The 61,797-nt window shown below is 39.0% G+C and overlaps 2 protein-coding genes across 2 annotated transcripts; both read right to left on the bottom strand.

The window, feature by feature from the left end:
• Positions 1-11,627: 11,627 nt before the first annotated feature.
• Positions 11,628-31,028, bottom strand: HYAL4 (hyaluronidase 4). Its single transcript, XM_007471282.1, has 4 exons — positions 31,004-31,028; positions 19,212-20,211; positions 14,720-14,809; positions 11,628-12,341 (listed from the first exon to the last, which is right to left on the bottom strand). The coding sequence occupies exons 2-4, from the start codon at positions 20,163-20,165 to the stop codon at positions 11,940-11,942; spliced, it is 1,446 nt and encodes a 481-aa protein (XP_007471344.1). The 5' UTR covers positions 20,166-20,211; positions 31,004-31,028; the 3' UTR covers positions 11,628-11,939.
• A 4,201-nt stretch (positions 31,029-35,229) lies between these two features.
• On the bottom strand, positions 35,230-44,494 carry LOC103091191 (hyaluronidase-3-like). The gene is given in 7 exon segments (XM_082931519.1): positions 35,230-35,396; positions 35,399-35,588; positions 39,740-39,829; positions 43,392-43,677; positions 43,679-43,825; positions 44,053-44,173; positions 44,176-44,494. Coding segments are annotated over 7 exon segments (1,320 nt in total).
• Between the last annotated feature and the right edge of the window lie 17,303 nt (positions 44,495-61,797).

Raw genomic sequence — 61,797 nt, forward strand, 5'->3', positions numbered from 1 at the left:
CCCAAAAAAACCTGAGCACATTTACCCTTGTGGAAGAGCAGAGCAGGCAGTTGTGTCTGTCTCCTCACCAAGAACAGAGGTGAACAGGAGTGCCCTATGATTCTCACCTAAAACCAGAGAATTAGGAATGCAGAGCTATTGTGACAGGCAACTAAGAATCTGGCCAGTTTGCGACAGGGATGTGAGTGTCCTTGAGATTCACCAACTGGGAGAAGGCACAGGAAAGAAGGAACTCTGAGAGGATGGGGAAATCAGCTATGGAAATATCCAGGAATATTCATTAAGATTGTAGGCTGTTCCGCTTCAGAATTTTTGTAGAGTTTGAACCTAGTATGAGCTTAGGGGATGGACCAAGGATGAGTTTGAGGGATAGGGACAAGATCTTTACAAGACCTACTTTTTTTGCTACAATAAATAAATAAAAGCAAAAAAAGCCAGAACAGACAGATAACATGATAACTTCAAAGAGTTAAAAAGAAATTTCAAAGGCACACATTCACTTGTCAACAAAATTATAAAGCAGCGAGGAGTCTCCCAAGGTTGCATCTAATTAGTACTTTAGCTACTTAATGAATGTTCATAGTTTGGACAAAGAATATTGTTTTTATTCAATTGTGTATGGCTTATTTGCTTTTAATGCTTAACATGTAATAGCTATAGTTTAAAAAATCCAAGATATAAGTAATATTTATGGATGGCCTAAACTGCCTTAACCAAATGTTCAGTATTTATTATACTTCAAATGTTAACATGAGTACAGCAAGAGTTTCATTAAAATGTCATTAAAAGACAGTGTTTACAGGAAAGCAATTTCAACCAAATCTCTATAATCAGGCAATCAACAACTGATTATGAAATCATCTAAGGACTTTCAGTAAACAATTAATTTTGGCATTTAAATGTTTCAGTAATACCCTGGGGTAAGAATTATCCTCATTTTCCAAATGAAGAAATAAGCATCAGAAAAAAATTAAATGACTTGCCCACCATCCCCAAACTGAAAAACTCAGTTCTAGCTAATTCAGATGCTCTAGCTCTGCCCAATGCCCTCTTTGGAAAAGTCACTATCATAGAGATGAAACAAACACAGGACAGTTTCTTGAGAGGGAGCCTGAATATTTTAATTATCTAGTACAGTATGTAGATGATGGACATCTTTCTGCTTCTATAATTAACCATCCTACTTGCCTATTAGAGTCAACCTCACTTGAAAGAAAGGAATTAAAACTCAGTCTAAATATTTTCAAAAGTATGCATTTAGTTAGACCTCAATGCAGTTCTCTTGCCCCTAAACCATCTGACTGTTTTGGTTTAGATAACTTTTACAGAATGGTTTCTTCTTCTATTAATTTTTTTCACTCAAGTATTTGTGTGTGTGTGCATTTACTCCAAATGATTAGAGGTGTTAGTGTGGCAGTTATGCCTTATGTTTTAACTTAGTTTACTCAGTTTTGATCAGGAAAATGGAAATGCTGTATTCAAATTTACTAACTTTCCACATCGTGGCACCTAAGAAGTTGGAATGAGGAAGTCCTTTAAACTAAGAGATTAACACTTTACCTAGAGTTAAATTTGAATAATTTGTGGAGGTTTCATCTCCTGGTTAATGTTTGTGACCTTGTAACTTTGCCAACAGTGATTAATTGAAGTTATTTATTGAAGCCTTATTATATAACTTTCTCAGAAAAATGCAATGGAGAATGGGTGAAGTGTAGGCTCATCAGTACTGAGCCTACACATCTTTGTGGTATAAAGCACAATGAGGGAATGGGACAAAGTGCGCTAGCTTGAGTCTAGCCTCAGCCCCAAATCTGAGACAAGCTGAATAGTCACTAATATTTTCATTTTTCTTCTTTTTCTTCCCTCCCTTTCCCTTCCTTCCTTCTCTCTCAGACACTCTACACATATTAACACATTTAATACTAGTAGCAACCCTATGAAGTTCGTACAAGTATTGTCCCTATTTTACAGATATCACTCAACTTCTCTTTAGCTCAGGCCAAGCAAACTTCAGTTGAATCCCTTGGATTCAGATTTCTGAACCATTTCTAGTCCATTGGCAAATCCTGGAGTGCCTTAGTGCAGCAGGTCAGAAGAAGAAAATAAACCAGTTGCACTGAGACCTGTTGAGTTCTTCAACTCAAGAGATCCGTTTCATCAGAAGACTGGCTTGGGTGATGTCTGAGATGTTTCTGGCTATCTTCAAAGATGTAGAATAAAATTATTATTATTATTATTATTTTATTTTGGCAGCAACACACGGCTTGCAGGACCTCAGTTCCCTGACCAGGGACTGAACCCGGGCCATGGCAGTGAAAGCAGTGAATCCTAACCACTAGACCACCAGGGAACTCCCCTAGAATAAAATTTTTAAATCTAAGGAAGACAACTCTAGAAAGTTGTCTCCAGACCAAAGAAGGGTGGCTGGAACCAAAGTCCCAAACCAAAGGTTTGGCTGAAACTAGACTGTGTCTGGGAGCCCTCTGTCTTCTGTAGCTGGGGTGTCTGAAGTCAAGTGTAGCCCTGGCAGCAGCTGGACCATGACATAGGGTCCTACAAGAAGGGCCAGAGACTGCTCCTCAACCCTGCCCCTTCCATATTCCTACAAGTGGCAAAATTGGGGAGTCTCCATTTTTGTCATATTTCAGCCTAAAATCACTGGCACCTCAAATGCCTCCCTTTACATCCAGAAATAATACTGTGGATTCTACTCTAGGGCTTGCTGGTCTCTCTAGATTCTTGCTATGACCCACTGTTTCTCGCTGCTTGAACTGTTCTGATGCTTTCAGTTTTCCTCTGTGCCCTTGCTTTCACTTCCCTGCTTGGAACTTTGTGACGGACACCGTAGTACTCTGCCTGCTTTGGTTTGGATTCTGGTTTCTCCTCTGTACTTTCTTAAGACGTCTCTTGTCTTACTTGGGTTGGATAATCTCTACCTCCCAAGTGAGGCTCCCCACACTACCTGCAAAGTCTGTCACCTACTTGCTTGCAATTAATTAAAATCTTCTTCATGATTCTGATCTTACCTGGTCCACAGCCTCAGTGAAAATTTACTTCTTTCTTGCTCTGGTTCCTTAGCTAATTTACTTCTATTTAGATTTTCATGAAATAATAGTTTAATAGGCTCCCTCACGGTCTTCATTGATTGCCTAAGTAAGAATTTCAGACATTGCAGAGGGCTATCAAGGAGATGTTCTGGAGTCACTGGGGCACCTCAAACCACACCGTGAGTACCGACTACTTGATTTATTGATTCAACTATATGTAGCATTTATTACATGCCAAGCACAGGCGTGGAGGATACCACATGCACCAGGGGAGATTGTATTCTAGTAGGAGAAAACAGACAATAAGAAAATCAATGAACAAGTAACTTCGGTTGATAAATGCTGACTTAGTACACTTAGGTTGCTAACAGAATACCACAGGCTGGGTAGCTTATATACAACAGAAAGTTATTTCTCACAGTTCTGCAGGCTGGGAGGCCTAAGATCAAGTTGCCAGCATGGTCCGGTGAGGGCCCTTTTCCGGGTCGCAGACTTCTCACTGTGTCTTCACATGGTGGAAGGGGGCTTGCAAGCTCTCCGGGACTCTTTTATAAAAGCACCCACCCCTCAGGATCTAAACACCTCCAGAGGCCTAATATCATCACAACAGGCATTAAGATTTCAACATATGAATTTTGAGGGGCACAAACATTCAGACTTCAGCAAATGCTATTACAGAATTTAAAGAGAAGAATGGGGAAGAGCAGTCAGGGTTGAAAAGGCAATTCTTGTCCTTTTTTTTTTTTTTTTTGCAGTACGCGGGCCTCTCACTGCTGCGGCCCCTCCCGCTGCGGAGCACAGGCTCCGGACGCGCAGGCTCAGTGGCCATGGCTCCCGGGCCCAGCCGCTCCGCGGCATGTGGGATCTTCCCGGACCGGGGCACGAACCCGTGTCCTCTGCATCGGCAGGCGGACTCTCAACCACTGCGCCGCCAGGGAAGCCCATTCTTGGGCGTTTTAAAGGTATACTATAGAATGCTGACTCCTAAAGAGATTGTACCAGTTAACACGTCCTCCAAAAATTAGTGCTTATTTCCCCATACCCGAACTCACATTGTATTATTATACTTTGTAGAGCCTTTGCCAATCTGAGTAATATAAATATGATATCTCATTGTCATTTTAATAATAATTTCTTTCATTTTGAGAAGTTAGGCCATGCATCTTTTCTTTGCTGTAATTTTTGGTCCATGTCCTTTTCCCATGTTAGGTTTGGGTGGTTTTGAATTGGTTTGCTTAAGAGCTCTTTATATATCAGGGGAATTAGTGTCTTGTCATGTGTCCCAAATGTGTTTTTCCAGTTTGTGTTTTGACTTGCCCATGGTATGGTTTCCATGCAAAAGCAAGCTCCTTTTTTCATGTTTGTTTCTAAATATTTGGAGAATAAATGAGACTTAGTTTGAGTTCCCCAGTAGCAGACTCTAAGATGAGGTTTAATGTGCAAGTGATTTATTAAGGAAGTTTTTTCAGGAAAAAATTCTTAGAGGATGAAAGCAGCAGAAGAAAAAAAGGGGATGAAGCCAAGAAAGGGTGCAGTTTCAAGTAAAGTCCTGTGGAAGGCAGCATTAGCCTGATCACACAAAGGATCCAATTAAGTGCTGCAGGAGGCAAAACCACACTGAATGGGAAGGAGGGAGGAGGGGAAGCCACTGAATCTCGGGGAGGGGATACACAACAGACAATAAAAGGGACCTTGGGGGATCTGTATGGATGCTGTCAGTTTCTGTTAACACTGTGTGGGGCAAGAGTCAATGAAAGGAAAGAATTAGAGAAGTTCAAGCCCAGCATTTGATTTCAATGTGGAAATTTCTTATTATTTCCTTGTGATTAATTATTAAATGAGGTAACAGAAGGAATCCACCCAGTCAAGACAGTTTAGTCTCCTCTCCTTCACCTCTTCCCGGATTTCCACAGTCAGGCCTGATGGTGCCAAAGATATTGGGAAAAAGGCACTTTTCATTAAGCTGAAGGCCAAGTAGGTAACGTTAGATGTAGATCTTGGGAGTTTATGAAAAGAGGTAATGGACTGAAAAGGGGATGCTTGGTCTTGGTTAAGGAGCACAGAATTTAGCCTTGCACCATTACTCATAAAGGACGTCCTTGCTATATTTCTGGAGTAACTTGAAAATAGCCCCTGATATTGACTTTCATTAATATCACAAATTATTTTCTTTTTGGAGGACATGCAAGCTCCACTAAAGAAATGTCTTAATCCTCTAGTGGAGAAAAATTTGATCTTGTAAGGTAGGTATTAAGTAGAGAGCATTTGAAAGACTTACAACTCTTTTAATGACAAACAATTGTATAGCACAAAGCATTACCCAATTCAGGGCTGTCCTCTCCCAAATATCACTCCCAGGTATGCCCCTGTGTGTTATGTAGATTAGTGGTTCCCTAGGGAGGCTGGGGATTGGGGAAAAATAGATAGTGACTGCTAATGGATTAGGAGTTCTTTTTGTTTTTTTTTTCTCCCGTTGCGGAGCACAGGCTCCGGACGCACAGGTTCAGCGGCCATGGCTCACAGGCCCAGCCACTCCACGGCATGTGGGATCTTCCTGGACCAGGGCACGAACCCGTGTTCCCTGCATCGGCAGGCGGACTCTCAACCACTGCACCACCAGGGAAGCCCAGGAGTATTTTGATGGGGTGATGAAAATGTTCTAAAATGTGATGGGGTGATGGATGCATAACTCTGTGAATATAAAACCACTAAAAACCATTAAATTGTAGACTTTAAATTGATAAATTATATAATATGTTAATTATATCTCCATTAAGATGTTATAATTAAAAAAATTCTTTCTGGAGGAAAGCAACTCAAATTTTGACACTTAGAATTCCCACAGACTAAGATCAACAAAATACACACTCATAATCAAAGGTTGCCAAACACACAAATAAATAAACTACCATGACTGAGGTCAGCAAGAATTAAAAAAACCCAAAAAACAGGAAAACAGGTATAGGATCTCCTAATGTTTAAGTAATTATAAATATCAAATAGAAAATAATAAATATCTCTGTATGAATCTTAAAATTTTAAAAGATGAAATCATAATAATGATTAAGCAAAAGACTCTTATATGATAAGCAGGATAAGCAGAAAAAATTGGCTGTTTAGACACTAGACCAAAAATATAGAACTTCAAAACCAGGTCTAACATTTTAAAGTGGGCCCAGAGAGAAAAGACAGTTTACTTACAAAGGAAGGTGTTCAGATAAAAAGTAGTATTATCACAAAAAATAACATAAAACTATGAAAAAGGATCTACAAAATGCTAAGGAAAAATAACTGTCAACTTTTATAACCATCAAAACTTTTTATATTAAGAGTAAAATTAAGACATTATCAGACTAAAAAGTAGAGAGCTGTCCCCCAGCAGACTTTCACTAAGGGAAACTTTTTTTGGCCACATGCTGCACAGCTTGCAGGATGTAAGTTCGCCAACTGGGAATTGGACCTGGGCCCGTGGCAGTGAAAGCACTGAGTCCTAACCACTGGACTGCCAGGGGAGTCCCAAGGGAAACCTATTTTGAAGGAAGAAGGATGGAGGGAGGAAGGAAGGAGAGACAACCATCCCCATGTTATGGTTCTCACAACTCCTAAGAACAAACTAGTTGTTTCTGTTGCTCCTGCTTAGGATATGAGGCAGAAAACTCCAATTAATGTTCTTTGAAAGATCACATAAATTTTTCTTTTCTTGTTATATATATATTTTAACATTTTTCACTAGGAATACCCATCATAGTTGATTAGGGAGCTTTTTCAAAATATACATGTTAGTTAAGACTTCTGACTCCACAGTAGGTGGTGTACCCAGGAGTATTTGTTTTGGGATGGCTCCCCAAATTATTTTAATATGCATTTCTGGCTAGGAATAACTGAATTACTATTCTTTCTTTTAACTATTCTTTGTTTAAGAAACATTTTTCAAGTGCCTCCTGTGTGCCTGGTCTGAGCTTGACCTAGGAATACAATGGTGAACAAGATAGTCCCTACTCTTTAGGAAGTTGTAGTGAGTAGTGAGTAGAGGGAGAAAAAATGAAATGAGAAAAGTGTCCATTGTGCTGGACACAGTAATGGCAGAGACTGCTTATTATTCCCCACTCTCCTGTTTCCTTTTTTTACTAGTAATAGATTTTAATCTAGCCAAATGGCTGCCAGAAAAAGAGTACATTTACCATCCTCCTTGCAGCCAGCTGGGTCAAGTGACCAAATTCTGCCAAAAGATGTAAGCTGATGCATCATGTGATAGATTCTGGGAAATTTTCTAAAAAGAGATTTATTTTATTCATTTGTTTTATTTCCTCTTTGTACTATTCTCCATTTTACTGCGTGGAATTTAGATGTGATAGCTACAAAGTCATTCACCATCTTGAGATGATCAAGTAGTGAGTCTGACAATTCTTTCCCCTGTCTTTCTGTAGAGCAGAGTCTTGAACTATCTGCCTCCAGAGGGAAAAATAAACTAATATTTTTAAAAAGAGAATAAGGGCAGATTTCTTAAATCCAGAGGGAAATATGGATTGCTAGAATACACACAAATTAAAATCAGTAAATGCTCCTAGGTGGAAAACTGTAGCACCTTATTACACTTAGGTTTACCAACACAGTACAATCTTTAGTAGATTAGAAGTACAACATTTACTATATATTTTGCCTTGACAAAAGAATTGTAAGTAATTTGGGGGTAGCAGTAAATTTGATTGCAGAAAATTACTTCTTTCAGTAACTGAATAGAACAAAATTCAGTAAGTGGCCTAAATAATGACCTAAGACTTCTACTTTCCAGACACAGAGAATAGAGTACGCTGTTCTAAGTTTGCACAATAAAAGCGGTACTTGAAGTGAAAAATTGATGGTTCCTGGGCTTGCAGAGAGGAACAAAATGTCGAGCTCATAAATGAATGTTCAGTAACATTAAACATTTTCCAAGTTCTTAAGATTAGTAATAAAGACAAAGGCAACAGTAAGTTTATATATTTAGTCCTTTGATAGAAACAAAAATCATAATACTAACATTCACTTTGACACAATTTTTCCATTATTAAATTTTATTCTATAATTTTAACTTATAACAGAGCTGCTGCTCAAGGTTTAGAATAAGCAAATAACTTAAAATTTGATAGCACTATATATCACTTTATACTTGATGTACATGGCTTAGTAATGGTTTCTTCAGGTTCCCTTTCTTTGATGAGATTATCATTTCCTTGAACTTAGCTAGCTTTTACATTTGTATACTTTAGAGTTCCATACCAGTAGATGCTTAATAAACTTTAGATTAGTTTAGCTATCTCCAGGAAGTCTTTCTAAAATGTAATTGGAAATACATTTCTAATGTATAAGATTATGAATCTCCCTCAATATGATTAGAGAGAAGTCAAAATAAAGCCTAAACAAGACACTTGTATTTTAGACTTCTTTTGACATCAGCATATAGAGAACATCCTCATTCCTTTTTAAGCTGAATGCTATCCCATTGTACTATTGAAAGTGCTTGATGATAATCGCTAACATTTGGTTGGGGACTTTTATGTGCCAGGTTTTGTGATAAGTATTTTATCGACTTGATATGATTAAATCTGTATAAAAGGAAAAAAGATACCATTAGGATCTCCCTTTTGAAAAAGAGAACACGGAAGATTAGAGACCCTGAATACCTTGCTATTTCCATAAAGCGAAGTTAGGACAATCCCAAGAAGCTGCAGTCGTTAAGCAGCTTTAGAGGTGAATTTCCCATCCACCTTGGAGCAGTGAACCAAGTGAAACAGAGAATCTGTATCTGGAAGATCTGGAGACTGGTTGAACATAATCAGTAGTCATAGACCAAATTAATAAAAAATGCATTAAATTCATGGTCAAAAGCTGAATGAATATATTTGGATTCCATTGCGACAAGAGTTATGGTGAAGAGAAAACTCAGCAACTCAGATTCCAGACTGGCCTCTTTTACAAACTGGCTCTTTGACTTTGCCAAGTGATTTATTCTCCTCAGGCCTCAGCTCTTCACAGAGGAGTTAAACTATGTGATTTCAGAGGCTAATGAACTAGGATAAGAATAAAACAATAACACTGGCCAATGACTTTGCAATCACTCTCTCATTAATGTGCAAAGTTAAAAAAAAAAAAACCTGTAACAAACTTATAGCTTCTATTGATTCAGGTTTCTGAATCACTCATTCATTCATTCAAAATGTTTGTTGGGCACCTACTATGTGCCAGGCACTGTACCGAGTAGTGTTCTAAGTCCTCATTTTCCTAGTTTACATTCTAGTAAGAGAAGACAGAAAATAAGCAAATATTTAACCTATACCATGTCAGTTGGTGATAAATGCTACAGACCGGAGAATAAATAAGGAAGTTGATGGTGAATGGACGTGTCCAGCCCTTGTGCCCTCTATGCTCTTCCTTGAATACACCAGGCCCACTACCAAATGTGCACTTGCTGATTCATTTGCCTGAAATACCCTTCCCCCAAATATCCCCATACCTAACTCTCTATCATTCAAACAGCATCTTCTCAGAGTGACCCAACACATGGAAAATCCTACCCTCCCCCACTCTGCTCTCTTAATTTGTTCGTATACATCTAACATCTGATATAAATTTCTTATTTGTATGTTGAATGTCTGTCTCCCCCAGCAAGAATATGAGTTCTAAGAAGGTAAGGCTCTTTGTTTTGTTCTAGGATATATTTAGTGCCTGATAAGAAGTAATGCTTAATAAATTGATTAATGTACAAATTGATTAATAGGTGAATAAATGAATTAGGAAGATGATACAGAAAGTCTTCTCTGATGAGGTGACTAAATAGTAGAAGCTGGATACTCAAAAATCAAAACTTAAGGAAAATTGCTAATTAAGTTTTGCTACATCCAGCTGATAGACTACTATGTGGCCTTAAAATTATTTAAATTATATTTATGAAGACTATGAAATAACATGAAAACTATGATGTATGGTTAAGTGAAAAACACGAGATGCAAAAATATGTGTATATTATTATTTACAACCATGTTTTTAAAGTCTTTGGAAGAAAGGCCAGAAAGAAATACACCAAGAGTTACCAGTATATATTATAGAGATTATTGGTGATTTCCCTTATTTTTTTCTATTTACAAATTTTCTATAGTGTATGTGTATCATCTTTGGGCTTCCATGGTGGCACAGTGGTTGAGAGTCCGCCTGCCAATGCAGGGGACACGGGTTCGTGCCCCGGTCTGAGAAGATCCCACATGCCACGGAGCGGCTGGGCCTGTGAGCCATGGCCACTGGGCCTGCGCGTCTGGAGCCTGTGCTCTGCAACGGGAGAGGCCACAACAGTGAGAAGCCCGCATACCACAAAAAAAAAAAAAGAAAAAAGAAAAAAAAAGAAAGTTAACCTATGTAATGCTACCTGTATTTTATGGTATTATAAATTTTTTTTGTTTTGTTTGTGTTTTACATTTAGAAATTAGACCTTCACAATGTCAGTAACATCTGACAAGCAGGGACCCAGAGTTGAAAAGGGCACACCTGTATTGCAAATGTTTCACAGAAAGACAAAAGAGGCAGAGGAGGAGGTTGAATCAACTCTCATATGCCTTCTGTAATAGCATCATACCTGTCTTGAGTTTACCTTCTAAGTAGATCATTTCCAGGAGAAGGAAATCCTGTCAGTTGAAACAGTGGCTCTCAAGAGAACACATGCATAAGTGATTGTACATAGAACATAATATCAGAAAGAGGAAATTGCCCGAGACTGTTTTATCCTAAGTGTCTCCATTACTTTGGTGATCAAGAGAAGATAATTGAAGATTAGCAACATGTATTAATAGCTGAAGTATGCATGGGATGTGTTATCCCATTTATTCCTCAGAATAATTCACTGAGGTAGGAATTATATTAACAAATTTCACTTGAGAAAATGGGGAATATGAATAACTTGCCCAGAGTCACACAACCAGATGGATAGTGAAACAATGATTCAAATCAGATTCAAACTGACTCTAAAACCACTACTCAAAACTCATATGTGGGGACCAAAATAGCGATAGCACTTCCCAATAGCACTTCCGGGTCCCTTAAATTTCATTTATTTAAAAAATTTTTAGTAATGATTTTTGCTTGCTAAAGACACCAACTGCATTTTTATTAACATGGCTCCAGTTTCTAGATCTAGAGCAATGTCAGCCTCGGCAAGCATGAGTACTATCCTGAAGCCTTTTGCTGTATTTAGATCACCAGCCTCTGTGAGGGAGGGACTCACGGTGGGTGAGAGAGGCGCCATATTGGAATAGATGTCTTTGCAGTGACTACAGCTCCCCTTGCCTCAGTTCCTGCGCCCTTCTGTTAAGTCACATCAGTGACTGGTTCTGCACTCATCGAGCCCAGGCACGGAGAAGAAGCCTGAAAAAGAAGTTTGAACCTAAGGCTGGAACAAGAATTCTGCATCTGGTCCCCTTCGGTGGACCAGGTGACCAGGTCACACCCTGAGGTGACCCCGTTTGTTAAATCAGATAACTGCATAGGAATTTGTCCTTAAATAAGTTGATGGCTGGAAAACCAGCCTTTGAAATCAATAATTTAATCTTTATGTTAATATTTATATGTATACTTTTATGTATCTATGTTCATATGAAGAATAAAATATATTCGTTTTAGGTTAAATACAACTTAGACATTCCAGTAAGGAAGAAGAATGCATTGATTTCACTCCTGGATCTGGTTTCTTAGCCAAATCGGAGCCAAATGAAGTAATATGTTTCTTGTTTATGTTAAGTGACACACGTGTCTACTTACAATACCTCTCAATGGATTTCATATGAGAAAAAGATTGTTGTAAGTTTCATCTCTTCCCTAAGTGACGACTCTAGAGGCCAAACTTCATTCCCTTCAAACTCAATTATCTCACAACTGAATACTCTGATAACCTGCGGAAACCAGCAGACACAATGTGATTAGTGAGCCAGAAAAAGAGGAAACCCCAGAGCAGCCATCAGCCATCCTCATTTCTCTGCAATCAGCCCCTTCGTATCCCTGATAACAATGACAGGAGAATCTCTTCGCCAGCACCGCCAGGTCTGTATCAGATGCTTTGCCTTTCACAGTAAATTCTCCATCCTCGGAGGCCTCTATGTGGTAACTTGCAGGGTTCAAGTGAAGGTAATCGGGCGTTTTCCACACCTTCCTTACGCATCTCCCATTGTTCCTGCAGAGGTGAAAGCTGCACACCTCAGCGGCCCTGGTCACGTTGACTATGTAGCTCCCTAAATCAGAACTCACAAACTGCTTCACCTTTGTACAGTTGCCCTAGAAATGTAGAAACAAATGGGATTTAGTGCTTTTTCTGGTACTGGTAGGGTTAGAGCATCTAGATCCACAAGGCAGCTCTTTGGACTTGATTGAAACTTAATGGCTTGGTTCCAACCCATGAACTCTTAGGTTCAAGTGCTGTAATACAGGGGACCCAGACCAGCAAAATGAGAGGTGGTTGCGACAGGAGATGGAGAATATGTTACCATAGGCTATCTGAACTTGCAAATGGGCCCCAGCCTCAGCATATATGACCTTGCCTTCTTTCGGTTTACATCCTTTTTTTTTTTTTTTTTTTTTTCCTTGCGTTATGCGGGCCTCTCACTGTTGTGGCCTCTCCCATTTGCGGAGCACAGGTTCCGGACGCGCAGGCTCAGCGGCCATGTCTCACGGGCCCAGCCGCTCCGCGGCATGTGGGATCCTCCCGAAACGGGGCACGAACCCGCGTCTCCTGCATCGGCAGGCAGACTCTCAAGCACTGCGCCACCAGGGAAGCCCCCGGTTTACATCCTTTATTTCCTCCTTCTAGATCCCAAGTTAATGGGTGTGAGAAAAAGAGGAACAAACCCAAATTGAGAAATCGTGCCAGAGTTGCTGTCCTTTGGCCACCTTTCAGGTGTGTGTGCCTTTCAGGGTTGTGTTAGAACCTGAATCATCATGTTCTACCAAATTGTTGTTGACTGTCAACCTGAGCCTTCTGGATTTTCCTGTTAATTATGCTCAAATACCGACTGCCCTGGGATCTAGCCCCCTCTGTACAATTCAAAGACAGGAAAGCCTGGAAGGCTGACCAGGCCATTTGTGTGTGGTTCTTATTGTGTCTTCTAAACAGAGGCCACCTGGTTGTGCACTCAGCTCCCTGAGGATGCTCTTCTCAGGAGCCACATGGGCTGGAGGGGAAATGTCACACCTGGAGACTCAGGTACTGATCCTCAGTTTCTACCTAATTCTCATATGTGGACAGAGGAGACTTTTAACTTTATATTGTCACAAATAGTTTCATGAACAATGTCTTGGTAGCAACAAATTGAGCCTGTGAAATTCTAAGAATAATATCAGATCACCATGAACTTGCAAAAAATTCAATTTAACAAAAAGCATTGAGGGCTTCCCTGGTTGCAGAGTGGTTAAGAATCCGCCTGCCAGTGCAGGGGGCACGGGTTCAAGCCCTGGTCCGGGAAGATCCCACGTGCCACGGAGCAACTAAGTTCATGCGCCACAACTACTGAGCCTGAGCTCTAGAGCCTGCGAGTCAAAACTACTGAGCCCACGCGCCACAACTGCTGAAGCCTGCACGCCTAGAGCCCATGCTCTGCAACAAGAGAAGCCACCGCAATGAGAAGCCCGTGCACCACAACGAAGAGTAGCCCCTGCTTGCCGCAACTAGAGAAAACCCATATGCAGCAACAAAGACCCAACACAGCAATAAATAAATAAAAGCATTGAGGATACAAGTATTATAATTCAAGGCAAAATGCATTACACTATAGGGACATAAACAACATCTGGAAATACAGAAGAGATTGTGATTAATATGGATTGGGGAAAACTAGGAAGACTTCTTGGAGTAGATAGTATTTGAGCTGGAAGAAATTCAAAGAGACATAACTCTTTTTTTTTTTTTCGGTACACGGGCCTCTCGCTGTTGTGGCCTCTCCCGTTGCGGAGCACAAGCTCCGGATGCGCAGGCTCCGCGGCCATGGCTCATGGGCCCAGCAGCTCCGCGGCATGTGGGATCCTCCCGGACCGGGGCACAAACCTGTGTCCCCTGCATCGGCAGGCGGACTCTCAACCACTGCACCACCAGGGAAGCCTATAACTCTTATTTTAAATGCTATTAATTTTCAGCTAATTTCTCCATAGAAGAAAAATAAGTTCGATGTAGATATTAAAAATTACCATCTGATTCCACTTCTCAAAATATGATATCATACATTTTATGTAATGGCTAAATGCAAGGGCTCCAAAGTCATACCATCTGTGGTTAGGGCCAGCTCCACCACCAGCTAGCCTAACTAACTGTTACCCTAGTTGGATTTCCCTTCTTGTTTCCTCATCTGTAAATGAGGATGCTAGTCCCTACCTCATAAGGGTTATTATGACCAGGAAGTGAGCAAATCTGAAACCAAAAGGCACTTAGCACAATCCTAGCATAGAGTAAATATTCAACAATCGTCAGTATTATGATTACTATTTGAACAAAAGTTAATCTTTATGGAGCTCCTTCTATGTATCAGGTGCTGATTTGGACTTTAATTCTAAAGCAGGTTTACTATGGGAGACCTGAGAGCTCTGATTAGACTAAGTTCTATAGGAAAACAGAGCAAATAATGTAAATATTGTAATATTAACTATACCGCCAAGGTATGTCTTACCTCAGATGAAGTCAAATTCATGTCTCCCCAGATAACAATGCCTGCAGCTCCCAAGGCAGCACTTTCTCCAATAGTACTGATTAGATCTTGCTAGAATGAAGAGAGTTCATTACACTGTATTCATTTGAATATAAACAACCTGCCAGGGATTAGGATTGGAGGCTAAATTCAGTATAATACATGAAACTATTCTCCAGTTTCTTAGAGTAAAGCAAATGTTAAATGAACCAGGGCTCAGAAATTTCACTCTATAATCATATAAAAACATATTAAATACATATTTTTTAAACTTATATTTTGCCAAGCAGGACATTACTTTTAAACAATTAGCCTGTGAATAGCCACTAAAAGTTGTTTAATTGAAGTTAGCTAGGAGTATATACATACAAACCAGCTATGAGTATATGACCTGGAAACAGAATCCAAAAGTTTCCCTTCTCTAAATGTGACGACTGCCTTGCATTCATCTTAGCCAAGTTCCCTTCCCAGTATGCAACACTCTCCTGAGAACTTTGCCTCTGCAGTGACTTGGAAGGCTTTTGTGTCATTTGGATTCCCAGGATAGGCAAAGGAGCACAGTGTTAAGGGCCCCGCAGGATCTGATTTGATCCAGCCCTTATATTTGGTCCCTGAAATTATTTGTATTTAAGTTTAAAGTACCTGATTTAATTGGCTTTACTTATGATTCCTCCAGTCACGGTAAGGCTGCCGGGATTTTTCTCAATATGGTTAAGATAGATGAAAACAAAATTTCAGCAGGGAGAATTTTGGTTTTGTAATCCTAAAGGATTATTGTTTTAGTGTTTAAAGATTAACATGAATCTAGGTCATTTCAGAGGGAAATTAAAAGTTGAATGTGTGCAGTTGGTTTCCTAAATAAAGTTTCTGCAGTTGATTTTCTAAATAAGTTTCTTTTTTTTTTCATTTTAATAAACTTATTTATTTATTTACTTATGGCTGCGTTGGGTCTTCATTGCTGTGCGTGGGCTTTCTCTAGTTGCGGTGAGCCAGGGCTACTCCTCGTTGAGGTGCGCAGGCTTCTTATTGCAGTGGCTTCTCTTGTTGCAGAGCATGGGCTCTAGGCACACGGGCTTCAGTAGTTGCGGCACATGGGCTTAGTAGTTGTGGCTCGTGAGCTCTAGAGCACAAGGCTCAGTAGTTGTGGCACACAGGCTTAGTTGCTCCGTGGCAGGTGGGATCTTACAGGTTATTGATCCATATTCAGTAAGTATGGAAACTACAGATGTTTGTGGTGAAAGCCACAGCTTCTGAGGTTGATATCAGGAGGGAACGTTAGTTTCTTTCCAACGTGTCCTTTAGCATCATTATCAAAGAGAGTTTATTGGGACTGATTCAAAATGTCAAGTCTTCTAGCATGTGTTGACTAGAGGTAAGGAGTCACTAGCAGATATTTAGGCAAATTCCTCTAACAAATTAGCCCACCGTCACCTAGCTGAGAGCAGGGTGCTGGATGAAACACAGAACAGCTATGCTTGGGGGGCCAAAAAAGCAGGGCACTACTCAGTGAGGGAAGTCACAGGTAAGATGTTTCTAGGAGTAAATTGGGACCACCTGAGCGCATAAGCCACATGAAAGGAGAAATGAAGGAAGAGCACCTGATGTAATAGCAACACATCTTCCAGGTCCCAGCCTGGTGTAAGGGAGCCTGGCCCTACCCATGATTCTTGGCTCAAATCAAGGTTTTGGAAGTTAAGAGTAGGGACACCCAGAGGACTCATTCTTTACCCTTGGGTTTTAGTCCCTGAAGCTTTACCACAGTGCATGTAAGTAAGGAGCCCACTGTGGGGGGGCTGGAGCATCACTGACGTGCTCCCTTTGTGTGTTATCAGAGGGAATATGAATTAATTACAGGGGAAAACATCTTTAAACCTATAGTCAAGAAAACCCCTTTCATTATTTTTTAAAAGCATAGTATCAACAATATCTAAATTGCATTTATATATGTGGTATAGGCAATCTACTGTGTGAAATGAGGCTTTATAGCCCGCATATGATTCCCCCCAAGCTATGGCTGCTGACTGAAATTTCATTCTTACATATTCCCCTTTCAAGTTTAAGACTCTGATACTTGTTAAAAAGTGTTATCTATACCACATATATTTCTGTAGTGCTTTAAATTTTCATTTTTATCTTCTTATTTGATTTTCATAATATTTCTCCTAAGTAGATAAGGCAGGTAATATTGTGCCATTTTGTAGATTAAGACAGTGAGGCACTGAGGTCTGGAGAGGTTAAGAGATTTGGTACTTATTGGTAAGTTGTTTTTCTAATCCTAATTATATGTGTGTGTACACACACAAACATTTTAAAATGCAGATATCTTTGGGAAGGCAGAAATGGAAGCCTACTAGTATTTACAATTTGGTATAAGTGAATATCACGTTTTAAAAAGTTTGTGGGCAGGTTTTTATTGAGGATGGAATAAAATGGTGGTTTGATGGTGTAAAACATGTGGAAATGCCTTGCCATTCAGAAGGTTTACAGAATGATACCACGAGACTAACAAAGAAAATTGTTTCTAGGTGAGACCCTAGCTGTTGTTCCTTCTTCCCTTAGAGGGAACAGAAATGTTTCTGAGGCTGTAGCTATTCAAGAAGGAGCTTACTGTTGGCTTGCAGAATGTGCAGAATGTACCAGTAGTTTAAACTAATCTATTGAAATGAACACTTTGTCCTTTAAAGTTTATTGTTTCTTCCAAAAGTAAATTTGTTATCACTAAAGAAAGGAACTTGTTTGAGCCAAACACAGAAAAGCAAAAGAAGTTTCACAGAGGAAGGTGGTATTTAACTTTCAATTCTAGAGTCAAGACTGTTTTATAAAGATGTAGATAACTTTTCTATACCTTCCAAATAGTGTTAGTTTCCTACCATTCTCAATCAGCTGACTTTTCTGGGTAGTATTAATATCAGTTCACAAGAGAGAATTTTTTATCTTTACTCATCTCATCAGTGGCGTCAGAGGCACAGCATTTACCAAATCCTGATGTATCTGTGTCATTTCTCCCTCTGAGTAGTAAGCTCTACTCTCTGTCTGCTCCACAGATATCTACTACTCATGGTAGAGTCCTCACTGGGGTGTTTCCTGAGTCTCCTTTGGATACTTCATACTCAGAACATCTTTATATTTTGATACATGCTGGCAAATTGAAACTTGTTATGGTGGAGAAAAAAAGAAAGGTGATCAACCCCTAGTGTGCAGCAATATCTTAAAATACCTCTGCATCACAAATGTGAAGGTCTGAACAAGGCTCAAGTCTTCTCATAATCACACATAATTATCCAAGTCCAAAGGTTAGAGTAGCATCTTCTTTGAAATTTTTATCTCTACAAGTTTCCATTTCAGTGACTAGAGTAGTAAAGGGAAAGTAAGGGAGAGAAAATTGGACTGAAAGTTCATCTATCTTAAAAGCCACACTCACAGTTTGTGTGAGGTCTTTGGCTGCATATACGACTTAAGTAAAATAAACAGAATAAAACTTCTATATGTAAGTTTTAACCTAGGGTTATGAAACCATCTACTAGTGATGAATTTACTATTGAATTTAGAAACTCACACCACTCTTACCATCTTTCCATTAATTGTGGTCATAGAGTCAAGAATAAACCAGATGGTTAAATCTATAGGGGTCAGCTACTTAGCAGATTTGTAACTCCCTTATTCCTTAAAAAAATTATTTTTAATTGTGTGAAAAAAAAACATAAAATTTACTATCTTAGGTATTTCTGAGTATATTCATGTTGTTGTGCCTCCCTTATATCTTTTATAAAATCTGCTATTGTTCCTTAAAAAGAAAACACTATTTTCCTCTTAAGATTTTTTTTTTTTTTTTTTTGCGGTACGCGGGCCTCTCACTGTTGTGGCCTCTCCCGTCGCGGAGCACAGGCTCCGGACGCGCAGGCTCAGCGGCCATGGCTCACGGGCCCAGCCGCTCCGCGGCATGTGGGATCTTCCCGGACCAGGACACGAACCTGCGTCCCCTGCATCGGCAGGCGGACTCTCAGCCAACCACTGCGCCACCAGGGAAGCCCTCCTCTAAAGATATTTAACGATGAGGCCAGCAGCAGAAATGTCTACAATTCTACTTCCACACGTATGAGCAAACTACTCCATTTTAAAACCTCCTCTCTGTTTTCCCAACCTGTTCACCTCCAACTGTTTCAGTAACCTTCGCAAGAGGCCAGTTGTAAGGGAACACAATCAAGGTTGGGGAGTGGGGAGTAGTTGCTGACATTGCACTTTAACCCCTTGCCTCCTTACTTTGTTCCTTGAAAGACAAATAATAAATGAGATAATCAAAATTCAGTCTGTACAAATGAAGAATCTGAGTGATTGACTACTCAAAGGAAGAATTACGCTCCTATCTAATGGACCACTATTCTGGAATCCTTTAAAGAACATAGTTAGCAAAGAAATGTCTCTTTTAGAGATAAGAGGAAATCTCCTTATCTTTGTCAAGGGGTATCTTTCTTACCTTAGAAAGAAAATATAAAGGTTGGTCTCTGTAGCCTAACCTTGTATAGACGAACACAGGCAGAGCATAATCATGGGATGTCATGGTGGAGATCCTCAAGGATTCATGCACCCGAAATTGCGAGAAACGCAAAATGATTTTGCTGTCTCCAAGAGATTTCCTGACACCGATAGAAGGATATAAAGCAGCACTGCTGTTCCAGAGCCAAGAGAGCTCATTGTTCCTCAAAACTTCTTCTTCTGGGCATGACCCAGTATAGTTTGGGGCATAAACATTATAATTGTGGCAATCAGGATATAAATAGTAACCCCAAAGGCCCTTGGGTCTGCTCTTAATTCCCAGTTCGATGGTTTCCTTCATGAAAGCTTTTGCACTTTCTTCAAAGGTTGCTTTGGCTAAATATTCAATATAAGCAGCTGATACATTCTCTTGCATCTCAGAAATAAGCTTCCTTGATTTCTGTCTGTAGACATCTTTTGTGTTCCAGTTCCTGGCCCACTGGGGTCGCCAATATTCCCAGTCTATAACAGCAAGTCCACTGAAATCTTCGGAAGGGATGTAATAATTAATATCTTGGTCAGCTTTTTCCAGATGTACCTGCAAACTTATGTTCTGGGGGAGACCCCCATTAATGGGAACTCCCTGGGATGTATACCATGGATAGTATCCCAGTCTGTTGACATAAAATATAGTGACATTTTGCCCCCTGGCCCTGGCCAGTGGACTTCCAATCACCTGAAACATTTTCAAATTTAGTCTTAAATTATATTTTATCAAGCACTGATCTGTTGGAGCATTCCAGGCAGCTATAAAAGGTTTCCTTTGATAAATTGGAAGTTGAGCAGGTTTTAGGGAAGAGATAGACTTCAGAATGAAAAGTATGGGCAGCCATGATGTGAGATGTATTGGTTGAACAACACAAAACCTTAGTTGTCCTTCAGATAATGGTTTCATGATAAGATAAAAATCTTCTCTTCTGCTTTAATGCACTCTGGAAGACCTGAGGAGAGATTTAATTTTCTGTTAACGATAATTTTGAGGAAAAAGACTCAAATGTTGGCTGGATATTATAGTTGTTATCTAATTACATCTTTAAGTACATTTTAGTTAAAGGTCTTAAAGGTCCCTATAAATAAATTGAGATAGAAGTGAGTGCAGTGACCTAACTTCTATTCAGGGGGAAGCAATGCAACTCAACAAACATTCATGGAGCATCAGATGCTGTGTCCAGAATACAAAATGAATAAGATGTGGTCCTTGCCCTCAAAAAAGCTCATGATCAACTAAAGATGTAAAATAGTATTCACTACCATTTTGGAAAACTCATCAAATCCCAGGCTCTGTGCTTACTTCCTGAATTAATATTTATCTCATTTAATTTTGTAATACCTTTTTATTATTTCATTCAATAAGCCAAATGTCTGGTTGCTTTCCCAGGCTTCCTTGCCGCTAGGGTACTGACCATGGACAGGACAATTAGATGCAGCCCACTCTAGACTCTGAATTGAGATCTTGGGAATCAAAGTGGCTAAAAGGTGGTGGTGCCAGTGATAACAGAAATTCCAGAAATTCCGGGAGTGGCAGCGCCTGTCAGGGCACCCACAATCTGATACCCATGGTGTTGATGTTAAGTGGCAGCATTGCCCTCACGGAACAGCACTCTTCTGCGCAGATCAGAGAGGTTTTGTTTTGGTTGCTTACAACCAGGAACTCTAACTGACAGAGATGCTTTCCATGCAATCTGTGGCTTGTGAGTATTTCCTCCAGCAAAGGTGATCACTGTGGGCAGCATGTTGTATGTAATTATCATTTTTAACCACCAGGTGTCACCAGGCAAACCTTATAGCATTTCTCAGGCCTAGGACACAGAGGTAAACAAAAATTATAAGTAATCTGTAAAACTTTATTCAATGACATTAAGAAGTCCTAAGTTATACATAAAATATCAGTTTGGGATATGCACAAAATGCCAGTTTTTTAAGGCTATGGAGGTAGATATTTTCCTCATCCAGTCACAGAATAAATATCTGTATCCTTCCACAATGCAAAGATGAGTAAGATTACTTAGTAACATGAAATCTACTGAACGTATAAATTATGGTTTGAAGAGAACAGTATTTTCAAGGGAGTATAATTTTATGAGTACAATAAGAACAGCCGTCCTCAAAACTGCCTCTTTGAATGTTTTTATCATATTCTGCCTCAGGGTAAGAAAAATGGATGTGCATAAGGTGCTCATTTATAGAAAAACATTTTTTCTTTGAATTTAAAATTCAGTTTATGTTAGAGAAGGCTATGTATGTATACAAAAAAAATCTATTCTTCCAGAACACTTCCTGCTTTGGGTTTCATTCAAAACATAGTTTTCCACTGATTATTGTTTCCCTTTTGGTCAGTCTCCTCATCACTGCCACAGAAAGTCCTCATTCATTTACTACAAAGTTACCAAGTGGTTCTGTTCTCCTATCCTGGAACATTGTTATTTTCCTTTCTCCAGTAAATGGTAGTTGCACTTTCCATGGCAGGTGGCAGGCAGAGCTCCTGATAAAATATGCAGGTGCACAACGAATACAGGCAAAATAAACAAGGGAAATCCAATGCCTGTGTCTTCTATTTGCTGTATGCCTTGGGTTTCTGCTTCCCACGCAGGTTTGTCATGGCACTGGTGCCCCCTCTGTCACTCTCCTAGTTAAGCATGGCTTGCTGTGAGGAGAGTCCCTCACTCTGCACCTTCCAGACAATCTTTTCAGTCCCCTGCCCCCGCTGTGCTATCATTAGCTGTGTGCTTCTCCCACCCTCTTTCCTTCACCAGGGAACCTCCCCAGGCCTGCCATTGGCTTCAGAATCCCTCTAAACCCCTTTCCCTCATCCTACCCAGGCCATCAAAATCCCCACTGCCAAGCTCTACCTGTATCTTGACTAGTTGTCACAGCATAACAATCTGTGAATTACCCACACTTAACCATGAGTCACCAGTAGCACTTGCCTTGTCTTTTTCCCTTCCCCACTCTCATAATCTTTCCAGGAGGTTTTGCTTTTTTAAACACATCTCGAATTAGCGGGATTTTAGGAAGAATTGGCAGGATATTGGGGGTGGGGATGGCGAGTTCAATCTGGATTTTTCCCCTAAATTTTATCACCCAGTTTTCTCTTCTTAGGTTTGTTCTGAGAACATGTATGAAGGACTAGTTCCCTTCCTCCAACTGGGATACTTCCATGAAGACGTTTTGAAGGGCCCTGGATAAATGATTCCCAGCAAAGTGACACATCCATGAAAGCCAGAGGGTAAAGGGAGGTAGAATTCTCCTCAGAACCGAGGCTTGGCCACCACTGCTTTGACCTTTTGGCTTCACAGTTCTGGACTTCTTCACCCACTGAGAAGAGAACGTGACACCAACAACAGGAAGTTGGGTACTGCCTTCCATCAAGCAGGCCTCAGACCTCACCACAGTACAGCTACCCCTCCTGCTGGTGAAGGATGGTGAGGAAGACAAGGGGTCCCCTTGGGGGAGGAGGCCCTTCATGTACAGATACAAGAGTCTGCAGAGAAGTCTCTGTCCCCTGCTTATTCCTATTTCCCCTCTGGCTCCTCCCTCCCCAAAGTTTACTTGCTTGTGATACATTAAAACAAATCACGTCCCCACCCCGATTTCAGAAGCTGACAGCACTCACAGCCAGGCCATGTTATTCTCCTATTACACATAAACAATCTCACAGAATGCCAACCTCAAGTTTATTCTCAGACTATAATAACATGAGATAAAACAAGGCCACTTTTTCATTGTGTCTGAGCAGAAATAAAACGAAGATCACTTTGCTAGCCGCAGAACACCAAGCATCCCTCTCTTGCTAAATGAATGACTTCTGTTCTTTACCCACGTAGAAATGCCCCTGCTTTCTGACCACATCCAATCTGGAGAAAATCCCTGTTTTCTCAGACCCTCTGCCAAATCACCCAACTAAACCTAAATTCTGTAACAGTTTCTTTCTGACACCGTTACGGGAACACCTCACAGCTCCCTGTGGTGTGTGTCTTCCTTTGTTGCAACATGTCATTACCTAACTCATGGAACTGCAGGTGTGTTCCTGGTGGTCTTTGGGGAGTTGGCACCTGGCTGAGAGCAAAGGTATTGAACACCTTCTACACATCAGGCTCCCATTCCAAGTACTAGGAATACTGTAGTGAGCAAAACAGATGTAAACACCTGCCCTCACAGAGCTTAAATCCTTTCAGGGGAGACAGACAATAAGGTGAGTAAAATATACAATACATTGGATGGTGGTAACAACAAAGAAAAGAATTAAGCAAGGATTCATTTTAGATGGGAAGGCCTCATTAATCTGAAAAGAAGTGATCTGAAAAGAAGATAAAGAGTAAGGCTGGAGGATGTCTGGGGAAGCATGGGGGGAAAGCAGGTGCAAAGGCCCTGTGGCAGGCACATGCCTGCCATGTTTAAGGAACTTCAAAGAAGCCAGTTACTAAGTAAAAGGGACAGAGAGGTAAGAGAGAGGGTCTTGTAGGGCCTTGCTGGGGCTATGGCTTTCACTCTAAGTGAGATGGGAAGGAGTTGAGAGAGTTTGGAGAGAATGACACTGTCTGATTTGGGCTTAACTGGATTCCATAGGCTGCTGTGTTGAGGCAAGCATGAAAGTGAAAGGGCACAAGAAAGAAGCAGCAGGAAGCCTGTAAGGAGGCTCTTGTCATAATCCAGGACAGAGATGACAGTGGCACGATCCAGTTATTTAGAAGAACTTCACAATATTTTTAATAAACACCAACACAGAAAAATAAGAAGATTATAAACCTATAAATTAATCCTACTAGTTTTGTTTTAATTTTGATTACAACTCTAAACTTCTGTTATACACAATGTACTTTTTTTTTTTTTCATACAGCATGGTGATTCTTACTAATCTTTAAGATTAGAGGGAATACTTTTGGGAGTATTCCCCAAAAACATACACATTCATCTCTTAATATTAATGTATTAGTGGAAGGAATTAATTTTCCAAGTCTACAACTCTTCTGTTTCTTTTTTTCGTGATATTGGGATTTGTTTTCAAAACCTTTAGGACTCCAAGTGTCTTCCCCTAAATCCACAAGGGTTTAAAAAGGTATCCTGAAGGTCATTATCCCCATTTTTATTGGAAATTTAAAAACACAATGTTTTATTTCCAAACCTTTAAGGAAAGTACTGACTGAAGTGATATTTTGTTGCCAAAAATAAATATATATGCATAATTTTTTTTTTTTTTTTTTTGCGGTACGTGGGTCTCTCACTGCTGTGGCCTCTCCTGCTGCGGAGCACAGGCTCCGGACACGCAGGCTCAGTGGCCATGGCTCATGGGCCCAGCCGCTCCGCGGCATGTGGGATCTTCCTGGATCGGGGCACGAACCCGTGTCCCTCGCATCAGCAGGCGGACTCTCAACCACTGGGCCACCAGGGAAGCCCTATATGCATAAATATTTATCAGAATGGAAAATAGAGCAGAGCTGCTGAGTTCAACTCAACTCTGTAGAAATAATTGTTAACCTGCTTTCTTATAAAAGCTTATTAGAGAAAAGGCCAATAATAAGCTTCCATTTTTTTATCTGAAGAATGTTATTACCTTAGTCTGACTGTTAATGTCTTATACTGATGGTTCTTAAGATCTTCTCTCATGAAATATCAATATTGTAAAAGTTGGCGCTAAGTGTTCCAGCAGAAGAAAAAATATAGTTTAATGGATAGAGTTTTTCCCATACATTTTTCTTAAAAACTTGATGCCTATTGGTTTACAATATAATATACTATATGATAAGATTTCTTTAAGTTCCACAATTCATCATTAGGTACTAAATTTTATTATAACTCTATTTCATGTCATAATCAAAGAACACTGATGTCCCTCCATCTGAACAAATTTTAGAACTACTGGACTATCTTGATTGTACAAAACGGCTTCCCTTCCTAAAAATGAGCTTACGTTTTGTAAGTATATAAAAATGACTATTTCAGTGTTGCTTGTGCTAATGGGAAATTCACTCTTCGGTGTGAAAGGCCACATTTCTTATGAAGCAAGAACATTTTAAAACCTGAAAGAGAATGTAATTGTCTTTACATAAGCGTATATACTTAAGTCTTTGTCAAAAAGTATTACTTCTCTTTTAGGACTTGAAATTTCTTGCAGCCAAGATGAACAGCTCCTAGGAAAAGCACACAAAGTCTTAGAACCACATTTTGAATAAAATGTTCCCTCTGTCAAACCATTTTTAACTAAGCTCCTTAAAATAACATTAGGTTGATTTGAATCCTCAGTTTTCTACTTGAAGTTTTTGAACTGTAAAGCCATCTAGTGGTCTGTGAAATGTTACTAAGGTTTTTTTCAATGTCCATAGTCAAGATTATAACTTAAAACACCCTCTACTCCCATAATATGACCCAAGCCATTGACCAGAAGAGCTGGGATACCAGGCAGGGTAAGCAGACAGAAACTAGGAAGCTGGGGGTGGGTGGTGGTGAGGCCGAACCTCAGGCCTAAGGACTACAAGGATATTTAAATAGGAGAGTTTGATCTGGGTTCTCTAGATACCAGATCTCAATGTCAGGGTACAGACTGGAGTGGAAGGGCAGGCACTTGAGAGGAAAAGGTTGTGGCCAGGTCACATTGTTTTCTCTTAAGTAAGCATGGCTTAATTTCAATTTCTGCCTTTGTCCTGACAGGAATAGCTTGGAATCTAGGATTGGCCTGGTTTTGTTAACAGCACCCATTCCTCGGTACGAGCATACATATTTTAGCAAGGTAGGAAATTTGAGCAAGGTGAAATGTGCAAGCACTGGCTCAAAGCTCTCTGTAATGAAGAAAGAATAAAGAATGATGGTGCATTCCTGGTGGAAACAGAAGGTTGAAAATTTTTATCTGAGTGACAAATGCACAAAACCTTTCACCTGGAAATTCTGCTTCTGTGTTATTCATTGCAGCATTGCCTATCACTTCCAAGTTGGAAACAAATGTCTGTCATTAAGGGACTGGTGAAATAAAGCATGGCTTTCCACACAATGGAATACTATGCAGCTGTAACAAAGAATGAGGTTGCCTCTCCATGTTGATATGGATATTCACCAGATATCATAATTATTCTTTAAGGTATATATTTGTTTTATGTCTGTACATATACTTAAAATTCTTAAAAAGCTAGATATGTATAGACTGCTGCCATTATTTTTCTGAGAAAGGGATATATATGTGTGTGTGTGTGTGTGTGTGTGTATGTAATATATATATACAAATATATATATTACATATATATGTAAATATGTGATCTGTGCACTAAGGAATATCTCTGGAAGAATTATGATTGCATTACTTGCCTACAGGAAGAGGAACTTGTGGCTGAGGGAGAGAAACTGCAGGGGTAGGTTGAGATTTGTGGGGGAGGAAACTTCTGTTGGGATTTTGTACTATGTTGATGTAGCAGCTATTCAAAACCATTACTCAAATTTTAAAAAATGAATAAAATTCTTTGGAAAAGAAAGAAGATATACATTGATTCTGACTATAAGGAATCTGGCATGGCTTCCTAAACAAGGTAACATCTGAGTTGATTTTACTACAAAGATCATTTTTTTATAAAGTTATTTGAGAAAATGGTATGCTTTTCTGCAACAGGGCAAGAAAAAGACCTTTTCAGGAAATAAGAGAGGTTTTAATTTTTGTAGTTGAAGTAAACACCATCAGCCAGAGCTTTAAGTTACCACTCTATGCTGACACGCGGATATTAAGGACTAATTATAGGTTGTTTAATTATCTATGGTAAAGGAAAACTAACAGTGGTTAATGGTTTAGGAGATGTTCAGTAGGAACACAGAAGATAGGCCTAAAGAAATTGATTAGGGCTTCCCTGGTGGTGCAGTGGTTGAGAGTCCGCCTGCCCATGCAGAGGACACGGGTTCGTGCTCCGGTCCAGGAAGATTCCACATGCCGCGGAGCGGCTGGGCCCGTGAGCCATGGCCGCTGAGCCTGCGCGTCCGGAGCCTGTGCTCCGCAACGGGAGAGGCCACAACAGTGGGAGGCCCGCGCGCGTACCGCAAAAAAAAAAAAAAAGAAATTGATTAGTGTTATTATGCACCACAAAAGGCAGTGCACAATACCACTACATTACTTATTACAAGTGGAAAAATATGCTGTAGGGTAATAGGCCTTCTCTGATTGTAAACAATGCAAAGCTCTAGCTATAACAATAAAAGCATTTGGAGGGATTTTATATGAAAAAAATGCTTTGATCATTCTTTTTATTTCCTTGCCTATACGTTAATTTTGGTGATTTATCCAACTAATTTTAAATAACTCAGGAAGTTGCATTTTACCCATTCAACTTCAGATCATTTTTTCTTGTGTTTTCCTAAGCACTTCAATTCCAGTGTATTTTATCCAATAGTACCTTTCTGACAGAAATTAACTTCTGACTTTTTTTTTTAATTCTTCAATGTTTATGGCATTATTTTTATTTTTTATTCTTCCTCACACTTCCCTATTATAAACCCTTTCTCAAATCATATTTCTTTCTTTGAGTTCTATCCAACTACCCTGGTGTGTTTACAACACAAAATAAGGAGATAGTGCAATATAACAGAAGCCAGTATGAAGTAGAGGTTACTGGAAAAAGCACACTGGAAAAAGTTTCATTGTCTCACCTATTCAATTTTTATTTATAGTTTTAATTTGCCTTTATAGCATATTACAATACTGTCTTTTGGGGGGGCAGCAAGGGTATGATGATAAATGATAGCATTTTATATATGCAAATATAGTACTGACATCTATCCCCTGTCTATGAGCTGAAATCTCAGTTTTTCAAAATTATACTTGTGAACTTAAATTCCACTTTTAAAATTTATGAATATAGGATGGAATCTTGCCCACCACCCGTTCTTCCACACCCCTCTGCAACTTTATAGCCCTCTGGCTGACATTTTCACAAAAGACAGATTTTCTAACCAAGATGGCAATCCCTCTGAATTGGATTGCTCTCTGGACATCTCACCACTATGGCCTCGCTTCCTGATACTCAGTTGATTCATGCCTGAGTTTGCAGTGCCCTTTGGCATTGCAACTAATGTTCCCTACCTAAAATACCCCTGTCAACCTTCAGTAAACTTGGTTATAAACTGTCAAACCCATTACAATTAAGCAATCTGAAAAGACTGTGGCACATAAAAAATTAAGAGCTGGCAAAATTATGTTTGCATGTATTTTTCTTCACTTTTCAGGTTTGGATCTAGGTATGCTTAGCTACCTAGATATCTCATATCTCCTTCTAAGGCTCTAGGCTTCCACTTCAGGTACACCTGCTGGATGTATGATAAAGTTTTTGATGTTGCAAGTGAATGTGCTGGTCAGCCTGAGCTCCACCATGTTTTAATAACAAATAGTATGTATTATCGTGTAACCAAGGAATTATGCTTTATTTTTTAAAAATTTTAATAAACTGTTGAAACACCAAATATAGTAGCTAACTAGTCATTAATTTGTATGAATTTGAAAAAGATCATTACTTGATCTCTACTTTGGTTGCCCATTCACATGATATGAGAGGTGTGTTGCACTTGGATATTAGTAAAGAAAGTTGAGTTTCTGCATTAATTATAGTAGCATATACTAACCATAAATGTGAAGTAAATACTTTTTCTTACAATGAATTTTTAGTTCCTTAAAAAGTTTACTCGTTCATGACCATTAATTCCACGCAGTTTAATTATACAAACCATATAACTTGAAAATATTTTGAAATAGATTTTCGTTTCCAAATGTAACCTTGACAGAATCTCTTAATACAATAAGGAAATTTGGACATGTTCCAGTCATGGGTTCTGGGTTGGACTAAGGGTGCACCAAGGCTGTTCTGGGATACCTATGATAAAGGCAGAGTAATTCCAGCCTAGGATAATAGCCAATTCTTGAACCACCCAACATAATGCATCTAAGAAATAGTGTTCCTTGAAGAGTGGAATTTTTTTTTTTCAAATATACTTGATAAGAGGGAACATGGGATTTATTCATTCGGCTCTATTATGAACATTGGACCAATGCTTAGGTGAAAAGCTTCCTTCTGTGAAAAAGGAGATTGTTCCTGTTAGAAATTCATAGTAACTGCAAGTCTATTATATGTAGAAAAATTCAAGGATGTGCTAACCTAAGGAGAACTAGATTTCAACAAACAAGTAATTATAGATGACGATGTAAATATAACTATAACTTTAATTACTGAATTTGCTAAAGTTTTTCCCAAGAGTCAGGTTTCCATAGAAGTTTATTGCTAAGAAAATATGGTACATATGATTCTCAAAAACATTATAAACGACATGAATCCTGAATCTCTGCACATGAGTTTTTTATAACTTGTTATTTTAAAAATTTTTCTTAACTTCACCATTTAACACCTTTTCAACTCTTTGCTCCTGACTCTACTTAAACATTAAGAATCTATGAATAAATACTTCAACAAGGAACCTTGTTTCTGTCATCAAACTGAATTCAAATTTACAGACAAGGCTGAAATAAATCATGTGACTAAACTCTCAAGTAAATCTACAATGTAAATATTTATTAGTAATATGAATATCTTAATTAGTAATGGCTCTAGATTAAAGATCGTTGTTCAGGAGCTGGCCATGAAGGAGTTAGAGATAATCAAGTTTCATTGCCTAAGCTATGTTATTCAACTCATAATTGTTCAAAATTTTCACTTTACCTTTGGTGTATGTAGCCACCGAAGTAGACAGCTTTTTTCTCCGTCTTTAGGCTATTTCTTGACTTTAAGATGTACTCTCTCCAATGGATTAAATGATTTAAGATTTGTCTTTCTCATATTGTTTTGGTACTTGTTCTTTCTTTTCTGGAAAATCTAAATCTATCTATCTTTATATATATATATGTTTACATCCTCTTCCCAGTTACTGATTTTGTTATTTGAAGTGCCTGTTGATTTTCATCTCTAAATATTCAGTCCCTTTATTAGTATTTGGAAAGAAAATTTAAAACATATTTTATGACCAAAAAAATAACCATCTTCTGAACATTTTAAATGTCATATGTTTTCTAAAAACTGCAATACTTGCTCCAAATAACAGCCCTCTAATACTATCCAATACAGTAGGTATGATAACTATGTAACTTATCTTTTAAAATACATATTATTAACGATCATGCAAAAATAAAATCTTTATCAAATAAAGAAATACACTTATATGTAAAGAAAACCATTTAGGTATATAAAGTTAGCGTGAGGGATTCTGCACAGCTATCAGTTATAAAAAATATTAAAATTGTGGCTCTCTCATAAAGCCATATGTTCTATGGCTTATCTACAGTTAGTTTACTAACCTGCTTCAAGGAATACATTCTGATGCTAATTGTATTAAGGATTAAGTATTAGGTTATGATAACCCAACATACTGCAAAAAGCTGCTTTTCAGAGAAATTGTTCATACAGAAGAGAAATGAAACAAGTCTCAAATAGATATTAATGTAAGAATCATCCTCAAATACAAATTTATAATAAAAAATGAACTGGAATTTAAGTTATATCTATCAGCGACAAATGTACTTTTTACAATGTTAGGTTCATAAAAGCAAGTTCACGTTTTGAAAGATACTGAATTTGGAAACTAAATAAAATGTCAGGCCAGAAAAGAAATCAGGGTATTCCAAGAAATGAAACAAAACTAGTTTTCTTCTAACTCCTCTGAGAAAGCATGTTTCTAAAAACAGTCCTTAAAAAATGTTCAAACAAAACAAAAAGTGTATTTTACCTTTGCTTTTGTTTGCTGCCCGTCCTTTAGTCACCTGATGCACAGCAGAGGTTCAGTGGCAAAAGGATGCCCTATGGCTGTTCAGAGAAACATGTCATTACAGAGGTGACTCAGTCCTCCAAGTTAAACTAGAGGCTGGCATTACATCTCTTTATAACCAAAGTCAGACTCTCTTAAAAGCACATTGGTATAAGTGACCATTGTTTCTGAAAATACCCAATTTAAATTCACTGACTTAAGAAGGAAGAAAGAAAACTTTGATTGAGACTTTAGTTGGAAAATAGAGGTAAAAATAACCATACATTGGAAAGATTTCCTAGGATGTGCTATCCTTGATGATAATGGAATAATTAACTCTTAGTGGGGTTTTAGTTATCATACTGAGTAAATACATTAATCTACTAGAACCACTGGTTCAAGATGATAAATTGAGATCATGTATTTACTGTGTCATCTGCAGTACATGTCCTTAGAAAAAGTACAGTATAAAGCTGAAAACAAGAAGAGGTGACATGACTCAAAGATCAAAAATAGATTGAATTGAATCAGAAATTTTTAACAGTAGAAATTTACTTTAGAGGTATGAACTGTCCCTTCCACTGGAGAAAAAAACCTTAGGTGCAGAGACAACAGCTCCCAAAAAAATGCAAGTGCATGGGGAACCAATTATCTGAGCAATCAGTTAAAATATTGACTCCAGTATATCAGAACCAGTCAGACCATTCAACTTCCCAGAGTATGGAGCACGACAAGCAAGAGAGCCATGTGACCTCAGGACGCTGAAATCAGAGAAAGACCTTCCCAGGTAGGGTTCAGAGTGTCTGTGGGACCCAATACAAGAGCAGTGCTGAGCTGGGTGTAGCTGGGTCTCCCCAGTGGGCACAGAGGGCATAAAAAGGCTTCTCAGCCCTCGAGGGAATTCCACTCCTCTTCCAAGGTAATTTTCTCCTTACTTTGATGATTGTGAGTGTTCCTACCAACCTGCCTGTTTTCTGCTCACATGTCCCAGATGGAATCTTACTTGTCAGCATGCCTCAGCCCCTTTCACAGTCTACAGCCCATTCTCCCATTCAACATAGAGTCCTGCTGAGTAAATATACCCAAACAAAGGCAGGGGGTTGGCAGGGGTTGGGGGATCCCTATGATGGTTTGCAATCACTCTGTTCCCTCATAAATATAAATGGATAGCCAAGGATCACATACACACGCAAGAAAAGAATTCTTTGGAATTAAAAATATGAGTGTCAGAATATTGTGAAGACTAAACTAGCATTCCAGAAGAAAAAGTGGGCAAATCCATAATACAAAACAAAAAAGACAAAGGCTTAGAATACATGAAAGAAAAGCAACACTGAGTATAGATCTAGAAGTGCTAAGATCCATCTAATAGTAATTTCTTAAATGAACAGAGAGAATGAAAAATAATGAAAGAAAATTATCCTGAGCTGAAGATGGGAGTTTAAATTAGGAGAGAAAGCTAGAAGGCTTTGTAAAGAATATCTCCAATATACAAATAAACACAATGACATGAATTTACTAAGGACCAGAAAGTATGACATACTGCTACTGAAATGAAGACATACATTCTTTCTGATTTAAAAGTTAATGGTGTGGAACAATTACAAGACTGGAAAAAAGCAAGTATCTCACCAAAAAGTTTGTGTCCAATAAAGGGTACTGATTTTTTTTAACAATTAATGGGAGGTAAGAAACAACACTGCCCTAGACAACAGACAAAGTATCATTGCTCAGGTAATTCGGGAGCGAGATGGGCACTCTCAGGGTTTCTAACAGGTATTACCAATCATCTTACAAGGTGTGTTTCATTTACTAAAGTGGTTTGTAGTATTTATAAGATATCTTGATTACAGTGTATCCTTCATTAATGGCTCTTGGAGAATTATCATAAACGTAGTAATGGAGTTTAAATTTCGATCTTTTATTTAAGAAAAATAGAGATGTATGTGTTTGTCTTTGGATTAGACATAATTGATGAGTTCTTATGAGACAGTTTACTAAGCACTATGGTCTGGAAACCCAAAGTTATGCAAGTCAAAATAAATAACAAAAATTCAATGTTTTTCATAATTTGTTTTTAACCTGAGCAGATTTTTTTTTTAACGAGCAAAAAATTTTGAAGTATCTGTTGTTAGAAATGTGGCATCCTTTGGTTTTAGTTTCTTTTGCTTGCTATTAAATTTAAGTGAAATAAAATATAACGCTTTTTATTTAGAAAAAGTTAAATGATTATTTGTGGGGAATAGAATTGGGGGGTCCTATTTTCTTCTATGTCTTTTCCATACGTTTTCCCTTTTTCTTTCATCTACCTTAATCCTTCTTCTTATGCCTTGACTATTCTGGAGGCACTGTTAGTTTAAACAGTGGAAAGCAGTGATGTGTATGCCATCCTTTATATATTCACTGATTAGTGGGTAAAATTGGCTATACCTCTCAATACCTCTGCATCTTATTTTATCTTCAAAATGGTGACAATATGTATTAATATTTGCCTTTGCCTGCCTTACTGGAATTCACTGCATATTGAAACTCATATAATAATCGTTGAAAAACTTATCACTGTAAGGATAGAAGGGGCTATTCTTTTTCACTTATCATGGCTTAGCATCAACTTTTTAACAGTTGTAGAAACATTTCTTGCTTGGGCACGAGAATCGAATTACTGTAATTGCAGCCTTGGTGCAGCAGGATACCAACAAAATAGGGGAACTTACAAATAGCCCCCAATTTAGCTTACTGTATTTCACTGCCTCTTTAAAGTTACTTCTCCTGAAAATGAGAAAATAGACAAACAAATGAAGTTTGAATCTGAGTGTGATCTACCTATCAACGTTCTATATGCCTGGATAAAGTACCAAGAAAAGTCTAATATTTGGAAAGTTTCAGGCAGGAAAACATCTTCCCTAAACTAAGGAGGGAAACAGTATTTGAGATAATCTCTTTTGAATCTTTATGAAAGAAAATAATCTGGATTACAACTAGGTCAGATCAAGTCATCATATGAATTTTTCAAATGACTTGCCATGCATTCAAAACTCAAAGGAAATTGCTTAGATACAGTACACTTTAATTAAACTAGCAGGTATCACATCAAAGAATTTCCTATATAAATTCCATCTTATGGGAGTCTAATAGGGCTTACCTTCTGATATTGATGATTGCCAAATGAATTTCTAAGAGCCCTAGAGATACTTTGGATAAAATTGAGCCCTACAGCATTCAGTATAGATTCCCTCTTGCCCCATGACTTGGTATCCTGGGGTCACTTGTATCATGTAGGAATTCCCAATTGGTGGAGCAGAAACAGCTGTAACACAATGGTCGCTTTCTGTAGCTCCCATGTTATTGTACGTTCCATATCTCACATGACCTTATGACAAATTTCTCAATTTGCTATTAGCAATCAGAGTCTCAAAACTATTGTAGCAACATCTAATCCTAATAGATGCTCTTGTTGCTGTCCAATTTAAGTGTATATTTATTTTTTTAAAAAATAATAAAATGTAGATACATCTTACTTGACCCATTTTCTTCCAGAAATTTCTCTTAAATTATTTTTTTTAAGTTACCTTCACTCAAACTCTTAGTTCAAATAGAGTCAATTAATGACCTGACTCACTCTTCATCCTGCATCAGCCACGGTGGCCTTCTTGAGGCCCTGAAACCCTCCAAACCTGCTCCCACTTAACGACTTTTGCATTTGCTCTTCCCTAATCCAAGAACGCTCTTCTCAGACACATCTGTGATCTGCGCCTCCTGCCTTCAGGTCCTCTCATTAGGGAGCCACATTTCACGACCTTAGATGTAATTTCCAGTGCTCTCCCACACTTCCTAATCCCTTTGCCCTGCTTTGTTATCCTCCACTGCACTTAGCACCATTTGATATAAACGTATTTGTTTATTTATTATCGTTCATTTTCCCACAATAATTTAAGCTCCCCAAGAACAGAGAGTTTGGTACATTCACATCCTTACCCTTAGTGCCTCGCATGAAGTAAGCACCCAATAAATAATTGCTCTATCTAATGGCTCTATGGAGCCAATGAATACCCTTTATTTATTTATTTATTTTACTTTAAAGCCAACAGATATTTTAGAAGTAGATTGAAGTTAAAAAAAATTATCATCTCCTACCCTTCAGTATTTCAAGGAAAGATGGACGTTGTCGTAGGGGGTAAGAAAAATCAACAGAATCGCAGAGAAACCGATCATTTAAAGTTAGCCATAGGAGGCTTATCCTTCCCTCTCAAGACATCCAAAGAACGTTGCTGGCAAGACTCTCCATGCCAGCCATGTCAGCAGTGACACACAAGCCCATCCTTCATGTCCTTTATTGTATTCAGTTTATTGGCTGGAGAAATGATGACTCTCAACTCTTACTGAGGACATATTTCTTACTGCTACTTTCAGGCATATGCAGATAGGAGGATGATTCAGGTGCTTTTCGAACACATCTTCCATTATTGTGACATAGACTTTGACTGCAGAGTTTGGCTGCTGTTGTCACATTAACAGCATAACGGTCCAATGGCCCTTGAATGAATTTTTGCACAAACAAGCAGGTCTCCTGTAGGAAAAACAGAGATCTATTTAGATCACTTTCAAAATGTGATTCCATTATCCAGGTGGTATTTATTAATACCTGAATTTTATATCTGGTAAGGCTGGGAAGAAAGAGCGTTTCAGTGATTAATCATTTAAATGATAGACTAAGCCCTTATAAAGTCCCATAAGTGATGATCCATGCCTTTGATTAGGAATACACTAACGAACCAATTTCATACCATTTTCGGGGGAAGATGATTCCACATTTTTCCACTAGAGACTATCCTTAAAGAGAAATTTATAGTAACACTTTACAAAGAAAATCATTAATGTGGGATTTTTTTAAATTTAAATTTAATTGTGAAAAAATTTTGATACTGATACTTCCTCTATGTTAATATCAGGTCAGATTTTTCTAAGACTGCCAAGTTATCCCATTCCTCTTCTTACCTCTGCAGAGATAACCGTCCTCCTGAAGTTGGGGGCGGGGCGTAGTCCTTGCATCCATGTTTTTATAACTTTACTACATATAAATGTAATTATGAACAATATGTAATATTATTTTGCGTTTTTAATTTTGTAATATTTTTTCTTTAATTAATTAATTTATTTATTTATTTTTGTCTGCGTTGTGTCTTCGCCACCGCGTGCGGGCTCCCCCATGCTGTGACGAGCGGAGGCCACTGCTCACTGCGGTGGGCGGGCCTCTCATTGTGGTGGCCTCTCTTGCTGCAGAGCACGGGCTCTAGGGGCACAGGCTTCAGTAGTTGTGGCACGTGGGCCCAGTAGTTGTGGCTCGTGGGCTGTAGAGCGCAGGCTCAGTAGTTGTGGCGCACGGGCTTAGTTGCTCAGTTGCTCTGCGGCATGTGCAATCTTCCCAGACCAGGGATCGGACCTGTGTCCCCTGCATTGGCAGGCAGATTCCCAACCACTGCACCACCAGGGAAGTTCCAGTGTGTTTTTAAGTTTTTATATAAATTTATATTATTTGGGATATTTTATTTCATACAACTTGCTTTTCAAACAACATTCTTGAGATTTTTTTCCCCCATGTTCATACATGTAGCCCTTTTTTAAAAAAAAATTTAGCTGTGATTCAGTTTCATAGTATAAATATATCATCCATTATTTATTCATCAGTTGGGTTGTAGGAGAGTCTACGAAAGATCATTATTTACAACCAAATACCTAAGTCACTTGTATAGCATATAGAAAGTAAGGTTGTCTTCCCACAAGTCTACGGTTGGGTGCCATTGATGTGTCCACAGTTTTGGGCTTTAACACTAGGACACATTTCCACCTATGGATGATCACACTGTGCGGCTAGAATGGGCTAGCCTAATTGAAATGACATCATCAGCTAACCCAGAATAATCTGGCTAGAATCTTCACCAATGCCTGCCTTGATCCATAAAGGAAGGACTATGGGAAAATCCTAGTAGATTCAATAAACATAAAGTGTGTTTTCAACTAGCGTATCAGTTATTTTGCATAAAAAACTCCAATTAATTTAAAACAGTGGGATAGTTTCTCTGGGAGAAGAGGCCCCAGAAATGTGAATCCATCTAATAAGGATTTAGGGGTTCAAATGCAAAGTCATCAGGCAGAATAAAGCACCTAATGGCAGGCAGTTGAACAAGGATCACTTGGGCAATTACAAGTTCTGAAAATCCTGTGTGTAATATTTTTGTTCAAGGCACATTCAGTCTAGGTCAGCTTCATACTGTATTTAGGAAAAAATGCCGTTTTTAGTCAGGGCAAGACTCCTTATCTGAAGCATCTGAGGAGGTTTCTAGGAGAGATGGAAAAAAATAAAACCAGGAAACCATAGAATAAAAAAGAAAGGAAAAAAAGAAAGACAGCGCGGGGAGGGAAAGGGGAGGAAGGAAGGAAGGGAAAGGGTAGAGGACTATATAAATGTAATGTTAATGAAGTGTTTCCACAGTTTAAAATTAAGAGTGACAAAGCTTTAATTTCTCTGCAAGCAGAAAGCTGCAGATACCTGGAAAGAAAGAAAAGAAAAGAAAGAAAGAAAGAAAGAAAGAAAGAAAGAAAGAAAGAAAGAAAGAAAGAAAGAAAGAAAGAAAGAAAGAAAGAAAGAGAAAGAAAGAAAGAAAGAAAGAAAGAAAGAAAGGAAGAAAGGAAGAAAGAAAGAAAGGAAGGAAGGAAGGAAGGAAGAGAAAGGAAGGAAGGAAGGAAGGAAGAAAAAAGAAAAGAAGGAAGGAAGGAAGAAAGGAAAAGAAAGAAGGAAGGAAGGAAAGAAAGAAAGAAAGAAAGAAAGAAAGAAAGGAAGGAAGGAAGGAAGGAAGAAAGAAAAAGAAAAAGAAAGAAAGAAAGAAGGGGGAGGGAGGAGGGAGAAAAGAAAAGATTGGGGGGAGACTGTAATCAAAGAGAGCATAGAACACAGGTAAACCCAATCAAGTTCAACTGGGGCATCCCCTGTTCTGTCCCAGCCCTCTTCCTTGAAATTCCTTCTTGACTCATCTTCCAGGATGTCACACTCTCCTGGTTTTCCCTATCTCACTGAATGCTCCTTCTTAATCTCCTTTACTAGCTCTTGCTCAGCTTCCCTACCTCTTAACCCTGGAGTGCCCTAGGCTTAGTTCTTGGACCCTTTCTCTTCTCCAGTTATTCTCTCTCTGGATAAACTCATCCCATCTCACTGCCTTAAATAGAACTCCCAAATGTGTATTTCCCAGACTTTATCCCTGACTGACTGTACACCCACCTGCCTGTTTCACATCTCCACCTGGATGTCTCACAAACAGTTCAACCTTAACCTACTCCAGTCTGATCTCCTGATCCTCTTTCCAGCCTGCCGCTCTGACAGCCTTCCCCATCTCCACATATGCCAGCTCCCTCTTTCCAATGCCTCAGGAGCAAAAGCTTGGAGGTGCAAGTTTTGTGGGTGTTGGGAGTGTCCCTAACCAAATCTCAAGGGCCCCTCATGCAAGAAGGAGCCAGACCCTACGTGGCAGCCATGTGCAAAGGTCTTCAAGAGACAACAATAATTATAAACATCACCAAATAAATAAAAATTACCTTGCCCAGCTGTCTCCTCTCCACCCTAGCCTCCTTACCCATCCTTGAAGCAAATGAGCAACGAAATTGATGGTACTCCTCTTCCCCATAACTGAGACCCAGGCTTGGGGTGTGGGGAGGAGAGGCAAGAAGTTTTAACCTGGAGAATAACAACCACCACCTACATAGCACTTACCATGTGCCAGGTACTGTTTTAAGTGCTTTACATGTATGAATAATGTAATTCTCATAACAGCCCTATGAGATAGATACTATTATTCACCCCATTTTACAGATAAAGAAATTGTAGAGATTTGCTCAAGGTCAAATGGCTAGTAGATAGCAAAAAAGTGAACACTGGAACCCAAGCAATTCAACCCTCCTGCTCTTACTAACCCCACCACGCTGACTCGTGCAATGCTGAATGAGAAAGACGTGGCCGTTTTTATATTTTATGAGACTGGATGTTTTAATACCTGAAAATTGAACTATTTGTTAATACCTAGAAGTGAGGAAAAACTGTGGTTTCAGAATTTTCACTTAGGTAATGTGACAGGCCACCAACTGAACATGTCCAAAGTCAGTTGTGGAAAAATAATAGAGTTATTCCATGTGAGCATTTCTATCAAGAGTAGATTGTTAATAAAGTTTACATAAATATATTTTTCCTCCCATGAGCATTTCTATCATAGATAATCAGAAAATAAAGAATCACTTTTGGAGAATCCATCCTCCGTGTGGATGAAAAAGTATTTATTTTTAAAGTTTAGTATTCTTTCTTTGCCACATATATATTACATCATTTAATCTACCAAAATTCTGGCAAAGTAGGTTTTATTTCAGTCCTTTTTTTTAGATGGAGAAATGGAGTCTCAGAGAGGTTAATTAACTTGTCCAAGATTACACCCCTAGAATGTAAAATTTGAATGATCACTTAGGGTTGTCTGATTGGAAAACTTGTGCCCTTTCCATGCTACTGCCAGCAACAGTGGCTGGTACAGAGTAAGTGCTCAATGTGAGTGCCTGTCCTCTTTGCGCTTTATTAAAGTCAAGTGAGTAGATAATCTGCAATCGTTTGTCTCCAACCTGAAAAATTAAAAAAATCAATATCTAGAAGACCTCCAAGATACTGACGGAGTAATCACTGCTTACCTTTGAATCAGAATATTCATATCCTCCCCACAATATTATTCCTGCCGTCCCCAGTGCTGCACTCTCACCAACTGTATGTACTAAGTCCTCCTAGAAAAGAGAAGGATCACAAGTGGTTTGTGCCAACCATATTTAGTCACTGACAATTCAGTAAGTCTCAATCCATCAACTGTGGTAAAGAGCCCATTGATAATGTTATCTTTGTGTCTAAAACAAAGGACTATAGAGCAGAATTGGAAAGGGTAATTCTGCCTGGGATACTGATAAATATTTATGATGCTCCAGGCAATATTCTAGACACTAGGAATATAAAAATGAAATAGATTCCAGTTCCTGTTCTTGAGGGAGTGCTTTACTGTGATGATTGAGACAGACATATATAACTACAGTGTAACGAATTAAATTACATATTAGCACCAACAAGATCTATATAGGTTAGAGGAAGTGCTTAATGCTGCATGGAAAAGTCTGGGAAGACTTCCTTCAAGAGGTGAAATTTTAGAAGGGTCTTTGGAAATGAGTATAAATTGATAAAATAGACTAGAGAGAGCGGAGTTTTATATCCAGAAGGAAGAAAAATGGCAGAGGCTCATATGTACGAAAAAGCATGATCCATCCAGAGAAGTGCAAGTAACTCTTACGGTAAAAAGCACAGGGGACTTGGGGAGAAGTAAAGGCATCTGAATCATTGTATATAAGTAGGATCCAAATACAAGTGTCTTTTATGCTATTTTATTTTATTACGCTATTTTAAAGTCCTAGGGTTTAACTACAAGAAAGTTTTACTACTGGAAGGCCACATATTTGAAACTTTTAAAAAATAAATTTATTTATTTTATTTTATTTATTTATTTTTGGCTGTGTTGGGTCTTCGTTGCTGTACCTAGGCTTTCTCTAGTTGAGGCGAGCGGAGGCTACTCTTCATTGTGGTGTGTGAGCTTCTCATTGTGGTGGCTACACTTGTTGTGGAGCACAGGCTCTAGGTGTGGGGGCTTCAGCAGTTGTGGCACATGGGTTCGGTAGCTGTGGCTCGCGGGCTCTAGAACGCGGGCTCAGTAGTTGTGGCGCACGGGCTTAGTTGCTCCTCAGCATGTGCGATCTTCCCAGATCAGGGATGGAACCCATGTCCCCTGCATTGGCAGGCGGATTCTTAACCACTGTGCCACCCAGGAAGTCCCCATTTGCAACTCTGATAGGTATTTTTGGCTGTCACAAAAAATCATATTGGAGGGGGAAATCAAGATGGCAGGCAGGGACCCCAAATAGGAGATGATGGAAACTGTTCAGTGAGAAATGATGAGGGCCTCAACAAAGGCAAGGTCAGTCCTTGTAAAGCAGAGGGGACAGACTGAACAGTTATTTGGAAATTAAGATGGATGTTTTAGTTGCCTACTGGGTAATGGAAAGAGAAGGGAGGCATCCAAGTGACTCTCAAGTTGGGTGACTAAGTAGATTATAATTCACCAAGATGAGAAAGAGAGGAGGTTACATTCATGATTATAGACCAAGAGTAAAGAAGCAGGAAATAGGGAGAGATGAAAGACAGAGGGAATGATTGACGGACCATCTGCATTCTTTCCTTCCAGTGGAAAATCAGAGATCCAGTAGAAAGGCAAAGTGTTCAAAAGCCAGAATGAGAAAGTGGCCACGCTACAGCAAAGCTCCTCTGCATTGTATGAAGTCTCTACTAACACTAGTACTTGTGTTTCACAATTTGTCTAAGTAATGAAACAAGAAAGAAAATCAGTCTTCCATTATACTAACTAGCATTGTGTTCATTAAATGAAAATCAAGTCTCTCAGTTAAACTGAGACACTGGAAAGAAAATATTCAGCAGAGTTGGTTTTAAGTGATTTCGTAATTATAATATGAAGAACATAATGATATTATGATAACATAATAAATGTTATTTAGACAGTAAATGAGAAAGATCCATACCGTTTGTTGATATGTGAAACATGGAAAGCAACAAGATAGTATTAAAACACTTCATTATACTATTACTCAGGTAATTCTAGAGTTTTAGTCTTCTGAAGTAGAGCTCACTTATTTAGCCCATAATTTACTTCCAAAATCAAAAAGTACCAAAAAATGGGAAAGTTATGAAAAAGACTTTCATTAAAATATGGCTCATCTCATTCTCTCATTTTCTATCAAGACAAACTATCTGCATGGATTATTATTATTTTCTACTCAATATTATTAACAACATATTTTATCTCACACACTGTAGCAACTCAATATTTTTTGAATGAATAAATATAACCTAGTCTTTTTCCCAAAAGGATTTGAGAAAGTGACATGATTTGAGAGATCTGTTACTTGAGGAATAACTTATTGAGAAGACTTTGGTAGGCATGACTGATGTCTTCAAATACCTGGAGAACTGACTTTTGAAATAAGGATTTGATTTATTCTGTGTTGCACGAGAAGTTAGAATTAGAACTAGTAGTGGTATGAAGTTATCCAGAGGCAGAAGAGACTCAACATACTCAAGAACTTTCCAGGGATTAATACTGTCCCCATAGGGCAGTTTTCCTTCTGGAATAGGGAGAGCCCCATCAAAAAGTGCTAAAGCAGGTAAGAAAAGATCCATGTCTGAGTGAGAGGCGGGTTAGAGACCTCTGAGATCCTCCAACTTTTTGTCATGGTGCTATGTTTCTTTTCCTCCTAAACTTATTGAATGAACATTTCATTTTGAATAATGCTGAGTAATCCTGAAAGGATGGAAACGTCAACTCTAATCAACAGTGTTTGGGTCAGTAGATTTTATTGTAAAATATTTGAGGAAGAATTGATACTGCATTTAAATGTCCTTATCTCAAACGTTAAGTGGTTTAAGAAGGTGAGCTGTGTGTTATCTATCCAACAGCCCTGCTTCTCTTTTGGGTACAAGAATAACAGAATTGTGAGTTTACAGGTATGGATGGAGATTTAAGGGTTTTCTCATCTAGCCACACATCCAATGATTGAATCCCTATAACAATGCCCTATGTAAGTGACAATCTAACTAACGCTTGATCACTTCCAAGTGTCTACAAACTCATTATCTTCCAAAACAGCTCATTCCCACATCTTTGTCCTTCCTACCTTGTGTTAAGTCTAAGAACAATATCTATCTATTTATATAACAGGCACTTATAGTGCCTTGACACTCACCACTAGATCACAATGTAGACTCATAAAGATAAAATCAACAGGATCTATATTTTTCAAGTAACCTAATCAATTAAAACTTAAAAATGCAATATATTGAAAATTTACTTGGTTAATAATTTACCCAAGCTCTACTTTGTATATTTTTGATTTGGAAAATTGCTGCTACTCTTTCATATTAAGATCTTCTTTAATATGAAATTTCTCCCTGGTCAAAATTAATCTATGTTACATGATTTAAATTAAGTTTAACAACTGTTCTGCAGGAAACCCTTGTAAATGCTAAGATGGTAGGAATCATCATCTAAAAACTCTAAGTAAACATCTGTCAGTGACACTGTTTCAGAATTGGCTTGACAGTTGAAGGAATATATAGCTTTCAGAATAGCATTCTATCATTAAGGGGAAATAAGCATCCTAAAACATTTTTTCCCTAAACTTCATAGAGTTATTCTGCTACATTTCCATTTTTTATGTGTGACTTATTTCTTCTTACCTGTGACAAAGCTTCAATATTATGCAAATAAAATGGTCTGGAGAAAAAAATAACTGGTAAAACATAGTCATGTCTAGCCATTTCACCAATTCTCATAGCTTCTCTAACTTGATAATGAACAAATTTCAAAGCTTTTAAACTTGACTTCAATATTTTATGCAAATACATGGAAGTATAAAGTGCTCTGCTTTTTTCCCATAGCCACTGGAGTTGGTCATTGCAGAAAATTTCATCACTTGGGCGATGACCTGTGTATGTCTGTGGATTTACCCTATAATCCACATTTTAGTCCCATTTCTAAAGCCAGTGTGAGAGTATCATTCATAATACTCCTTCCAGCAGTTTCAAATTCCTCTTAGGCAACTGTTTTCACTGTCATTTCTGACCAGTCAGGATGGTGGTTTCTGGTAAAGGCTAAGGAGTAGAGTTTTTTTGTTGTTGTTGTTGTTTTTGCGGTGCGCAGGCCTCTCACTGTTGTGGTCTCTCCCGTTGCGGAGCACAGCCTCCGGATGCGCAGGCTCAGCGGCCATGGCTCACGGGCCCAGCTGCTCCGCGGCATGTGGGATCTTCCTGGACCGGGGCACGAACCCGTGTTCCCTGCATCGGCAGGTGGACTCTCAACCACTGCGCCACCAGGGAAGCCCAGGAGTAGTGTTTCTACATTACTTTATTGCCCCAGTTTCTGTCCCATTGTGGCTTTTAGCTTTCCCAGTCAATGACAGCAAGACCTTCTGACCTCCATCAAAGGACAACTTTTGCAATGTCATCAGTGGTCTTCCTTTGGAAAGGCTCATAATCTGTGGTATCCCTCCATTAAAGGATTTTCTCTCTGGAGAGAAATAAAGATAATACCCTAATTCACTTGGATAAAATATGGCAATTGTTGATCCACTCTGAGTCTCTAAAGGATTTGATATAATATTAAATAATTGAGGGTTCAGATCCACAATGAAGAAATGCTGACACTGCATTGTTGGGGCAGCCCAGAAAATGTTGAAAGGTCATTTCCTGATCACTGGAGGCATTGCCGGCTTGAGGGCTGAATGAGTGAACCCTATCAAGGGCAGCAGCACTCCTAACCATGCCACCCACGGGTTACACATGGCTCGTAGTTTTCACGATCACAGCAGTCTCCGTAAAAATAAGAAGAGGAAGATAAGTTAGACGTGATGGAGTTAAATGTTCCTTTAGTTTTATGTTACCCAATAAATAGCAGATCAAGTAAACTCATGGTAGTGTTTAAGCTGAATTTATACTTTTATCTTAACAGGGAAGAAAAAATGAGTTTTTTTTAAAAAACTGGAAAAGTGAAAATAAATCCAGTGAATAAAAACCAGAGTAAAAATTTTCACCCAAATCTTGAGCTATGCAGACTCTCTCTGCTAGCTGTTCTGGTTTTAATTTCCTATAATTCTGCCTACATTAACCATTTGTCATTTTTATCAAAAATTAAACAGAACAAAAAGAAATATCAAATGGTACTAACAGTAAGTAATACCTGGCTTGCTTCTGAGGCACTGGCCTCAGAAGTGTATTTGTTCGTTTGTTGGTTTGTTTGATTTTTGAAACACAGCAGTTGCCTTTGGAATTAGTACAGGCTAAAATAGAAAACAGGTAGAAATGGCATTCACCTGCTGTTGATTATGGATTTTGGTGCTATCTTCTCTTGCGTACATAAATAAACCTAAAAAACAACTAATAGTTTAACTCCATGGTTTTCCCATGAAGAAATTGGACTGCATTTTTACCAGTCAATTCCCAAATGAAACTTGACTAAGTCCCTTCTAAATAGACAGTTGAGCCAAAAACTGCCAAAGAATCTTCCCCAACAAGGACTGTCTAATAATTATGCTTTCCAGCCAGGGAGATCTCACCATGAAAGTGTTACCTAAATGCAAGTCCGTGTGCCCGACACACAGTGAGGCCAAACAATACCAAAATGTCAGAGTCTGGAACAGAGAAAGGTTTACTGCAGGGCCATGAAGGAGATGGGTGGCTCATGTCTTAAAACCCCCAAACTCCCTGAAAGCTTTCAGCAAAGCCCTTTTATCGGAAAGGTGAAGGAGGGGCGTGGTTAGTTGTTGCAAACTTCTTGGTGTCAGATCCTTTGTTCTTGAGGTCAGGTCAAAGTCAGGTAAGGCTATTTCTGTAAGTCTCCACCAAACAAATGTTACTCTCTGTTCTGACAAGAAAGGGAAAGTTCCCAAGGCACCCAGCAGTGTTCGTCCAGCACCCAGTCTGGGTCCTCCCACCAGTGCCCAGGCCTGGCTGAAGAGGCAGATCTGTTAGTGGCTCCCTCAGGGCCAGGTCCCCAGACCCTGCCCAGCTGTCACCGCTGAGGGAGCCAGGCACCCAGGTCCTAACTGGCCTTCAGGCTCTTCAGACCGCCTAAACGGTGGGGGCCAGGTCCCCCAGACTGTGTCCCATGCAGATTGCCGCTGCCATTAGGTCGCAGAGGCAGGGATGGGGGGGAGGTTCGCTGCCGCCTCAGGGCCTGGGCCCGGCCAGTGGGCAGTCCTGGCGAGGGATCTGGAGCCCTGCGGGACACAGCCCCAGCCTGTTCCCTGGGCCCCCCGGCTCACCCGCCAGCCCGAGGCCAGGTGAGCTGGAGGGCCCCAGGGAGAAGGCCGGGATCTGCCTTTTCACTCACTCTCCACCTGACGACCGCCAGTCTGCAGACTGTTGGCTCAGTGCCCCTCTAACGGTCGCTCCTTGAGAGCTGATTGCTTGGTGCGGGTCGGGGGGGCCCACTGCGGTGCCGACCAACGGCTGAGCAGGACTTCTAACCCGCTCTACTCTTCCCGCGTTAATGGTTTCCCGGTAACTGTTGCCTGGTAACGGAGTCCGGGCTGGGCGTGGGGCGGGGGGCGGGTAACAGCGCACAGCAATGGCCGAGCGCTAAGGGACGCGCACTGCGCGCTCTATTACGGTATTACATTAAACTTTTCAGAGACAAAGATGCTAAAAATCCAAAACATTGTGCTTTAGTAAAATCGAGTTAAACGTTTCCTATTCTAAAGGATTTTAATCATGTTTTCTATTTGTATAGAAGTTACACCCTCTATTTTTTACACTAGCCTATGGAAAACTTATTACTGACTTATCTTGGTCCCCAGTATGAATTTTATTATAAACTTCTACCACAGTAAAAAATTATGCTTTGTGAATTGTACGAATTTTTAAATATAATTAATTCTTTCCTCATGATGCTTAGATTTATTCCATTTTCTAGTCATTTTTATTATTCAGAATATAAAACTAGATTTAAATTTTCTGAGTCATAACATATATACAACAAATCTTTATTGAGTATCTGATGTGATTCAGGCAATGAGCCAGGTCTAGGGATACAGTGGTGAAACCAACATAATTCTACACATTGCAAAGAGTTACAGATACCTAAATGTAAGATGCAAAACTGTAAAACCCCTAGAAGATAACATAGGAGAAAATCTATATGATCTTGAGCATGGCAATGACTTTTTAGATACAACAACAAAGACACAATTCATGAAAGATTTGATCAGCTGGACTTTGGGAAAATTAAAGACTTCTGCTCTGTGAAAGATGATATCAAGAGAATGAAAAGACAAGCTGAAGACTGGGAGAGAATATTTGCAAAAAGCATATCTGATAAAAGATTATTACCCAAAATCTACCAAAAACTCTTAAAACCCAACAACCTGATTTTAAAAGGGAAAAGATCTGAATAGACACCTCCCTGAAGAAGACATGCAAAATGCAACAGCTAATTTGGAAGACAGTTTGCCAGTTTTTTACAATGCTAAATATACTCTTACGATTTGATAGAGAAAGTTTGCTCCTTGGTATTTACCCAAATTACTTAAAAACTTATGTCCACACAAAAACCTGCACAAGAATGCAGCTTTAGTCATAATTGCCAAAAGTTGGAAGCCACTAAAAGGCCCTTCAATAGGTGAATGGATGAATAAACTGTGGTACATTCAGACAATGGCATATTATTCAGCCTTGAAAAGAAATGTGCTATCAAGCCATGAAGTGCATATTACTAAGTGAAAGAAACCAATCTGAAAAGTATTCTCAGTATATAACCTGCTGGAAAAGGCAACGGAGACAGTAAAAAAAAAAATCAGTGGGGCTTCCCTGGTGGCACAGTGGTTGAGAGTCCGCCTGCCGATGCAGGGGACACAGGTTCGTGCCCCGGTCCGGGAAGATCCCACATGCTGCAGAGTGGCTGGGCCCGTGAGCCATGGCCGCTGAGCCTGCGCGTCCGGAGCCTTGCTCTACAACAGGAGAGGCCACAACAGTGAGAGGCCCGTCAAGGGCAGTGAAACTATTCTGTATGATACGACAATCGTGGATTCATGTCATTTTTCAAAACCCTGATGTTGTAGAATGTACAACATTAAGAGTTAACCCTAATGTACACTGTAGACTTTGGGTGATGATGATGCATCACTCTACGTTCATCGACTGTAATGTACCGTTCTGATGCGGGATACTGACAGCGGGGGTGGCTGTGCATGTGTGGAGACGGGGTGGGGGTGGGGTAGGAAAACTCTTTCTGCTCAGTTTTGCTGTGAACTTAAAAATTCTTTAAAAAATAAAATCGATTTAAATGGGAAAACATTGACAAAATTGTGTTCATGGGAGCTATACTTGCAATAGAGAAAAGCTAGAAACAACATACATATGTGATCAATAAGGAGTTTGTTAAATATATTATGAAATATATTATGTAGTTCCATTAAATAGCATGAAGTATTTCCCAGTTTCTCATTGTCTTTTAACTTTTTCTCTTGTTTTGCCATGAAAGCCCTCATAAGACAAAAGTCAGGTTTAAAGATTCAACTATAGATTGATACTTCTCAAGTAAACATTTCCTGCTTCTCTCTGAAGCCACTCCATCCCCTCTTCCACCCTGAAGGAGCCAGCAGCAGCCTAGTACTTGGAAGAAAGACAATGGAGAAGAAGCAAAACATACCCCCCTTCTCTCATGACAGATATGTTCCCAAAGGATTTAAGCCAAAGAAAAAAGAAAAATATTAACTTTTTTTTAATTGAACTTTGAATTTAACTCTATAACGAGTGACTAAAGTGCTAAAATTTGGTCATTGCAACTAGGGATCTGTGGATGATGCATCTCTGAGAGGTTTGGCCTGATGTTCAGTTTAAACTGATGCCATATGCTTCAGTAAACTGGGGTTGTCCAATAAGTAGTGAATGGAAGGGCAATGGTCCCAAACAGTAATGAGGAGACACCTGCTCCTTCCCTGTCCAATGGGAGGTGACAGGTGAGTGAGAAAATAACCATCAATCAAGAGGGCTTCAGGGAAAAATGTCCAGGAGGTAGACAGTGGAGATGATTGCACAACAATGTGAATGTACTTAATATCACTGAACTGTACATTTGAAAAATCATTAAAATGGTAAGTTGATTGTATGTTTACTTTACCATAATTAAAAAATAATCTTAAAAAGAATGCTGCAGGGGAAGCAGAAGACAGCCAGTTTTCTGTTATATCAAGAAAGTTAAGTGACCATTCAGAAAAAGAGATGTATGTTCTAGGGGATTTTCTTGACTACAGATTTTAAATTACAGAGGATATAATGGACAGGTTTGTCAGGTCAGGGAGGGATGTGAATTTGGCTCCATGACAGGGTATAGAGGAAAATACAGGTGATAAAAATAACCTGGGAGTTTGGGCTTTATGTGTTAAAGGCATGATGGAATGCATTCTGATGGAGTCCTAAAGGGAGGTAAATCATCAGTTCCAATTACAGCCTCCTACTTGTCATTGGTATCTTAGATATTTTGTAGTGAGAAGTATTGGGAAAGGGACATCATTTTGCCAATGGCATTCAGAGTTCTGTGGGCCTCACTTTCAATTCTGCCCAGGACAGTGTCAAAGGTGAAAAAGATGTGGTTTAGCTTTTTTTTTTTTTTTTTTTGCTGTATGCGGGCCTCTCACTGCTGTGGCCTCTCCCGTTGCGGAGCACAGACTCCGGACGCGCAGGCTCAGCGGCCATGGCTCACGGGCCCAGCCACTCCGCGGCATGTGGGATCTTCCCAGACCGGGGCACGAACCCGTGTCCCCTGCATCGGCAGGCGGACTCTCAACCACTGCGCCACCAGGGAAGCCCGGTTTAGCTTTTTGTTATGCATGTTCTTCAACTAAAATGTGAACCAATTAACATGGTTCTAAACACACACACACACACGTGTGTGTGTGTGTGTGTGTGTGTGTAGAGAGACATATATACAGATATATATGTCTATATATATCTCCAAATTCATATGTAATTGGGGATTTCATTCTTTCCACTCAATGACAGTAAACTTTGTGACGTCTCCCAGATAGATATGTTTTTTACATATGATGAAATCAACAACCACTAAGTTCATTATGATAACACTTAATTAACTTAGGATCCAGTAAAAAATCACACTGCAGTTTACAACAACTTTAAACCAACAAAGGTTTATAATAACATCACAGAGCCTCTTACAGTGTGCTGTGGGGCATTCCAGACATAGGTGAAATCTTCTCTCAAGGCATGTCTTGTTTGCATGAAAGTTGGAGCCCTGCAGAAGCCACACGGCATCAATAGATTTTTTTTTTACCTGCAGGTTACTTACGGTTTTGATTTTCTCAGAGAGAGCCATAGCAGTTTTCTAAAAAGAAAAAGAAAAGAAATAATGATTAAAGCAGATTTGACTTCATAGAGCATTTGTTCAAATTCACCCATATTTCCAATTTGTAATAAAATGATGTCAGGTCAAATTCAAATTATTTAAATTCCCCTACAAAAAATTAATAATAAAGGAGTAAAAAGTTTTCTATAAAGCTTATAAAATATAGACTTAGACTTTGGTTTGCTTACTTACATAGTTTGCCATGGCATTAGAGCCACGTCAGTCTAATGACCTCAAGGACACTGGAACAGGAGTCCAGACATATTTTCTGATCTTCACTGAGTCTAGGACTGTGGGAGAAAATATGAATCTTCCCTGCAGATAGGTTTCCAATTTGTAAGATCTGTCAGATGAACTCAGGCTCCCTGAAAGATTTTCGGCTGGAGCGGGTACAAGAAGAGTATAGTATTCTTGAACAGTAGGTAGATTGAGGTCCAGCATCCAAAGATTGGAGGGAACAGGTACAAGTACAGTGTGAGACTGGGCTTGACCATCTTCTGACCTCTCTTTGTCTCCTCCCTTCAAGAGCTTGACTGCTCTGGATAAAAGAGAACAATGATATAGGAGAAAGCACTGTGATTCCTACTGCCACAGGGACCTATAATTTCCCCGTGGAATTAAAATAGCAAGCTTCTCAGATATCTGGGGAGAGATAAGAAGATCGCTCTTTCGAGGAGTGGAGTAGATTGGTAGCCACACAGAAAAGGGGTGGGACAAACACCTTGAGTAACCTGTGACAAGGGGTCATAAAGTCTGAGCAAAGGACATTGGAGCAGAAGGAATGCAACGTGCTGATTAAGTCAGGATCTTTCTTCTCCCTTCCTCCAGGACTCCTCAAGTTACAAATTGGAGGGGACAGAGTAAAGTATTATATAGCCACATGAGGGGTCTCAGACACTGGAGTTTGTGTATTGTTACACATGTGAACCATTTATCCTCAATGGTGGGTAAAGTCAGGAAAAATATGTGAATAACCACACTCATCACATGTTTCTTTAGGAAAAAACTGTCAAGTCATATATGCCATTTACTACTGTGCTTTATTCACATCAGGTGGGTGGTGGCTTGTGAAGGTAATCAGCCTGGCTATAGCGGGGGGAAGCTACATTTTCTTAACATGTATATAGTACAGTACAAGTAAATTGTGAATTACAGTATAAGGGTATATAAATAACCAACAAATTATACGAAGTTGAATCATTTCTGTAAGTTAGACAGCCCAGAGTGCCACCTGAGTTCAAAACATGAAGATATCAAATGTGGTTAAAAGAAGTCTTGATAAGCTTTGAGCTGGAAGTGTATTTGAGGCTTGAACTTAAGCAGGATTTGAACAGGCTGAATTTGCAAAGGGACTCCAGATGGAGGGAAGAGCAGGAAGAAAACTACAGAGGAAGAGAGACAAAGGGCCTGCGCAAACGATAACACACACTGCTTTGCGAGGTGGAGAAGTCTAGCAGGAAGTTAGGAATTTTTCTAGAAGTGGAGAACTGGGAATCTTCTTTGTTGAGGAGGCGGTTGACACAAAGGAAGAAAATATCTACAGACAAAAGGTGAGACAGGAAGATTCTGGAAATCACCTCAAAATTGAAGAAGGAGGAAAATATCCAATAACAGAAGGAAAAAACAAAAGCCACGAGAGAATAGGGAAGACAGGACAGTGTAACCAAGGATAAGGGTCCACAAGCATTTAAAGACGGTAATGAGCTGTGCAAGATGAGAACCAAGAAAAGACAACTTGCTGAGGCAATCAGATGCTGACTAACGACCTTCCGTATAGCAGTTTCAAGACAGTTAAGGGTTTTATGAGTGAATCCACTTAGTGAAGGCAGCATTCTTCCTCAGACTCAAGTGCAGTCTCTGTGTCCTCTTGATGTCTCTCCCTAGGGATCCTTCAGCTAGAGTAAAGAGAGGATTCTGTCTCAAAAATAGATGCCTGGATGGTTCAGACCTCTTGACTCCCATATACTCAACTGAATTTACTCCTGAAGAGGTAAAAGAACAAACTGCCACTATATTTAGAGTCATAGTAAATAATCAGGTGTGTGGAGCTTGATGTCTTTTAGTCCTGAAATACTAGTGGATTTAAGAGATACGGGTAATGCTAGCTGATACAGTAGTATACGACTGTAGCTATTTCATAATCTAAAAGATATATTATATTTGGAACAGTACTGCATCTTTCTTTTTTTGTGTGTGTCTGTGTGTGTGTGTGGTACATGGGCCTCTCACTGTTGTGGCCTCTCCTGCTGTGGATCACAGACTCCGGACGTGCAGGCCCAGCGGCCATGGCCCACCGGCCCAGCCGCTCCGCGGCACATGGGATCCTGAACGAACCCACGCCCCTGCATCGGCAGATGGACTCTCAACCACTGCGCCACCAGGGAAGCCCTGCATCTTTCTTTTTTATTTATTAAACCATCTTATTTTTTCAAGCAGTTGAAAATAGGCATTTGTTAATGTTTAGCTTTGCTTTTAGTATCTTTCGTTTCTGTCTTTAAAATTAAAGATTCAATACCATGGAAAGATCTATAGGCTGCTCAAAAGTGACAGATACTCATCGGCACTCTTTTGTAGGGAAGTCTTTAAAAGATGAAAAACCAAAACAAAAACTTCCCAACTTGGGCTCCACTATTTGGGTCAGATTTTAAATTTTAGATTAATAATAAATGTAGCTCAAGAATACACAAAATAAAGTAGGTTGAACTTGATTTGCACCCTTAACGAGTGCAGAAAGGCAAAAGCTAAATTTAAATTTTATTAAACAGAGGATTCTCAGAAACAGAGAAGGCATCTTTTGATGATACGTAAAAATGAGAAGAAAGCTTTCCTTTAAAAAGAAGTTTCTACCTGAAGACTTTGAAAAGATTTACAGTAGAGGGAGTTGTAGTGAAGAGAGAGATATTTTTTAATTTAATTTTTCAAAACTCCACATGGATATTGAAAATTAGAATTATCAAGCAAACATTTATCATTTTATATAATATCAGAACCTTCTGCAGCAAGCATCTGGGAAAATCTTTATTTTTGGAAGTATCAAGTATTACATTGGTTGCTTTGGCAGTGGTTGTACTTGGAGATTACATGCTCAGTTTTCTCCCAGACTCATCAATCTCCTCCTCTTCTGGGGAGGGATAAGGGAAGAGGCAGAGAAAAGATAAAAGTGTTTCTACCATACTATTCTGGAAATTTCTTTACCTTCAGGACACAAAAACCGTGGAAAGAAATGTGCTTCTCCAATACATGTCTATAGGGTGACGAGATATTTCAGTGTGCTGGGGACAGTCACAATTACACCCATTGTCCTAGGTTCTAGTGCACCTTTTATTTCTCAGTTTTGCTCCAATTTAGAAAATAAATTATATGTACACCCTACATATGTAGCAATTGCCCTATATAGACTCAAGAGAAGTATAACACAGATCTTTCTCATTTTACAGTGGACTAAGTCTCAGTAAGCCCATTATAAGTTGACAATATTAAGTTGAAACCGCATTAATCTACCTAACCTACTGTACATCACAGCTTAGTGCAGCCTCCCTTAAATGTACTCAGAACACGTACATTAGCCTACTGTTGGGCAAAATCATCTAACACAAAGACTGTTTTGTAATAAAATGTTGAAATGTCACATGTAATTTATTGAATACTGTAAGGAAAAGAAAAAAACAGAATGGCTGTATGGGCACAGAATAGTTGTAAGTGTACGAGTTGTTTATCCTAGTGATTGCGTGGCTGACTGGGAGCTGCAGCACTGCCGCTGCCCAGCATGACAAGAGAGTATCTTAGGGCAAATCACTAGCCCAGGAAAAGATCAAAATTCAAAACTTGAAGTACGGTTTCCACTGGATGAATATTGCTTTTGCATCATTGTAAAGTTGAAAAATCGTGGAACCACCATAAGTCAGGAACTGCCTGCACCGAAAATAGAAATTTCAAAGATTATGTTTTCAGGGATCATTTCTGTAGTTCATTATGAGAGGATTTTCTCTGAATGTGTAGAGCACTTGAAACTCTAAGAAGCTTAGTGTTCTCTCCTGAGTGTGAAGCTGGTTCTTGGTGTTGGTTCTGCAACTGCCATTGGCCACTGATGATCATTCTTCTCTTCCTTTGGGAGAGCAAGAGGAAGAGGACACTGCCTGAGTAAAACAAACAACAAAAAAAGAAGTTTCAAAGTACTTTCTAATTAACCTACAAAGTGGAGGAATATGAAATTGCAAAAAAAATGACAAAATCAAAACAATAAAATTGGTGACATCAGTCAATATTATAATTTTATTTATTAACTTTATTCTTTATTTATAAGAGTTTAACAGCTTAGAAATAAGGGTAGGTTTTTTTTTTTTTTTTTTTTTTTTTGCTGTACGCAGGCCTCTCACTGTTGTGGCCTCTCCCGTTGCGGAGCACAGGCTCCGGATGCGCAGGTTCAGGGGCCATGGCACATGGGCCCAGCCGCTCTGCGGCATGTGGGATCTTCCCGGACCGGGGCACGAACCCGTGTCCCCTAGCATCGGCAGGCAGACTCTCAACCACTGCGCCACCAGGGAAGCCCTAGGTTTTTTTTTAATTTGAAAATTTAACTATAGAATTATTAGTCATCTTCAATAAACCAATTTGTACTTTTTTACTCTTTCTCCTCATGAGAGGAAAGGCTTCATGTAATTTTTGGCTCAAGTTAATGAGCACACTGAAACATCTCACCTCTATTTAAGAGCATGTTAAGATCCATTTATACAGAATACATCAAAATTCCTTTTCTGGATTAATAACTACCAGTGCTACCCCCGAACCAACTCAGTTCCACCTAAATTTAAGAAACAATAGTTTTGGACTCATAGATTGATGGAACAGAATAGAGCCCAGAAATAAACCCACACATATATCATCAAGTAATTTATGAGAAAGGAGCCAAGAATATACAACGGGGAAAGGACAATCTCTTCAATAAATGGTGTTGGGAAAACCGAACAGCCACATGCAAAAGAATGAAATTGGACCATTATCTTTTACACCATACACAAAAATTAACTCAAAATGGATTAAAGACTTGAATGTAAGACCTGAAACCATGTAACTCCTAGAAGAGAACATAAGTAGTAAGTTTCTTGACATCCATCTTGGTAATGATATTTTTGGATTTGACACTAAAAGTAAAGGGAACAAAAGTGAAAATAAACAAGTGGGACTACCTCATACTAAAGCTTCTGCACAGCAGAGGAAACCATCAACAAAATTAAAGGCAACCTACTGAATGGGAGAAAATATTTGCAAATCATATATTGGATCAAGTGTTAATATCCAAAATATGTAAAGAACTCACACAACTCAATGATAAAAAAACAAACAATCTGATTTTAAATGGAGAGAAGATCTGAATAGACATTTTTCCAAAGAAGACATAGAGAAGGCCAACAGATACATGAAAAGATGCTCAATATCACAAATCATTAGGAAATGCAAATCAAAATCACAATGAAATATATCACCTGACACCTGTTAGAATGACTATTATGAAAAAGACAAGAAATAACAAGTGTTCGTGAGGAGGGATGTGGAGAAAAGGTAACCCTTGTACACTAATGGTGGGAATGTAAATTGGTGTAGCCACTATGGAAAACCGTATGGAGGTTCCTTGACAATTAAAAGTAGTAATATCACATGATACAGCAATTCCACTTCTGGGTATTTATCTAAAGAAAACAAAAACACCTAACTTGAAAAGATATATGCATTCCTATGTTCACAGAAGCATTATTTACAGTAGCCAAGATATGGAAACAACCTATATGTCCATTAATGGATAAAGAAAATGTGATACACACATACATATGTATACATAATGAAATATTATTTAGCCATAAAAAGTGAAATCTTGCCATTTGCAAAAACATGGATGGATCTTGTGGGGATTCTGCTATGTAAAAACAGAGAAAGGGGCTTCCCTGGTGGCGCAGTGGTTGAGAGTCCGCCTGCTGATGCAGGGGACATGGGTTTGTGCCCCAGTCCGGGAGGATCCCACATGCCGCAGAGTGGCTGGGCCCATGCGCCATGGCCCCTGAACCTGCGCATCCGGAGCCTGTGCTCCGCAATGGGAGAGGCCACAACAGTGAGAGGCCTGCATACCACAAAAAAAAAAAACCAAAAAACAGAAAAACAGAGAAAGACAAATATAATAGGAGCTCACTTGTATGGGGAATCCAAAAAGAACAAAGCCCATAGATACAGGGAGGAGGGAGCAGATAGCTGGTTGTCAGATTTGGGGGTGGGAGGGAGGAAGTAGGATAAATGGGTAAAGGTAGTCAGAAGGTACAAACTTCCAGTTATAAAATAAATAATCCATGGGGATGTAATGTACAGCATAGCGACCATAGTTAATAATACTGTATTGCATATTTGAAAGTTTCTAAGAGAGTAAATCTTAAAAGATCTCATCACAAGAAAAAAATCTTTGTAACTATGTATGATGACGGATAGTTAACTAGACTTATGGTGGACACCATCTGGCAATATATTCAATATCAAATCATTATGTTATACACCTCAGACGAATATAATGTTGTATGCCACACCTCAATTTTTAAAAGTTTTAAAATGTTTTAGTTGGTTCAGTAAGATTTTTTCAAGTGCCTCAGTATGGAAACCAGAAGGGAATGAGAAATAACATAAATATATGCCTAAATTGATCACATCCTCATGAGCCAACAAGGGACAGGAAATGGGGGGTGGGTAAAGGAAGATTAGTGAAGCTGCTTCTTCAAGAGGATGAAATAGACATAGAAACCAATGTTGCATAATAAATTATCTTTCAAAATAACACTGAGATTTGAAATAGATGAGTAGAAAGAATTTTTAAAATGCAGAGAAACAGAGTGACTGTATTCTAATTGAATCATAACAGATGATAGACTTATTTGATTTTTTTATGTACCAAAGAAAAGAAACTTCTATTTTTACTTTATAATGAACTCATGTACCAAAAAAAAATGTATTCAGAAAAAAATTCTTGTTGCAATTGAAGTCAAAGAAAGAGCTAGTTAAAAATGTAAGACATTCATTGTAGAAAAATATGTCTGATAAAAAGAGCAAAAAGAACAAAAAACATGGAGTCAAAATGAATAAATAAAAAATGACTAACAGAGGAGAGGAACCAAGATGGCACAGTAGAAGGACGTGCTCTCACTCCCTCTTGTGAGAGCACCAGAATCACAACTAGCTGCTGGACAATCATCGACAGGAAGATGCTGGAACTCACCAAAAAAGATACCCCAAATCCAAAGACAAAGGAGAAGCCACAATGAGACAGTAGGAGGGGCGCAATCACAGTAAAATCAAATCCCATAACTGCTGGGTGGGTGACTCACAGACTGGAGAACACTTATACCACAGAAGTCCACCCACTGGAGTGAAGGTTCTGAGCCCCACATTAGGCTTCCCAACCTGGGGGTCTGGCAACAGAAGGAGGAATTCCTAGAGAATCAGACTTTGAAGGCTAGTGGGATTTGATTGCAGGACTTTGACAGGACTGGGGGAAACAGAGACTTCACTCTTGGAGGGCACACACAAAGTATTGTGTGCATCGAGACCCTGGGGAAGGAGCGGTGACCCCAAGGGAGACTGAACCAGACCTACCTGCTAGTGTTGGAGGGTCTCCTGCAGAGGCAGGGGGTGGCTGTGGCTCAGCGTGGGGACAAGGACACTGGCAGCAGAAGTTCTGGGAAGTACTCCTTGGTGTGAGCCCTCCCAGAGTCTGTCATTAGCCCCACCAAAGAGCCCAGGTAGGCTAGAGTGTTGGGTTGCCTCAGGCGAAACAACCAACAGGGAGGGAACCCAGCCGCACCCATCAGCTGTCAAGTGGATTAAAGTTTTACTGAGCTCTGCCAACCAGAGCAACACCCAGCTCTACCCACCACCAGTCCCTCCCATCAGGAAGCTTGCTTAAGTCTCTTAGATAGCCTCATCCACCAGAAGGCAGACAGCAGAAGCAAGAAGAAATACAATCCTGGAGCCTGTGGAACAAAAACCACATTCACAGAAACATAGAAAAGATGAAAAGACAGAGGCTATGTACCAGATGAAGGAACAAGATAAAACCCCAGAAAAACAACTAAATGAAGTGGAGATAGGCAATCTTCCAGAAAAAGAATTCAGAATAATGATAGTGAAGATGATCCAGGACCTCGGAAAAAGAATGGAGGCAAAGATCGAGAAGATGCAAGAAATGTTTAAAAAAGACCTAGAAGAATTAAAGAACAAACAAACAGGGATGAACAATACAATAACTAAAATGAAAACGACACTAGAAGGAATCAATAGCAGAATAACTGAGGCAGAAGAACAGATAAATGACCTGGAAGACAGAATGGTGGAACTCACTGCTGCGGAACAGAATAAAGAAAAAAGAAGGAAAAGAAATGAAGACAGCCTAAGAGACCTCTGGGACAACATTAAACGCAACAACATTCACATTATAGGGGTCCCAAAGGAGAAGAGAGAGAAAAATGACCAGAGACAATATTTGAAGGGATTACAGTCGAAAACTTCCCTAACATGAGAAAGGAAATAGCCACCCAAGTCCAGGAAGTGCAGAGAGTCCCATACAGGATAAACCCAAGGAGAAACATGCTGGAACACATAGTAATCAAACTGGCAAAAATTAAAGACAAAGAAAAATTATTGAAAGCAGCAAGGGAAAAACAACAAATAACATACAAGGGAGCCCCCATAAGGTTAACAGCTGATTTCACAGCAGAAACTCTACAAGCCAGAAGGGAGTGGCATGATATACTTAAAGTGATGAAAGGGAAGAACCTACAACCAAGATTACTCTACCAGCAAGGATCTCATTCAGATTCGATGGAGAAATCAAAAGCTTTACAGACAAGCAGAAGCTAAGAGAACTCAGCACCACCAAACCAGCTCTACAACAAATGCTAAACGAGCTTCTCTAAGTGGGAAACACAAGAGAAGAAAAGGATCTACAAAAACAAACCCAAAACAATTAAGAAAATGGTCATAGGAACATACATATCTATAATTACCTTAAACGTGAATGGATTAAATGCTCCAACCAAAAGACACAGGCTTGCTGAATGGTGACAAAAACAAGACCCATATATATGTTGTCTACAAGAGATGCACTTCAGACCTAGGGACACATACAGACTGAAAGTGAGGGGATGGAAAAAGATATTCCATGCAAATGGAAATCAAAAGAAAGCTGGAGTAACAATACTCATATCAGATAAAATAGACTTTAAAATAAAGAATGTTACAAGAGACAAGGAAGGACACTACATAATGATCAAGGGATCAATCCAAGAAGAAGATATAACAATTATAAATATATATGTACCCAACATAGGAGCACCTCAATACATAAGGCAACTGCTAACAGCTATAAAAGAAGAAATCCACAGTAACACAATAATAGTGGGGGACTTTAACACCTCACTTACACCAATGGACAGATCATCCAAAATGAAAATAAATAAGGAAACAGAAGCTTTAAATGACACAAGAGACCAGGTAGATTTAATTGATATTTATAGGACATTCCATCCAAAAATAGCAGATTACACTTTCTTCTCAAGTGCGCGTGGAACATTCTCCAGGATAGATCACATCTTAGGTCACAAATCAAGCCTCAGTAAATTTAAGAAAATTGAAATCATATCAAGCATCTTTTCTGACCACAACACTATGAGATTAGAAATGAATTACAGGGAAAAAAATGTAAAAAACACAAACACATGAAGGCTAAACAATACGTTACTAAATAACCAAGAGATCACTGAATAAATCAAAGAGGAAATCAAAAAATGCCTAGAGACAAATGACAATGAAAACACGGTGATACAAAACCTATGGGATGCAGCAAAAGCAGTTCTAATAGGGAAGTTTATAGCTATACAAGCCAACCTCAAGAGCAAGAAAAATCTCAAACAAACAATCTAACCTTACACCTAAATGAACTAGAGAAAGAAGAACAAACAAAACCCAAAGTTAGAAAAAGGAAAGAAATCATAAAGATTGGAGCAGAAATAAATGAAATAGAAACAAAGAAAATGATAGCAAAGATCAATAAAACTAAAAGCTCATCCTCTGAGAAGACAAACAAAATTGATAAACCATTAGCCAGACTCATCAAGAAAAAGAGGGAGAGGAATCAAATCAATAAAATTAGAAATGAAAAAGGAGAAGTTACAATAGACATGGCAGAAATACAAAGCATCCTAAGAGACTACTACAAGCAACTCTATGCCAATAAAATGGACAACCTGGAAGAAATGGACAAACTCTTAGAAAGGTATAACCTTCCATGACTGAACCAGGAAGAAATAGAAAATATGAACAGACCAATCACAAGAAATGAAATTGAAACTGTGATTAAAAATCTTCCAACAAACAAAAGTCCAGGACCAGATGGTTTCACAGGTGAATTCTATCAAACATTTAGAGGAGAGGTAACACCCATCCTTCTCAAACTCTTCCAAAAAATTGCAAAGGAAGGAACACTCCCAAACTCATTCTATGAGGCAACCATCACCCTGATACCAAAACCAGACAAAGATACTACAAAAATAGAAAATTACAGACCAATATCACTGATGAATATAGATGCAAAAATCCTCAACAAAATACTAGCAAACAGAATCCAACAACACATTAAAAGGATCATACACCATGATCAAGTGGGATTTATCCCAGGGATGCAAGGATTCTTCAATATATGCAAATCAATCAATGTGATTAACATCAATAACCATACTAACAAATTGAAGAATAAAAACCATATGATCATCTCAATAGATGCAGAAAAAGCTTTTGAAAAAATTCAACACCCATTTATGATAAAAACTCTCCAGAAAGTGGGCCTAGAGGGAACCTACCTCAACATAATAAAGGCCATATATGACAAACCCACAGCAAACATCATTCTCAATGGTGAAAAACTGAAAGCATTTCCTCTAAGATCAGGAACAAGACAAGGATGTCCACTCTCACCACTATTATTCAACATAGTTTTAGAAGTCCTAGCCACGGCAATCACAGAAGAAAAAGAAATAAAAGGAATACAAATTGGAAAAGAAAAGTAAAACTGTCACTGTTTGCAGATGACATGATACTATACATAGAGAATCCTATAAATGCCACCAGAAAACTACTAGAGCTAATCAATGAATCTGGTAAAGTTGCAGAATACAAAATTAATGCACAGAAATCTCTTGCATTCCTATACACTAATGATGAAAAATATGAAAGAGAGATTAAGGAAACACTCCCATTTATTTACCACTGCAGCAAAAAGAATAAAATACCTAGGAATAAACCTACCTAGGGAGACAAAAGACCTGTATGCAGAAAACTATAAGACACTGATGAAGGAAATTAAAGATGATACCAACAGATGGAGAGCTAGACCATGCTCTTGGATTGGAAGAATCAATATTGTGAAAATGACTCTACTACCCAAAGCAATCTACAGATTCAATGCAATCCCTATCAAATTAACATTGGCATTTTTTACAGAACTAGAACAAAATATCTTAATATTTGTATGGAGACACAGAAGACCCCGAATAGCCAAAGCAGTCTTGAGGGAAAAAAACGGAGCTGGAGGAATCAGACTCCCTGACTTCAGACTATACTACAAAGCTATAGTAATCAAGACAATATGGTACTGGCACAAAAACAGAAACATAGATCAATGGAACAAGATAGAAAGCCCAG

The sequence above is a fragment of the Lipotes vexillifer genome, unplaced genomic scaffold (genome assembly GCF_000442215.2).
Source record: "Lipotes vexillifer unplaced genomic scaffold, Lipotes_vexillifer_v1.1 scaffold618, whole genome shotgun sequence".
In the NCBI taxonomy this organism is placed as follows: domain Eukaryota; kingdom Metazoa; phylum Chordata; class Mammalia; order Artiodactyla; family Lipotidae; genus Lipotes; species Lipotes vexillifer.

Coding starts and splice junctions, on each gene's coding strand:
- HYAL4 (XM_007471282.1), bottom strand. CDS start 20,165: ATGAAACCATTATCTGAAGGACAACTAAGGTTTTGTGTTGTTCAACCA. Junction 14,810..19,211: donor CTTTATATTTTCTTTCTAAG/GTAAGAAAGATA, acceptor TCTTCATTCTAG/CAAGATCTAATCAGTACTAT. Junction 12,342..14,719: donor TGAATTTGACTTCATCTGAG/GTAAGACATACC, acceptor CTACATTTCTAG/GGCAACTGTACAAAGGTGAA.